General features: G+C 44.1%; 3 protein-coding genes and 1 long non-coding RNA gene across 20 annotated transcripts in view; 1 reads left to right on the top strand and 3 right to left on the bottom strand.

The window, feature by feature from the left end:
• Positions 1-2030: 2030 nt before the first annotated feature.
• On the bottom strand, positions 2031-25358 carry LOC142841680 (uncharacterized). Its single transcript, XR_012909086.1, has 3 exons — positions 24926-25358; positions 23959-23997; positions 2031-2167 (listed from the first exon to the last, which is right to left on the bottom strand). It is a non-coding gene; the product is annotated as an uncharacterized LOC142841680 (long non-coding RNA).
• A 2586-nt stretch (positions 25359-27944) lies between these two features.
• Positions 27945-32790, bottom strand: Itgb1bp2 (integrin subunit beta 1 binding protein 2). Of its 2 annotated transcripts, XM_075956705.1 has the most exons (11): positions 32499-32787; positions 32232-32281; positions 32083-32139; positions 31867-32009; positions 29953-30047; positions 29796-29854; positions 29618-29688; positions 29429-29528; positions 29066-29179; positions 28594-28656; positions 27945-28329 (listed from the first exon to the last, which is right to left on the bottom strand). In XM_075956705.1, exons 1-11 carry the CDS (start codon positions 32560-32562, stop codon positions 28096-28098), a joined length of 1050 nt encoding a protein of 349 aa, XP_075812820.1. In that variant the 5' UTR covers positions 32563-32787; the 3' UTR covers positions 27945-28095. The 2 variants fall into 2 exon arrangements, with proteins under 2 accessions (XP_075812820.1, XP_075812821.1); XM_075956706.1 differs by lacking the exon at positions 32083-32139 and having other exon boundaries at positions 32499-32790.
• Positions 32791-33135: 345 nt separating this feature from the next.
• Nono (non-POU domain containing octamer binding) lies at positions 33136-54932 on the bottom strand. Of its 3 annotated transcripts, XM_075956703.1 has the most exons (12): positions 54671-54932; positions 53911-53962; positions 43669-43834; positions 41595-41788; positions 40199-40500; positions 38846-38941; positions 38379-38575; positions 37511-37595; positions 36898-37000; positions 36388-36427; positions 35357-35466; positions 33136-34197 (listed from the first exon to the last, which is right to left on the bottom strand). In XM_075956703.1, the coding sequence occupies exons 3-12, from the start codon at positions 43823-43825 to the stop codon at positions 34063-34065; spliced, it is 1419 nt and encodes a 472-aa protein (XP_075812818.1). In that variant the 5' UTR covers positions 43826-43834; positions 53911-53962; positions 54671-54932; the 3' UTR covers positions 33136-34062. The 3 variants fall into 3 exon arrangements, with proteins under 3 accessions (XP_075812818.1, XP_075812819.1, XP_075812817.1); XM_075956704.1 differs by lacking the exon at positions 53911-53962 and having other exon boundaries at positions 54671-54764; XM_075956702.1 differs by lacking the exons at positions 53911-53962; positions 54671-54932 and adding an exon at positions 52431-52481.
• A 9929-nt stretch (positions 54933-64861) lies between these two features.
• Positions 64862-70614, top strand: part of Zmym3 (zinc finger MYM-type containing 3) — a 17260-nt gene continuing 11507 nt past the window's right edge. The window contains exons 1-7 of one of the 14 annotated variants that reach the window (XM_075956690.1): positions 64862-64945; positions 66960-67648; positions 68537-68580; positions 68878-68950; positions 69396-69690; positions 69919-70096; positions 70451-70614. The exon at positions 70451-70614 is cut by the window's right edge and continues 55 nt beyond it. In XM_075956690.1, coding sequence (XP_075812805.1) covers positions 66973-67648; positions 68537-68580; positions 68878-68950; positions 69396-69690; positions 69919-70096; positions 70451-70614 — 1430 coding nt within the window. In that variant the 5' untranslated portion in view covers positions 64862-64945; positions 66960-66972. The other 13 variants (XM_075956699.1, XM_075956701.1, XM_075956688.1 and 10 more) reach the window with 13 other exon arrangements.

The following is a 70614-nucleotide window of genomic DNA, read 5'->3' on the forward strand; positions in this document are numbered from 1 at the left end:
GCACACCTTTAATCTCAGCACTTGGGAGGCAGAGGCAGGCAGACCTAAATTTAAGGCCAGTCTGCAGGAAGGTTACAGTTAGTAATTACCTGTGTACTGGGGTGTGACCTCATATACTAGTTACCCAGATGCTGAAGAGCGTCTTCTCTCCTTCCCCCTGGTCCCTGTTTGCTCATTCGGTTTGTTTTGGATCCCATCTCCATCCACCGTTCAAGCAGAGAATCCTGATTTGTAAGTTTTCCCCCTAAATAAATATCTCTCACTTCTGAGCTAATGAGGGATTTCTTTTAAGCATCCAATCTCTCCACCACCAGTCTACAGAGTGAGTTCTAGGACAGTCACAGCTATACTTAGAAACCCTATATCAAAAAACCAAAATAATAAAATTAAAAGTAAATAAATCTTGATTTAAGACAGAGTTTTAGAGTGTAGCCCTGGTTGTACTGGAACTTAGACCAGGCTGGCTCAAACTCACAGAGATCTGCCTGCCTCTGCCTCCCAAGTACTGGGATTAATAAATCTTTAAAAGATTTTAAGAGGCCTGGCACTGATGGTGCACAGCTTTAATCCCAGCACTCGGGAGGCCAAGACAGGCAGATCTCTGGGTTTGAGGCCCGCCTGATCTACAGAAAGCATCCCAGGACAGTCAGGGCTGTTACACAGAGGAACCCTGTTTTGAAAAAAAAATATCTTGATAGAGTGGAAAGGAGGGGTGCTATAGTGATGTCTCAGTAGCTAAAAGCATTTACTGTTCTTGCAGAGGACCCAGGTTTGGTTCCTCAGCACTCTGCCTCTGCCTCCCAAGGACTGAGATTAAAGCCATGTACCACCATGCCCAGAAAATTTCCAGTTTTCATAAAGCTGGGTATGCTCACACCTGCAATCCCAGAATTGGGGAGTGAAGGCAGGAGAATCTTTGAGGCTTGCTGACAGTCAGTCTAGCTCCAGGTTCAGTGACAGATCTTGTTTCAAGGGAGTAAGTGAAAAGCAGTGGAGCAGGACAGCCAATGGCATCTTCACAAACATAGGTACACGCCTGCTCACACATGTAATTAAAACATGATGGGTTGGAGAGATGGCCCAGCAGTAAAGAGTGTGGGCTGCCCTTCCAGAGGACCTGGGTTTGATTTCTAGCACCCATGTGTTTGCTCACAACCACCTGTAATTCCAGTCTCAGGGGATCTGATACTTTCTTCTGGCTTCTACAGGCATACACATACACAGTACACAGATATACATGCAGGCAAAACACTTGAACACATAAAAATAAATTTATGGAACTTAAAACCTAGGTTAAATCCCTAGAACTACAAGTCAGATTGAGTAGCATGTACCTGCCATATCCAATCAGGAGGCTGAGGCAGGAGGATTGGACCTGTCTTGATATAAAAAGGGACTGAAAATATAGCCCAGTGTTATAGAGTGCTTAAGTAGCATGCACAAAGCCTGGCTTCAATTTTCAGTACTGAAAAAAAATGTATGCCCAGCGGTGGTGAACACTTTTAATCACAGCACTTGCAGGCAGAGGCAGGAGGATCTCTGAGTTGGAGGTCAGCCTGGTCTACATAGTGAGTTCTAGGACAGCCGGGGCTACACAGAGAAACCTTGTCTTGGAAAAAAAAAAACAAAATGCAAGCCAGATGTGCACTCAGAGAAGGCTAAGACAGAAATTCTTGGGCCAAGGGGTTTAGGATAGTCTGGGCAATAGAGCAAGACCCAATTTCTTTTCTTCTTTCTCTCCCCTCCTTTTTTGGGGTTTCAAGACAGGGTTTCTCTGGTTTTTTGTTTTGTTTTTCGAGACAGGGTTTCTTTGTGGTTTTGGAGCCTGTCCTGGAATTAGCCCTTGTAGACCAGGCTGGTCTCGAACTCACAGAGATCCGCCTGCCTCTGCCTCCTGAGTGCTAGGATTAAAGGCTTGCACCACCACTGCCCGTCTTTGTTGTTTTTTTTTAAAACATAACACCACCCATCTTTTTCTTGTTTTTTGTTTTAATTAATTAATTTATTTAGTATACAGTGCTCGGCTTGCATGTATCCACAATGAGATCTGGTGTCTTCTGGTGTGCAACCATGTGTGAGCCACCATGTGGTTGCTGGGAATTGAACTCGGAACCTCTGGAAGAGTAGGCAGTACTCTTAACTGCTGAGCCATCTCTCCAGTCCTCTTCTGTTTTTAAAACAAAAATTTAAATATATTTTACAACAAAATTTCTCACATTCAGTTAGTACACGTGAGTGTGTGTTTGCATGCATGGGCACAGTGCACATGTTGAAATCAGAGGGCAACATTTGGGTTCTGGGCATCAAACTCAGGTAGTCAGGCTGGCAGAAAATGCCTTTGTCCACTGAGCCATCTTACTGGCTCTCTATTTTGGCATTGCTTTGTTTTGTTTTTGAGATACAACTTTACTATATAGCTGTGGCTGGCCTTGCACACAGGCAATATTTCTGATTCAGTCTCCCAAGTGCTAGCATTATAAGTATACAACTCTATGCCCACCTAGCTCAGACCCAGTTTCTTTTGTCTTTCATAAGTATGTTTGGGTGGTATGTGTTTATACATGTTTCTCTACATAGGAAGGTACACATACATGTGGAGTCAAAGATTAATATCGGGTATTTTGATCTATTGCTTTGCACCTTTATTTTTTGAGATAGGATTTCTCACTACACCTGAAACTGATACGGCTAGACTGGCTGACCTGTGAGCTCCAGGGCTCATTAATCTCCACCTCCGCCCCAGTAATGGGGCTACAGATACATGGTGCTGTGACCAGCTTATACACTAGTACACTTGACCCACTGAACCATATCCGAAGATCCCAGATCCCGTTTCTTTTAAAAAGGTGTCAATGTGGTAGTGTGCACACCTTTAATCCCAGGATTTGTGAGGCAGAGGTAGACAGATCTCTGAGTTTGAGGACAGCCTGGTCTACAGTATGAATTTCAGGACAGCAAGGGCTGTTACACAGAAAAATCCTGTCTCAAAAAACAAAACAATAACAAAAAGTGGCACTGCATTTCTATGTACTGGCAATGAAAATTACAACCCCCCCCCGGGGGGGGGATCTAATGCTCTCTTCTTACTTCCACAGAAACTCCAGGCACATGGGCACACAAGTAAATGCAGACACACATACATAAATACAGGCACACATACATACACATAAAATAAATATTAAAAATAAGACAAATAGTCAGGTGGTGGTGGTGCATGCCTTTTGATCCCAGCACTCAGGAGGCATAGGCAATGGATCTCTGTGAGTTAAGGACCAGCCTGGTCTACATAGCAAGTTCCAGGACAGTCAGGGCTACATACACAGTCAGACCCTGTCTCAAAAACATGTTATAAAACTCACCCTAACAGTCATATAGGATCTAAAGGAACCTCAAGTAGCCAACATAATATTAAAACAAAACAAAAATGGGCTGAAGAGATGGCTCAGCGGTTAAGAGCACTGGTAGCTCTTCCAGAAGTCCTGAGTTCAATTCCCAGCAACCACATGGTGGCTCACAGCCATCTGTAATGAGATCTGGCGCCCTCTTCTGGCCACAATGTATACATAATAAATAGATCTTTAAAAAATTGTCAGAGAACTCAAACTTCTGGATTTCAAAAGTCTCTGCAAAGCTTCAGTGGACCTGGAGGTTTCTCTCCCGCCCGTCAGTTTCCAAATAACCACTCTGAGGCTTAATATTAATTACAAACTGTTTGGCCTATTAGTTCAAGTTTATTATTAACTTGCTCTCACAACTTAACCCATTTCTATTAGTTTCTATTTACCACAGGCTCATGGCTTGTCACCTCACATCTTGCTTCTCCAGCAGCTGCTGGCGTCTCCCTCAACTCAGCCTTCTTTCTCCCTGTATTCAGTTTGACTTTCCAGCCTGCCAAAGGCCAAAGCAGCTTCTTTATTAACCAATGGTAATAAAACATATTCACAGCATACGGAGGGAATTCCACATCACTTCCATAATGAAAACTGTGGTCCTGGTGCTGGGGTTTCAGCTCAGTGCTTTCCATGTGAAATATCCGTGCTACAAAAGCACCCCATCACTGTGCTTTGAAATGTACAGCACAGCATTGTTTACTATATTCAACAGACAATATAATACATCTCAAAGAAATTCAACTTATCCATTCTAATTGAGGCAGCAGACCTTTGCCTATCATCTCCCCATTCCCTCTACCTCTCTCAGCATCTACTTATCACCATTCTGCTCCCTGCTTCATTGAATTTATTTATAATTGAGAAAATACAGCAATTACAGTACTATTCACAATAGCCAAATTGTAGAGATCAGTCAAAGCATACATAAACAGATGGATAGATAAGGGAAAAGATAATTTCTGTGCACAGAATGAAACACTACTTAGGTTTTAAAAAAAAACCTTGGGGACAGTGAGATGGTTCAGATGGTCAATGTACTTGCCGACAAATCAGATAATGCAATCCCTTGGACCCATTTGGTGGGAAGTGAGAATGAATTCCTGCAAATTGTCCTGTGACCTCCACATGCACATTGTAGCAAACACATGTGCACACAAAATACATGTAAAAAATTTAAGGAAACTTTGTTATTTGGAAATAGTTCTGAAGGTAGAATTAGGGAACATGAATCAAGCTTGAAACATGCTAAGTGAATGAAGTCAGATACAAAAGGACAAGTGGGGTAGGATTCCCTCTCACGAGCAAACTCATGGACACTTACATAGGCAAACTCAGTAGTAAGCAGTATTTAATATTTATACACTTCAAATTACTAACAGTACACTGCGTGAAAAAAAACTCTTTTTTATAAAAGAGAAATACAGAATGAGTTTGGTGGATCAGAGGTGGGGAAGAGAAGAGGAGAACAATTCAGGAAATATTTCAACTCATATGATAAAGATCATTCTTAGAATTTTCCCAGTAATGTTTTTTAGTAAACAAGATACTCAAGCATAAAGAAAAAACCCATAAAACTGGACAGCGGCCACGGATGGCATATATACTCATACAGGAGTGAAACAGACATAACTTGTTGAGACAGGATCTCTCTATCATATAACTCTCACTGTCCTGGAACTCTGTAGACCAGGCTGGCCTCAAACTCACAGAGATCTGCCTGCCTCTGCCTCCTGAGTGCTGGGATTAAAGTGTATCACCATGCCCAGCTAGCTTTTAGTTTTAAAAAGCCAGTCTCACTGTATAGATGTGCCTGACCTAGAACTCACTATATACACCAAGCAGGCCTCAAACTTGTAAAGATGCATCTATTTCTGCCTTGCAAGTGCTGGGATTAAAGGTGTGTCACCATGCCTAGCATACAGGATTTTAAGTAGGTGACATGTGGAGAGAAGAGGAAACCCTGAGTCTGTGAAGTCCGGAGTAGAGTGTGTTGTAGACATGAGCTGGCCATGTCAAGGACTCTAGTCTCAGACAGATGGCCAAACCTTTCTCCTGAGTGAGGGTCAGTGGGATAGCAAAGCCTTCCTCTTGCTTAAGTACAAATGTTGATACTGTGTGCAGAACATGTCCACTGGAGCTTTCTCCCCCTAGATACTTATGACTGAAGACTGCTCCCCTACAGAACGTGCTCCTAACCCAAGATTAGCTAACCCTGCCTCCTTATGCGGTTGTATGTAATAGCCTACCTCCATGTTCAACTGTATATAATAAATGCAAGGAACTTCCAGGATCCTGCAGTTTCTCCACCCGAGAGCTTAGTAGGCCACCAGATCCCAGCTTCTTCATGTATCCCTATTCCTCCTTTCTTCATTTTCTTGCAGCCCCTGTTAGGCCAATCCCTGGAGCCATGAAGGATGCGCCAGTGAAAAACACAAAGCTGATTTTATGAGATTATAAATTAAATACAAAAGATTGTAAACTAAACACAAAGCAAGACAAAAACTTTTATTATAAAAATGGTAATATCAGGGATCACTGAGGAAGAGGGCACAGAAAGACCTTAAGAGCCAGAAGTGGGGGATATTTTTCAAGGAAGCATTTCACTGCATATAGAACTCACAGTGATGAGGACTGTATGCACAAGACCTTTGAAAGCTCAGACCAAAGTCCCAGCAACTGATTGGTGTTTACAATCCTGGGCATCAAGTCCCACCCCTAACTAAGGTGTTATTGGCATTCAAGAGCTGCTGGGAAGGGAGAGTCAGTGTCCTTTTAAGGGTGTTATCCCTGGTAGGATCACCATACTCCAGGGAACACCCCTTCCCCAACAAGACTATTTGGGCAACACAAACTGGACTACATGGTTGGGTAGAGAAGTGGGGTGGATGTTGAGGAATTGGGTGAGGGGTGAATATGATCAAAACACATTGTATGAAATTCTCACAGAATAAAAGTACTTTTGAATGGCAATATCAGAAAATATACTAGTACATTATTTTGGTAAGAATATAGAAAAAACACCCTCCTGTTCTGTTGTTCAACTTTTGGTATAAGTTTTGGAAAGGCAACTTGTCAAAAAATTTTAGCAGTACACATTCTTACTGGGCATGGTGCCACATGCCTTTAGTCTCAGCACTCGGGAGGCCAGCCTGGTCTACGTAAGAGTGCTCCAGGACAGTCAGGGATACACAGAGAAACCCTTTCTCAAAAAACAAAACAACCAAAAGCACACATCCTTTTAAAATTAGCAAGTTACAAAAAAACCAATTTCAATAGGTTTCAACACTAAAGAGAATTTCTCAGTTCATTCACTTGAGAGCTTCAGAGGAGCAGGTATTATGCTGGTTTGATTTCATAGATAACAAGATCAAAGACCTAATTTCCTTCCCTCAGCCTTCCGAAGTATATGGACTTCATTTTATTTTTTATTTTTTTGTTTGTTTTTCGAGACAGGGTTTCTCTGTGGTTTTGGAGTCTGTCCTAGAACTAGCTCTTGTAGACCAGGCTGGTCTCGAACTCACAGAGATCCGCCTGCCTCTGCCTCCTGAGTGCTGGGATTAAAGGTGTGCGCCACCACCGCCCGGCGTGGACTTCATTTTAAATTTCATTCATTTCTTGGTGGCACAAGGAATGAAGTACCTGGAGGCAGTCATACCACACTGTCTAAAAGAAGAAAAACCATAAAAATATTCTACCCACAAATCCTTCAGCAAATCTCCTCAGTCATTTTATTGGTTTTCTGGTGCATCCCGATCAATCCCCTTGGACAGGAAAATGGTGTCATGGGGGTAAGCCTGAGTTGCCTGAACCAATCTATGAGGCTTCCAGGCATAATTGGGTTTCACCCACGGTACACCACTCTAGAAGCTGGTGAAATCAATTCTGCCTCTCCACTTCCAATGTTATGAGTACTAAAGATGAGGAAGATGTGGGATGAACTGGCCAAGGAATGATATCTACTATGTGATATCCAGCAATACCTCGGGGATTTATCCTGCATCATACTGCACATGTACACAAATACGTGTGTTCAAGGGGTTTTGCATGTTAGGAAACTGCAAAGAACTGAAACAGGGCTGTTAAAGTAGAAAACTAAGGCACTGTGTAAATATATTGGTATAATACAGTCTTAGAGATGCATTAGTGAAAGAATAGAATAATAGTGTGTGGCTGGTTCTGGAAGAAAACAGAAAGAGATATTGATACATTCCAAGTAAAAAAAGAAAGTAAGCTTCTGTTTTTAGTAATAAACCAGACTAGATAGATAAACACATGTGCCAGCAGGCACGGGGGCACAAGCTGCAACACCAGCACTCTTCAGTTTGATGCCATCTCAGGTTATGTAGTGAGTTTCAAGCCATCAGAGGCTAAATAGTGAGACCCCTTTTCAAAAAAACACAAAAACCATTAGCAATAGAAGTTGCATCTGGAAAGAGAATCAGGGAATTGGAGTAATATATAACTAAAAAAAAAAGTGTGTGTGTGTGTGCATGTATATGTTTCTCGTGCTTGTTTTTTTTCCTCTTTGTCCATTTGCTTTATTTTATTGTTTTTTTAAATAATTTATTTAGTGTGCACTGGTGTGATGGTATCAGATCCCCTGGAACTGAGTTACAGACAGGAATGAGCTGCAGGTGGGTGCTGAGAATTGAACCTGGGTCCTCTGGAAGGGCAGCTAGTGCTCTGAGTCATCGCTCCACCCCCCCTGGGTTGTTTTTTATTGGCTTATTTATTTTCAAAAGAGAGAAAGAAGGTGTGAAGGTGTGGAGCTGGATGGGTGGGGAGGTGGAGAGTCTGGAGGAGATGAGGGAGGGGAAACTGTGATCCGAATATATTGTATGAAAACAAATCTTTGTTTTTTTTTTTTTCAAGACAGAGGTCTGTGTAGCCCTGGCTGTTTTGGAACTAGCTAGGCTGATTTAGAACTCAGACATCCACTGGCCTTTGCCTCCCAAGTGCTGGGACTAAAGGTATGTATCATTATGCTTGCCTCAAAACAAATTTGCAACTAAAAAAACAACCCTACATAGCAAGTTTCAGGATAGCCAGGACAGTTACAGGGAGAAACCCTGTCTCAAACAAATGAAACAAGGGAAAAAAAAACCTAAGTGTCTCTCAATAGGGGAACAACCAGTGTATAAAATATCCACATAATAAAGTACTATGCAACACAGACTGAGTATCAGAGATCTCTACATATTGACAAGGAAATAAATACCTTCAAGGATTATATGTGGAGGCTGGGTGTAGTCAGTGACAGAGCGCTTGCCTACTACACATAAGGGCCTGGCTTTGATCCCTAGTTCCACATAGTGGATTATACTAAGATCATATAGTTAGTGGTTACACAAGTTACAGAACGCTACTACAAAATGACTGCAGGCTGGGGATGCAGCTCAGTGACACAGAGCGAATGCTTAGCATGTACAAAAGTCTGGGTTGAACACCCAGCACCAAAACATTTTTTTATTCAAAATTATCCAGAACGAAAAAAACAAATTTTGCATATTAGGAATTGTGAGTATTTGTTCATTTTCTATGCCTCTAAAGCAGTGGCTCTCCACCTTCCTAACGCTGCGACCCTTTAATACAGTTCCTCATGTTGTGGTGACCCCAACCATACAATTATTTTTGTTGCTATTTCATAACTATAATTTCATTACTATTATGAATTATAATATAAATAACGGATATGCAAGATACCTGCTATGCGAAGCCCATGTTGAAAAACACTGCTCTAATGTTCTAGTGTATATTTGAAATGCCTAGAAAATAGATGAATCACAGACCACGGTGACACATGCCTGTAATTAAAAAGAGCCTGGAGGATCACTACAAGTTCATCGAGGGCTGCACACAGCCAAATGCTGTGTCACACTTCTCCACTTGTACCTCAAAAGGAAAAAGGAAATTGATAGATGCCTGAGTCTACCAAACTGCTAAATGTGACTTTCTCTGAAGAATAAATTGGAGTAAACACAATTTTAATTTTCATTTAACTCACGTCTGTAAATTTGTTCCATTTTACAAACGAAGGAATCTTTTTTTTTTTGGTTTTTCTAGACAGGTTTTCTCTGTGGTTTTGGAGCCTGTCCTGGAACTAGCTCTTGTAGACCAGGCTGGTCTCGAACTCACAGAGATCCGCCTGCCTCTGCCTCCCAAGTGCTGGGATTAAAGGCATGCGCCACCACTGCCTGGCAAACGAAGGAATCTTATATGAAAATATTAATACTACTAGACACGGTGGAACACACTTTTAACTCCAGCACTGAGAACAAAGGGGAGGAAGATCAGGAGTTCAAGGCCAGAATCTGCTTTGTGAGACCTAAGTTTTTCTTTTAACTTTATTGATTGACTTTGGGTCTATATGTGTATGTGTACACGTGTATGTGGCTATGGTGGTGGCTCCGTTTCCAGGGGATTGTGATAATCTTCTGACCTCCAAGGGCCCCAGGCATACACATAGTGCACAGATGTACGTGGGAGCAAAACACTAAATAAGTCTAGATAAATGAATAAAGTTGGAGATTTTAAAATAGCACAAATGATGCAGGTAATACTCATACCTATTTTGAGTGGTGACTTTTCTCACAAACTCCAATGTTGCATACCAATAAGTATCTTCTTGCTTTTCTATTCCTACATGTCTATTTTCTCAAACTCATTTCTAAAATAACATTCTCACAACAATATTCAAATAATAGTAGTTCCCATTCATTGTTTTGTTATGCTTTTTTGTTTGTTTTTATTTTTTTGAGACAGGGTCTCTATTATGTAGCTCTGGCTGTCCTGGAACTCACTAGATAGACCAGGCTGGCCTCAAACCCACAGAACTCCACCTGTCTTAGCTTGCTGAATGCTGAAACTAAAGGCATGTGTCACCACATCTACCTTGTCCTATGCCTTCTAAGGTCCTAGTTTGCAGGGCTCAAGATGAGCTCAGTGGGAGTACTGCTTAAACATGCAAGTATTGGTTTAAATTTGAGGCATAAGAGGCTGGAGAGATGGCTCTGTAGCTAAGAGCCCTGGATACTCTTGTCGTGAAGCCAGGTTTGATCCCCAGCATCTACATGATGGTTCACAACTGTCTGTAATTCTAGCTCCAGGTCTAACACCCTCCTCTGGCCTCTGCTGGTATCAAGTATGCACGTGGTCCATAGACATAGGTGCAGGTGAAACATTAATACACATAAAATAAATATTGAAAAGAAACTTTAAAGTCTTTAAAAAACAATCCCAAGCACAAGGAGAAAGAGTATTAGCCTTCTACTTAATACATCAACTTAAAATCTCAGAAACATTTTACATATTTTTTCATCCTATCACAAAAATGTCATCTTCCAGAGCCGGGGAGATGGTTCAGCAGGCAAAAGCACTCATCCTTTAAACCTAAGGACCTGAGTTTGGTCCCCAAGACCCACAAGCTGGACACAGAAACCTGAGTCCACAAAGGTGTCCTCTGGACTCCACATGCGAGCCATGTTGTTGACATGACCGTGCATGTGGGTGCGCACACGTACAGCTCCCCTGGGACAAGCCTAGTGCCTCCACAAGCTCAGCTATGCTCTACCACTGAGCAGGATCACCAGCTGAGGATTTCCTTCCTCTGGGTTATTATTTTACATGCCACCCCCACAGGCCTCTAACTCCCTGTGTAAAACAGGCTGACCTCAAACTCAAAAGAGATCCACCTGCCTCTGTCCAATGAGTGCTGGAATTAAAGGCCTGGCTCTTGTTTGGTTGTTTGAGACAGGATCTCATGTAATCCAGGCTGACCTGGATCTTCCTGTCTCAGCCTTTCAAGCAGCTAGGACAACAGCACACATTCAGCACCTGGCTCCTACCCATTCATTGCCAGCTCAATTGAGGTCCTTCATTCAACAAACATTTACTGTTTATTTTTTTGAATTTTTGAGATTGGGTTTCTCTGTGTAACAACAAACATTTATTAATCACATATTGTGTATATTCTTGGTAAATTTTGGTTCTGGGAATATTGCATTAATACAGCATTTTATTCTTCTAGTGGAAAAGAAATAATGTACAGATAAATGAACAATCATACAACAAGATAACATTTAACAATGTTAGCAGTGGACCCTGTACCAGGCACTATGCTGAGGGGGTTTATATATGTCATTTGATTTACTGTTTCTAATGATGCCATGATACAGTGTTATTCCTGCTTTATAGTTAGATGTACTAATGCACATAGCTCCTAAATACTTCAAGGTAATATAGCTAGAAAGTGGAGAAGATGACTTGAATTCAGTCTGACATGATAGTGTATCGTCTTACCTTCCTGCTCTACTGCTTCTCATGTAAGGAAACCAGTGGATAAAGGTTATGGGAAAAATAATCAAGGCTGCTCTGAACATAACTGGGACACTAGGTGCTGATTTAAAGGAGATTGTCTAGAATGGCCTTCCTGAGCCAGGTACAGTGGCACAGGCCTGTAATCTTAACATTGGGAGGGCTGTGAGTTCAAAGCCAACCTGGATTTTAAGTAACTGAGATTACATGCCTGTACCACCACACCCAGATCAATCTATCCGTCCGTCTATCTATCTATCTATCTATCTATCTATCTATCTATCTATCTATCTATCTATCTATCTATCTATCTATCTATCTAAACAGGGTCTCTCTATGTAGCCCTGGCTATCCTGAAACTCACTATGTAGACCAGGTTAGTCTACAGAGATCTGCCTGCTTCTATCTCCCTAGTGCCGGGATTAAATGCTTTTGCCACCACGCCACACTCCACATCTAGATTTTTTTTTCTGTAGAAGGAGACTGCATGTTCGTTTGCCAGCTGCCCAGACCCAAGTAATCACACAGAAACTATATTACTTACAACACCGTTTTGATGGAGGAAGGTCACTGGCTAATAAAGGAACTGCCTTGGCCCATCCTATTGGTTAGGACAAAGGTAGGTGGAGTAAACAGAACAGAATGCCGGGAGGAAGAGGAAGTGAGCTCAGACTCGACAGCTCTCCTCTCGGGAGCACACGCCTCAGAGAGACGTCATGCTCCCAGCTCTAGGGAAGATGCACACTATGAAGCTCTGGCCCAGGATGGACTTAGGCTAGAATCTTCCCGGTAAGACCGGTGCTATACAGATGATAAGAAATGGGCTATGGGCTGGAGAGATGGCTCAGAGGTTAAGAGCATTGCCTGCTCTTCCAAAGGTCCTGAGTTCAATTCCCAGCAACCACATGGTGGCTCACAACCATCTATAATGGGATCTGGTGCCTTCTTCCAGCCTGCAGGCATACACACAGAATATTGTATACATAATAAATAAATAAATAAATATTAAAAAAAAAAGAAATGGGCTAGTCCAGGTGCGAGAGTTAGCCTAGAAGAGGCTAGGTAGAAATGAGCCAAGCGGTGTTTAAATGAATACAGTATCTGTGTAATTATTTCGGGGCATAAGCTAGCCGGGCAGGCGGCTGGGGTGTTGGGGACGCAGCCCCACCGCTCCTATTACTACACCGTTTAGCCAGTGGCTCAGGCATATTTCTAACTAGCTCTTATATCTTAAATTAAATCATTTCTATTAATCAGGTTTCCTGGCTGGCTTCGCTCTGCTAAGCCATTGGCTGAACAACTTTATTCATCAACCAATAAAAGTAACACATATACAGAAGGATATCCAACATCATCTTTCTCTAAAAAATGGTAATATTCTAATTTGTTGGAATACTTTTTTTTTTGTTTTTCAAGACAGGGTTTCTCTGTAGCTTTGGAGCCTGTCCTGGAACCAGTTCTTGTAGACCAGGCTGGCCTCGAGCTCACAGAGATCCGCCTGTCTCTACCTCCTGAGTGCTGGGATTAAAGGTGGGCACCATTACCACCCTGCTTTGTTGGAAAACTTTTATTAAAAAAAAAGACACAACTAATATTCTAGTTCCCCTGAGAACAGGTTAATGGTGCATTTTTTCCTTTTATTGGCCAGTTTTTCAACTTAATTAACCAATTATCAATTAATAGTTATTAATCCTTATCATGATAGGTAATTTGAAATCTGGAAGAAAATTATTCTCGGCAGAAGAAGCAGATAGCACAGAGACACTATAGACTGAATTGTGTGTGTTATGTTCAAGAACAGAGAAGAGGGCTGCAGTGATGGCTCGGCCATTAAGAGCGCCTGCTGATTTTGCAGTGTATCTGAGTTTGATTCCCAGCTCCCATATCTGGTGTCTGGAACTCTAGCCCCAGGGGGATCCAACACTTCTCACATCCAAAGGCACCTAAACTCATGTGTGGCATGCACACACACACAATGAACAATAAATCTTACTTACATAGCAAAGAACAGAGAAGAGCACATTCCTTCCTCATTCCCGCTATGGCACCTTCTCTCCAGGCCATCCACATACCTTCTGTTCTCCCCACCAGAGCTGCTTCGTATGGCTAGACTATGTTCTGTCCTAATCTGGACATGATGCTACACACAAGGGAGTCCCAGGGGAGGGTGCTACAGGATAAGTTCAACTCAAATCTTAAGGCCATCCTGGGCATCGTAAACCCCATCTCCAAAAAAAAAATCAATCCCTTGCTGCTGGAGAGATGGTTCAGTGGTTATGTGCACAGGCTGCTTTTACAGAGAACCAGAAGTTAAGTCTCAGCACCTACACGACAGCTCACAACTGTCTGGAACTCAAGTTCCAGCGGATCCCATACTCTCTTCTGATCTCTAGGGCACTAGGTGCACATGTGATGCAGACATACAACATCCATGAAGACAAGACAGTCATACTTTTTGTTTTGTTTTGGTTTTTTGGTATTTTTTTTTGAGACAGGGATTCTCTGTAGCTTTGGATCCTGTCCTGGAACTAGCTCTTGTAGACCAGGCTGGCCTTGAACTCACAGAGATCCACCTGTCTCTGCCTCCCGAGTGCTGGGATTAAAGGTGTGTGCCACCACTGTCCTGTAACAGTCATACCTATAATAAAGAAATTTTAGAAAAGATTATGGGTTCATGTGACCACTCTTAGATACAGTATCTTTTATTTTATTTTATTTTGGTGAGGAGGTCTTGCTATGTAGCCTTGTCTGGAACTTGCAGCAACCAGCCTGCCTCTGCCTCCAGAGGACAGGGATTATGTTTTGAGTCACCACACCTGTTAGATACGTAGGTTTGTTTGCTTATTGGAACACAATTCCCAGTAGCCCAAGCTAGTATTGCCTTCCCTATGTAGAATGACCTTGAACTCCCACACCCCAAATGATAGTACTAGAATCCTGCACAGACCACCACTCTTGCCTCATTAAATGAATCTTATTTTGATAACAGCACTATTATAAAATTATCCATGTGATTTCTTTCCTCTTTTTCTGGATTTTTTTTTGGGGGGGGGGTCAGACGAGGTCTCTCTACACAGCCCTGGCTGTCCTGAATCTCACACAGAAACTCTGCATCCTGTATACTGAGATTAAAGGTGTGGACCACCATGCCTGGCTTACCCATACATTTTCATCAATAATTAGGGAGGCTTAAAAGATTTGATGATTTATTTAACCTTTTTTCATTTGATGTGTAGGGGTGTTTTGCCTGCAGATATATCTATGCACCACTATCTTCCAGCCCCATAATAAATTTCTTTACAAAATAACTAAGTAGACATGGTGGCACACACCCTTAGTCCCAGCAGAGATAGGCAGATCTCTGAGTTGAGTCAGGGTGGTCAACCCGCCTACCAGACCAGTCAGAGCTACATAGTCGGGAGAACCCTGGCTGAAAAACAAACAAAGCCTCTAATTATAGGTCAGCAAGACAAATGAATGAGTGAAGGTGATGGCCCCAGGAATGACTGACCGCTCACCAGGACCTGCCTGGCGGAAGGAGAACTGACTCCCTCAAGTTGTTCTCTGATCCATGCAAATGGTGAGCAGCGCATCTCTCCCAACAAAAACAGCAAATAAATTAAGCAAACCAAAAACCTCAGTCACTGCTAAGAGCTGTCTTAATGCCATCCGAAAACATACAAAGTCTATGACCCTGACAGGGGTCTTAGAAGAAAAGAGCATCTCCCCAGCCTCCCAGTCTGTCCCTTTGACCAGCCTAACTGCAGACTGGGATCCTCTTGCTCAGTGATGTCATGCACTGATGTGAGACTTTTCTAAGCTACTCAACCCCCCCCCCCCACGGCCTGATCTCTGACCTCAGTGGGACTACAGTCACTGCACCCCCTGCTTCTCCAAATTAAGACATTCTCCCAGGTATACTTGCCTTCACACTCCCCTGCAGCAGCCACTTCAGTGGCACTGCCTCTGGGAGTCCCTCATCTACTGTCCTCTTTCTCTTCCTGCTCCTAAAGTCCCAGGTCACTGCTAGAGGGATGAACCAGGCAGGCGGATATGAATTCATGCTGTCCAGTTCCAAGTTGGCCCTCGCAGCTGCTCAGCAACCCTTTATTTGTCTCATCCATTCCCTGGCACTCTCCCGCAGGCCTCTTCAGACCGTCTGTCTTCTTCTGAAACTACAAATTCCTGTCTCACTCCTACTTCAAAAGATTCCCTGCTGGATACTCTGATCAGATTAACTGTTCCGTCCACAACAAATTAGTACTATCTGTCTGCCTTCCAGCCCTTCTTTCTCTTACCTATCCAGTTCCCTCCTGGAAAAGCAATCACCATTTCTCTCATATATTCTTCCTTACATAGGACCCTATCAGTAAAAAGACGGAAACAAAGAATGCGTGCTGGTTGTTACACATGATAAGAGAAAGAAATTCCAACAGAGGACTTGTCCTGGGCAAAGGCACAGAGGGAGAGAAGATATATTTAGAAAACAGGAGTTGAGTAGAGTAATCCCCTGAGCAACAATCCCAGCTGCTGCCTCGACTGCAGCTTCTCCTTTTCCAGCTCTGACTTCAACCTCAATGTTCCTTGCCTGGCCTGCTACGCATACCAGCTGTGTGGAAATTGGACACTGCAAGGCCCCTCGCACATTCTACCTTTCCTGGACCTCTGTTACTATTTATTGAGCTTTGACTCCAACCATCTGTTTTAGTCCTGGTAAAGACGTCCCAGTTCCGTCCTGAGTCACTCTTCAAGCCAGTGAGCAGTCTCCCATTTCCTTTGTCACATGGACAGTTTCTCCACACCACTAAAACCAGGATAATGAATATAAAAGATGCTTTTAGCCAGATAATGGTGGTGTATGCATTTAATCACAGCACTTGGGAGATGGATCTCTGTGAGTTCGAGGCTAGCCTGGTCTACAGCATGAGTTCCAGGACAGTCAGGACTGTTAGACAGAGAAACCCTGTCTCAAAAATTTTTTAAGAAAGATGCTTTTATAAAGATGTTAATACAAAGAGGTAAAAAGAACAGGTTAAACTACATAATAGGCATGCAGTCAGTAAAATCCAGGCTTCAAAACTACAAAGAAACAGTCCAAGTTTTTCAGTACAAACCTTAAAAAGAAGATATATGCGATGGTACACACCTCTAACCCCAGCACTCAGGAGATGGAGGCAGAGGAGAACAAGTTCAAAGCAACCCTGGGCTAATAGTGAGTTCCACATTAGCCCGAGATACATAGTAAGATTCGTTTTTAATATTTATTTTATGTGTGTGAGCTACCACATGTATGCATATCTGTGTGTCACATATACACAGTCCGCAAGCAGGCTAGCAGAAGACAGATACCCTGGATCTGAAGATACATATGGTTGTCTACCACTGTGAGTGTGTGCTGAGAATTGAACCTGGGTTCTCTGCAAGAGCAGCCTCTGCTGTTAACTGCCGAGCCATCTCTCCAGCCCCAGTAAGATTCTTTTTTAAAAAATATTTATTTATTTATTATATATACAATATTCTGTCTGTGTATATGCCTGAAGGCCAGAAGAGGGCGCCAGACCCCATTACAGATGGTTGTGAGCCATCATCATGTGGTTGCTGGGAATTGAACTCAGGACCTTTGGAAGAGCAGGCAATGCTCTTAACCACTGAGCCATCTCTCCAGCACCCCCCCCCCCAGTAAGATTCTTAAAACAATTGCAAGAAAGGAAAAAAGGAAGAATGTGAACCTTTACTTTAAGAATGGCATACATGGTCCTGTAAACCTAGTCAAAAGTCTGTGGCTGGGGAGATCCTGGAGCCAGGCCCTAGTAGGGAAGGTAGTTACTACTGTTCTTTTGCAAACTGGGCAAATGCCTTCTAAATAACTGTGTTTCTGCTCACAAAATAATAATGCTGTTGGTTTTGATCAGAGAAGTTTTTGCAGTGGTTAGCAGTGACCTCAGAGACTCATAACTAGTCAAAGTGATAAGAAAAAGTGATTGAGGAGCAATCGCCATAAATGGGACATCTGTATCCCGCACTCCAATGCTCAGGGAATTACTGGGGAAGACTGAGGAAAGAGTCAAGAGATGGAGGGAGGACAGACATGGCATGGCTGCTGCACTCCTGGAACTCACAGCAGCCATGATGACTGCACGAGGTTGGGCCTGCTATCATTCTGTCATGGAAGGGAGTGACTTATGGACCTACTCTTCCATGGGGACTTGTTTCCTTGAGACAGGGTCTCATTTTGTAGCTCTGGCTGGCTTGGAACTTACCAGGCTAGCTTCTAACTCATCTGCCTCTTCCTCCCAAGTGCTGGGATACAAGGTGTGCACCACCATGCCTGGCTCCTGAGGATTTGTATACATTTAACAGTTGAAGGGAGAAGGAGAAACATGCTGTTCAGTGATGTAACCTTTGGTAAGGTGCCATCCATGCTCCAGTAAAACAATCCTAATGTAACTTACTACATCACAAAAAAAACAAAAACATGAACATAGAAAGGGGGCTGACGGCGAAGAAGGGGATTAGCAGAAGTGGAAGGGGATAAGAAAGTAATAGGTGTGATATGTGAATATGGGCAAGCACATCATATATACATATGGAAATGCCACAATGAATCCCATTACTATGTATAATTCATATATGATAATACAACATTTAAAAAGAGAAAAAGGTGACATATAATACCTGGCCACCAATCAATACTAGAGTCTAACTTTATGTGGATAGTGACTCAAACAAACAAAGTTATATTTTTTACATTTGTGAAACTTGTAAATACATATACCAATTTGTATTGGGTGTCATTTATTTTATGTGCTAATATGCATTAGAATTGGGACTTTTTACAATTAGGATTTTTATTTTTCGAGATACACACTGAAATTCTTAAGTATGGAATGATACACTGTCTGGGAGTTTCTTCAAAATAATATAGGAGGAAGGAAATGAATGAAAGATACTTGGAGCCGGGCGATGGTGGCGCACGCCTTTAATTCCAGCACTCGGGAGGCAGAGGCAGGCGGATCTCTGTGAGTTTGAAGCCAGCCTGGTCTACAAGAGCTAGTTCCAGGACAGGAACCAAAAGCTACAGAGAAAACCCTGTCTCGAAAAATCAAAAAAAAAAAAAAAAAAGAAAGATACTTGGAACAAGATTACCCTGAAATTTGTATTCCTTCTGAGTGCTTGGTAAATGATTAAGCTATTCTGCCTACTTTTGTCTTTGCTGTAAATTCTCCACACAAAAAAAGTTTTATAGCGACGTTGTGGAATTCTAAGCATCTGATGAAAGTCTATATATTAGATTGAAAGAGTAGAACAGGAGGAGTGGAATTTAAGATGAGGACGGTCTGAAGAAGCCTGCGGGAGAGTGCCAGGGAATGGATGAGACAAATAAAGGGTTGCTGAGCAGCTGCGAGGGCCAACTTGGAACTGGACAGCATGAATTCATATCCGCCTGCCTGGTTCATCCCTCTAGCAGTGACCTGGGACTTTAGGAGCAGGAAGAGAAAGAGGACAGTAGATGAGGGACTCCCAGAGGCAGTGCCACTGAAGTGGCTGCTGCAGGGGAGTGTGAAGGCAAGTATACCTGGGAGAATGTCTTAATTTGGAGAAGCAGGGGGTGCAGTGACTGTAGTCCCACTGAGGTCAGAGATCAGGCCGTGGGGGGGTGATGTGGGAGTGTCATATCAATCTGTTGATTTCATTGGTAAGCAATAAAGAAACTGCTAGGCCCATTTGATAGGCCCACCTTTAGGTGGGAGGAGTAAACAGAACAGAACGCTGGGAGGAAGAGGAAGTGAGGTCAGACTCCGCAGCTCTCCTCTCTGGAGCAGATGCTTCAGAGAGACGCCATGCCCAGCTCCCAGGCAGACGCACGTGATGAAGCTCCGACCCAGGATGGACTTAGGCTAGAATCTTCCCGGTAAGCGCACCTAGGGGCGCTACACAGATGATTAGAAATGGGCTAAATTAATATGTGAGAATTAGCCTAGAAGAGGCTAGCTAGGAATGGGCCAAAGCAGTGTTTAAAAGAATACAGTGTCTGTGTAATTATTTCGCATAAGCTAGCCGGGCAGGCGGCTGGGGGTTGGGGACGCAGCCCCGCCACTGCCGCTCCATATTACTACAGGGGGGGGGGGGTTGAGTAGCTTAGAAAAGTCTCACATCAGTGCATGGCATCACTGAGCAAGAGGATCCCAGTCCGCAGTTAGGCTGGTCAAAGGGACAGACTGGGAGGCTGGGGAGATGCTCTTTTCTTCTAAGATCCCTGTCAGGGTCATAGACTTTGTATGTTTTCGGATGGCACTAAGACAGCTCTTAGCAGTGACTGAGGTTTCAATTAGTAGCCACGTGTCCTCAAGCAACCCAAACAATCCATTTCTTTCTTGTATCTCTTTGTTTGTGTGCTTGTGATTGAATGCATGACCTTGAGCACACTTTAGTACTAAGTTATATTCTCAGCCTACCATTTTTCTTTTTTCTTTCTCCCTCTCTTTTTTGAGAAAGTCTCATAGAGCTCAGATAAGACAATCTTCTTTGTATCCATTCCTGAGTGTTGGCATTATAGGTTCATGCCAACATGCCAGGTTTATGTGGTGCTTGGGATCGAACCTATGATCTCACATGCTAGCCAAGTATTTTACCAATTGAGCCACATCTCCCACCCCATTTCCTTGGTTTCTTCATCTCTAAGAAGTTGGGAAATAGTGTGGTGATAAACACGTGTAATTCTAGTGCTCAGGCTGGATAGGAGGGTCATAAGTTCAAGGTCAGCCTACAGTGCATGGGGAGTTGTTAGCCAGATTGGGCTATTATATAGTGAGATAAAAAAAATTAAACAATAAAAAAATAGGTGACTAATCCCTCCATCAGAACAGTTGTAAGAACTCCATAAAGGAACGTTGGTGGAAGTGTGTAGCATTGTGGACGGGCAGATGACAGCCCTCCCTCATCTTCAAACTGATGCAAATCTTTAGTGAAAATGTTATCACCTCAAAGAACAGCAAAACCCCACTGTCAAGAAATCGAACCTTTTTTTTCCCTTAGCTTTTTTTCCCCTTTGGTGTTTTGAGACAGAGTCTCAGTATGTAGCCATGGCTAACTTGGAACTTGCTATGTAGACCAGGCTGACCCCAAACTCAAAAGAGGTTCACCTACCTCTGTCTCCCTAGTTCTGGTAATTAAGGAGATGTCCCATCATGCCTGGCTCCCTGGACTTTTTAAAAAGGATCTCATCTCATATAGGCCAGGCTAGTCTCAAACTGGTTCTGTCAATGAAAATGATCTTGACTTTCTAATCCTCCTGCCTCCACTTTGTACACACTGGGTGTTGTATGGAGCAGCGGGCTATGTTCCCACCCGGATCCCACACGGCTAGCTTAGCCCCGGAAATAACAACACACAAATTGTATTCTTTTTTTTTTTTTTTTTGGATTTTTCAAGACAGGGTTTCTCCGTAGCTTTTGGTTCCTGTCCTGGAGCTAGCTCTTGTAGATCAGGCTGGCCTCAAACTCACAGAGATCCGCCTGCCTCTGCCTCCCGAGTGCTGGGATTAAAAGCGTGCGCCACCACCGCCCGGCCCTCCAATTTCTTTCTTTCTTTCTTTTTTTTTGGTTTTTCGAGACAGGGTTTCTCTGTGGTTTTGGAGCCTGTCCTGGAACTAGCTCTGTAGACCAGGCTGGTCTCGAACTCACAGAGATCCGCCTGCCTCTGCCTCCCGAGTGCTGGGATTAAAGGCCTGCGCCACCACTACCCGGCTTCCCTCCAATTTCTTAACAGGCTGAAATAAAGAATATAATAAAAGGCTGGGATGGTGGTGCGTATCTGTAATCCCAGCACTTGGAAGGAGGTTTCAAATCTGAAGCCAGTTTAGATAGTATAATAAGACCATGTCTCACTAAATATCAGAAAAAAAATCTTAGTGAATACAATGGATAGATTAGGACAGGCAGTGGTGGCTTTAATCCCCACAGAGGCAGAGGCAGGTGGATCTCTGTGAGTTCAAGGCCAGCCTGGTCTAAAAGAGCTAGTTCCAGGACAGGCTCCAAAGCCACAGAGAAGCCCTGTCTCTGAAGAAAAAAAAACCCAAAGGATAGATTAGTAAGAATAATAGTAAATATTTACATGACAATTATTAAATCTGGACCAAAAAGGAAGACCCAGAGATAAAAAGGTGAGCAAATGCCCTACATGAAGTGTTTGAAGTCATGGGTAAACTGGGTGTCTGGAAGAGGAGTCACATAAGAGAAAGGCTAGGATTGAACAGCCAAGTAGAAAGAGAGAAGCTGTGAACAGGAGTGGCTGGAGTGGTAGAAGACACAGGCCTGGGAAGCCTGTGTATAAAAGGGGTTTAAGGAAGAAACAAGCTTGAGTGTCACATATTGCTTCACAGGTCAAGGAGGATGAGAACTAAACGTATCCATTAGATTTATTGACTTGGTGGCCAATTATGACCTTAATATAAAACTGAGGTTTGGAGGTCAGATTAGAATGTACAGAACAAGCAGTCAGGCACTTGGTAGGTGGATGCAGGAGGACCTGAGGTTCAAGGTCTACTTTGCCTCAGTTACATCTATGGGAATTTTGAGGCCAACCTGAGCTACATGAGACCCTGCCTCAAAGAAAAAGTACAAAAACCAAAGAAAGACAAGAAAGAAGAGGGAAGGAGAGGGCTGAGAATATAGCTCCTTGGTAGCCACACATAGCCCTAGCATGATCCCCAGCACAACAAAAGAAAGGGAAATAAAAAGAGAATACAGTTACTTCCAGAAGAAAGGGAAGGGAGATAAGTAGTAGCTAGAGAGGCTATGATGCCAAGAGACACTGTTTTGAAGACTGGAGAGACTTGATCATGTTTACACATCCCAACAAGATGGGAAGGCTGACTAAACAGGAGGAGAAAAAGATAGTACCATAAGGCTTCTAGAAAGGTGTAAGGGGATTAGATCAGATACAAAGTATAATGGATAGAAAGAAATGTAAGGCCTAGGCATGTAACTTGGCAGTAAAGTACTTACTTAGCATATGCAAGGCCCAGGGTTCAGTTTACACACTACCCAAAACAAAAAACTATAGCAAAGACTTTATTCATATAAAGAAGTGTAAAAGGAGGTAGGGAGAGGATTTGTGTTACTATAAGCAAATATAGACCTCAGAGTAGGAGATGGGGGATTGAGATGATGCACTTAGCATGAAGCCTGGCATGTTACCTTGTATGTATCAGAAATTTTACCTATGGATGTCATACTGTCAGGGATGCAAAGCAGTAGATGGGCCTATTTGGAGCAAGGAGACCGGCTCATATCCCTTATTTATCTCTGCCTCTGGGCTGCCAGGAGGTGAGCCTCTTTTCTGTCGTAGCCTCCCTTATCTTGATGCTCTCCTTCCACACATGGAGAAGCAATAGAGTAACTATTGGAAGGAACTAGGAGCAAAAAACATTTTCTTTTTAGAAAAATAAAGAAATAAGGCTGAGACATGGCTAGGTTGGTGAAGTGTCTGTTGTACAAGTATGAGGACCTAAGTTTTGATCCTCAGTACTCACATAAAAGCTGGGCATAGTGGTGCATGTGTTTAACCCCAATGCTTGGGAGGCTGAGGCAGGGGGATCTCTGTGAGTTCAAGGCCAGCCTGGTCTACTTTGCAAATTCTGGACATCCAGACTTTGTCTCAAAAGAATAATCAAAAGCCATCCCAGCACTAGAAGGGGATTTCCGAAGTTCACTGGCCAGTCAGACTAGCCAAATGAATAATGAACTATAGGTTCAGTGAGAGAATGTCTTTAAAAATTAAGGTGGAAAACAACTGAGGAAGGTATTGACCCCTGGGTCCACACACACGCTCACACAACATGCATATGCACGTGTACACACACACACACACACACACATACACACACACACACAGGAGTTATTTGACTATTGCCACTATACTGATCACATATTGGATATACAGATCATATTGGAAATTTCTTTTTTTCTTTTTTTTTGGTTTTTCGAGACAGGGTTTCTCTGTGGTTTTGGAGCCTGTCCTGGAACTAGCTCTTGTAGACCAGGCTGGTCTCGAACTCACAGAGATCCGCCTGCCTCTGCCTCCCGAGTGCTGGGATTAAAGGCGTGTGCCACCATCGTCTGGCTGGAAATTTCTTATATTTTAGACTTTGGCTTTATAAAATGAACTAGTACCATACTTTATTAACACTAAACATTTGGCATTTTATATATAAACCTTATATATGAATTATCTGAATTTTTTGAACCCTTACCTTCTTTCTCTTCAGGATTTCGGGACAGTTGCTGTTATCCTGATTTTGATAGACAGAAAAAGTTACAGTTAAGATTAATGCATATTATGTATCTTTCTCTAGTCATTTTACCTCAAACTTTGAAAGTCTCCCTATGAAACCAACACTAGCCTTGAACTTTTTACATACCCCAGGGTGGCCTCAAAGTTGCCACGTACTTCAGTTTGGCCATGAACTCATGATCCCCTTGCCACAACACCCAAGTACTGAGATTACAGATAGGTATGCACTACCACACCTGGCTTAGGGGGAATCATTGTTTTCTTCTGATTTTTGAGATAGGGTCCTGGCTGTCCTGAAACTCTCTATGTAGACCAGGCTGGCCTTGTACTCAGAGATCTGTCTGCTTCTGCCTCTAGGAATTAAAGGCATAAGATACCACATCTAGCTCATACCTGACTGTTTTACCTCTAACTTTTTGATTTTGAGATAGGTTCTTGCCTATACTAATATTGAATTCATATTGATCCTCCTGCCTCAGCCTCCTGTGCTGCCATGCTTGGCTGACAGTGCTAACTTCTCAGAGTGTAAAGGCACTAGCTCCCAAGCCTGACAATGGACTTCAATGCCTGCAATCTACATGGTAGAAGGAGAGAACTGATTGGCACAAGTTTTCCTCCAACCTCCACACCATATATACCACTCCACCCTGTGCATGTCTATAAAAATTAATTAAAATGTAATAAATTTTTTTTAGTTTTGTTTTTGTTGAGATAGGGTCTTACTATGTAGCTCTCATTGGCTTAGAACTTGCTCTGTAGACCAGGCTGGCCTCCAACTCAAGAGATTCCCCTGCCTCTGCCTCCTAATTCTAGGATTAAAGGTGTGTGGTGTCATAGGCATCTAAAGAAACAAATGGAATAAAGAGTAAAGAGTAAACTGCTTCCAAGTTTGGAGAGCATTCTTGGCTGAAGATAGTGGCACAAACCTTTTGAATCCCAGCATTCAGGAGGCAGTGGACCTCTAATTTAGGTCAGCCTGGTTCACATTTTCAATTTCAGTGTCAGTTCAGTAGAGCTGAAAACCTGTCCCAGAAAAAGAAGGAAAGAAGGGGGAGGAAGGGAGGGAGGGAGGGTGTAAGAGGAGACGAAAGGAAGACAGGACTCTCGAGGCTTTAGTTCAAAGGAGAAAATTTATGCCCCACGAATCCAGAATGAGAGCAGTGAGATATTATGTATCCTATATAGCCAGGAAGTCTCTTTACCTCTGATCAAACTCCCCTGTGGGTGGAACTCACATCCTCGGAGATATTCCCTGCCATTGCCCAGTGTTCCCTCAGCCTCCAAATCCTCATGTACACTGCTGTCCACATTTGTTCCAGTTCATTTCACTCCTGGATCCCAATCACATACTAGTTATCTTCAATCTGATCCAAAAAGACACCAAATGAAGAGCTTGATGTGGGTGTGCTGGCAGGAGTATCTCTACAAGTTCAAGGCTCACCTGGTCCACATATTGGGTTCCAGGTCAGCCAGGGCTACATGATACCCTAAAGAAACGAGGAAGAGAGGGAGGAGGAGACAGATGGAGGAAAGAGAGAGGATGGGCAGTGGACTTAAGAGAAATAAAGAACTTGAGATTGCCTGAGGTTTGAAGAGCTTCCTTGCTGGGTGTTTCTTGGAAATTTATTATTATTGTGTGTCACACCATGTGTGTAAGTGTGGGCACCCACATGCAATAGCACATGTGTGGCAATCAGAGAACAACTTTCATGAATTGGTTCTCTATCATGGATTCCAGGGACTGAAAGCCACAAGCTGTGTGTAGCAACTGTCTTTACCCCCTGAGCCATCTTTCTAGTACTGTTTCTTAGAATTTGATTTTCTCAGATTATTGATGATTCTGCTGAGGGAGACTAAAAATAAACAAGTCTACATTTCAGCTGGGTATGGTGGCCTATTCCTGTTGCCCCAATATTCAGAAAGCTAGGTAGGAGGATTGTTCCAAGTTTGAGGCCAACCTGAGCTATATCTAATGAGTTCCAAAGCATCCTGGGCAACAGTATGAGAGCCTCAATCACAAAACAAAAAATAACAACAATAAAATGAAAACAACAGAAAGGTCTATGCAGTCATTCTGTGTAATATCAGCAGGAGGGAGGTCCATCCAGGAACCTCCTGCTTGCACCAAGCTTGGAAGATACTAAATTCTTTATATGAAAAGGCATTATAGCTAAGTGGTGGTGGCACATGCTTTTAATCTTAGCATTTAGGAGGCAGAGTCAGGTAGATCTCTGAGTTCTAGGCCAGCCTGGCCTAGAGTGAGTTCCAAGACATCCAGGGCTACTCAGAGAAACCCTGTCTCTGAAGAAAAGGCATAGTATTTGCATATAACGTACACATTTAGTGCAAATTTTTCTTTATATCTTCAACTCACAATCATTGAATCCATCCATGAATGCAAAATCTGCAGACACAGTGAGCTAACCATAATGTCTTTTATTTACTTCTGAGGATTTTTTTGTAATTTTTTTTCCATCACTCAGTTGTGTAGTTGTTTTTAAGAGTTTAAAAATGCCATGTGGCGGGCTGGAGAGATGGCTCAGCGGTTAAGAGCATTGCCTGCTCTTCCAGAGGTCCTGAGTTCAACCAGCATCCACATGGTGGCTCACAACCATCTGTAATGAGGTCTGGTGTCCTCTTCTGGCCTGCAGGCATACACGCAGACAGAATACTTTAATCCCAGCACTAGGGAGGCAGAAGCAGGCGGATTTCTGTGAGTTTGAGGCTAGCCTGGTCTACAAAGTGAGTTCCAGGACAGCCAGGACTGTTAAACAGAGAAACCCTGCCTTGAAGAACCCCCCAAAAATTATGTGTTTGTGTGTGGGTATGTGCATGTGAGTGAAGGTGCCCAGAGGCCACAGGAGTTGGATCCCCTGGATCTGAAGTTACAGGTGGTAGGGAGACACATGATGTGGGCAATAGGAATCAAGCTCAGCTCCTCTGGAAAAGCAGTACACACTGTGAGCCGTTGAGACATCTCTCAAGCCCCCATATTGTCTTTTAAGTTCACTTTAGCAGGAGCTGTATCTTAGTAGTAGAATGTCTGCACAGCATGTGGTAGGCCCTGGGTTAGAGTATCCCCAGTACTATGAACAAAAATACCCCACACTTTTTGGGTCTGAGCATGGGGACTTGCACCTGTAATTCAGCAGTGAACAGGCTGAGGCAAGAAGATTCTGGGTCATATAGCAAGACTATAAAAATAATGACCTACAATTTTAGGATTTTTTTCAATCTAGCCACACCCTACTAACTTTTGTGTCTTCTGTTTGCACATACACTCCGATATGTAGTAATCAATAGCAAAAGCACCAGGGTCACCAAGAACGTCATCCAGGCATCTGGACTTTCTATGTAGCCTAGGTTGATCTTATACTACAATCCTCCTGCTTCAGCCTTCTGCTTACTAGAATTGTAGGAACAAACCACTACAACTATCTTTTTTACTTTTTAGCTCAAACTAGACCAGGCTGGCCTTAAAATCATGGCAGTCCTTCTAATTCAGCTTTGCCAGTGCTGGGATTCGAGGTGTTGGAGCCATCAGACCCAGCTTAGAATGTCATTTCTTTTTTTGTTTGTTTGTTTGTACCTTTTATTCAGAGGGAAAGTTGTAGGACAAGGTTTCATATAGCCCAGGCTAGCTTCCAATTCAGTATGTAGGTGAGGATGACCTAAGTAGTACGATTACAGGCATGTACCACCATGCCCAGCCCAGGTCTTTCTCTTGAGAGAAATGAGTGAGGCTGATTCTCAGCTTTCTGTAAACCATCTAACATGGAACTGGACATCCAGGAAGTGTTCATATGCTCCTGGTGGCTGCAAGGAGCAGAATGCATATGCATGTGCTTGTTTTCACATGTGTGCCAAACACACAGCCAAGTGGGGGCGGGGCGGGACTGAATCCACTCTTCCATGATGAGGTGAGAGATGACGCTTATGTGAAACTGCAGAATATAAGGTTTATTTAGGGGAGTAGCAGCACAGTTTGTTCTCTCCTCCTCCAGCCTCCTGCTGCTCAGTGACACCACACAGTCAACCATATTCTAGTCTCTGAGGTCACCGAGAGCCTACCTAGAAACTCAACTGCCTGCTGTTACTATTCCCCCATAGCTTCTTCCTCTTCTTCCTCCTCCTCCTCTGTCCAGCTCAGGTCATCATCTGAATCCTCAGATTCTTCCTCATCCATCTCTAACAAAACCCCTGCCCTCGCCTTCTCAGCTAGTGAATCGGGGTGCTCCAGCTGGGCCCAGGATCCTGGGTCAGCCTTGACCAGGGAGATTTCCACCCGTGATGGCATCAAGGAGACAGAACTCTGCTCCACGTTTATGACCTAAGGAGGAGGGAGAGACAGAAAGAATGAAGAAATCACAGACTTGGGCTTAGAGTGTTGATGAATAAGAACAGAACAGAAAAAGAAAGGGAAAGACAGAAGAACGCAATGGGGAAGAACAGACGGAAGAGGAGACAAAGGAGGGAAAAACCAAAGCAGTTAGAGAAAAATGCTCTATTCCCACAGCCTACCCTCTACCGACTCAGTCTGGCTCCCCTCTTACCTGTCTACCCCCCCATGCCTCTCCTACTTCTCTTCACTTACCCCCCAGAGCTTCATTTGGGCTTGGAACACGCGGTTACCGTCAAAGGCAATGTGGACATGAAGCTGAGAGGAAAGAATTAGAAGGGTAGTATCAAATCCAGAAGGTCAGAAAAAGTCATTACTTCAGAACCAGGTAAGAGGCAAGATTCACAGGCCCGCCAGCCAACCCTGCTGTAATAACTTTCCATTCCTCTTGGGGGACACTGGAACCTAAAGAGTGACAGCATACGATGGGCGATTGTGGCGCACGCCTTTAATCCCAGCACTCGGGAGGCAGAAGCAGGCGGATCTCTGAGTTTGAAGCCAGTCTGGTCTACAGAGTGCATCCCAGGACAGCCAGGGCTACACAGAAAAACGCTGCCTTGGAAAACCAAAACAAATAAAAGAGTGGCAGCATACAGCATGTGTCCCCGTAAGACTGTACGACCACCGGAGTTCACTCGCCCCCATCCTGCCCCAGATCATCGCTCACCTCAGTTTGACTGGCTTTCACCCAGTTAAATGCAGGAAGTGGAATCTGGCCATATACAGTCAGCACTACCAAGGAATCTGTTTGGTGCCAATCATGGCGGCAAGAAGCTGGCAGCTAAAGAAGATGGGAAAATTCAACTCTTAAACCAGGAGGAGCCTCATGGGGAATAAAGACACAAAAAAAAAACCTCAAAAAGATTAACTATTTCATATAGCCAAGACTCCGGGCTATAGAGAGATAAAAAACAGAATTTTATTTGACTTGTATTAAAGGAAAATTTTAGGGAGGTCAGCCAGGAGGTATGAGGAGAGCTTATCTCTGTAACTGGGGCCTAACCAACTGTTTAAGAAGTGGGGGGCTTACCTGCTTTGCCCAGTCATGTCTACCAACTCTGCATCCTGGTTGTGCCAGGAATGCCCCAAAATCCAGAGTCTGGATACCACAACAGCTCCAAGACTTCATCCTGAGGGAGGAAGATCATTTATATGAATTCCACTCCAAGCCCTTACTCTCATTTATATTGGAAGAAACCTACCCAGTACCCCTTCTTACCCCTCATGAAACCGAGGTGCCCCTGGGTGGTAGGTACATGGAGCAGAGTCACTCTCAGGACCTTGGTAAACCTAAGGCCAAAGGAGAAACAGGTCATTCAAATTCATGCCTATCTCCAGGTTATCACTCAGGTATCACTCAGCTACATGCTTGAGTCCCCCCCAAAACTCTCACTCACAGCATCACATCCTGGGTTCTGGCAGCTGGAACCAGTCCAGATCAGACTACTGTCAAGTCCTGGCAAAGGAAACAGGAACTTTTCTATTTGCCCCACCCTACTGCCATTCACATGAAATTCCAGTCTTTGAGATTTGGCCTATTAAAGGCCCACCTACCTGCTCCGGGTTCCGGGTCTAGTTCCTTCTGTTCCAATGCCACTCCCAGGGCTTGAGATATAGTAAGTGGCAGCAGTTTTGGAGGCATCTCTGCCCTATAGGTTATAAGCAGGCATTTAGATCTGATCCATTCATCAGAATAACCTAGCACCCCTACCCACACTGTTAGAATCAAGTAAGTCTGGTGAAAGTATATCAGGGTCAGAGAAATCAGGGGACAACTCTACTGGCAATTTTCACCTCTGTGGACATTCAAATCCATAGCCCTGGAGAAGGCTCAGGGCTTCCTTTGCAGTTGGTTGCTTCTACTCTTCCCACATTTCTCTGCAGAACTACATCACTTCCTCTTCCTCTGTTTGATGTGAACCTAATGCCTTTTTGCTTATAATATTCTCTGCAACCTCCTGCCTTCCTAATACTACTAATACCCTATGATGTAAGGTAGCCTTTTGGGTTTTCTTTTTTTTTGAGAGGTTTCTTCGTGTAGCCCTAGCTGTTCTGGAACTCATTCTGTAAACTAGGCTGGCCTGGAACTCAAGAGATCTATCCGCCCGTTTCCTGAGTGCTGGGATTAAAGGCATGCGCCACCACACCTACAAGATGTAGTTTTTTTTTTTCCAAGACAGGGTTTCTCTGTGGTTTTGGAGCCTGTCCTGGAACTAGCCCTTGTAGACCAGGCTGCTCTCGAACTCACAGAGATGCTGTGCTGGGATTAAAGGCGTGCACCACCACTGCTCAGGAAGATGTAGCTTTTTAAGGGGCTGAAGAGAATATGCAGCCTGAAACGGGGGAACCTTACTATTCCTGCAGAAGACCTGAGATTCAGTCCCCAGCACCTACACCAGACAGCCACAATCACCTGTAGCCTCACACACATATAAATAAAAATGATAGGGTTACCTTGTTTCAGAAAGAAATTCAAATAAAATATTGAGCTTTTGTTATGAATTTTTGTTTATTACTAGCATAGTGTCGGGACTGTGTACTATAGCACACGTGTGGAGGTCAGAGGACAACTTAGTAGTGTTACTTCTTGGTTTGCATCTTTATGTAGGCTTCCGGGACCAAACCCAGCTAGTATTATGGAGGAATCACCTTTTCTTGTTGAGCCATACTACTGGCTCCTTTTCTTGTTTTGAGACAAGATGTCCCTCGGTAACCATAACTGACCTGTAATTCACTGTACAGAATGGACTAGCCTCAGACCTCTGGTGATCCCGCCACCTCTGCCTAAGCTTTGCAATCTACGGGCACAGAGCAACATGTGCAGCAATTTAAGATTTACTTTTTATTTTCTGTATCCCAGGCCAGTCCAATATCCAGAGCAATCTTGCTGACTGAGCATTTTAAGTATTGGGAGTACAGGAATGAGCCAACAAAACACGTAAGATTAAGTTCTTCCAAAACCAAAGAGATCAATAGAGGTGTGTTGGGGGGTAGGCATGAACAAGGTACGATACATATATGAAAACTTGATAAAACCCATTCCTTTCTATACTAACTAAAAATTATTAAAAACTGAAAATGCACAACAAAAATATCACTTCATTTTCAAGCAGGTGTGGTTGTATACACCTGTAAAAATGTCGGCCTTCAGGAAGTTAAGGTAAGAAGATCAATTTCAAGACTGGGCCTCACAGCCTAGCTCAACAAAATCAAAGCACAGGTTATCTAGTCGCTACTCTGCTATATACCATGTATTTGGGAAGTTACCTAGTCCCTAGAATAATCCATCATCCTTACACCATCTTATAGCAACAGACATTTCTTGACACAAATTTTCCCTATGACAAAAGATGCACCATGCAAGCTGCCAACACACGACCCTCCTCACATCTCTAACCCCTTGTTTCCAATCCCCAGCGAGCCATTAATCCCTGCATTGGTAGAGAAAAAAGCCTTGGGTCTCTTTACTTAGGCCTTTCTCGGAGCAAGGTCTCTGCTGACTTTGGAATTGTATTCAGAGGTTTTTGCTCCTGAAGCGAACTCGTGGCAGGGCCCTCAGGATGAGGGCCCTCAGGAAGCTTCTCAGCACAGTGTGGTCCCACAGTACAGCCCTAGTAGATAAGGAGATAAGGATTAGAAGAGTTCTTCCATAGGAACTAGAATCCAAGGAAGTAAAGGCTTTACCTTGATATTTAAGAACTCAGAGAAATCTACAGTTCGCTTTCGGCAGCAGGACCAACCCTGACAACAAGAGACCCTGATCAGCTTAGATTTCCTGGGTATATTTCCTTGGGGAAAATGCTCCTGCTAGGCCCCCATCACCTATTCCTCACCTTAAGTGCATCATGGAAGATTGGGACCCCAGGGTGATAGTGACAGGAATCTGTAGATACCAGAAAGCAGGAAAGAACTATGTCAAATAGCATCCCTCCTATTTTCTTCAGGTTTGTGTTAATGGTTCTTCATACAATGTGGAAAGTAAACCAGCAGACTGAAGATCACCCAAATCATGCCCAATTTTTGTTCTTCCTGTTCCCAATAGCCAGCCCACAGCTGAACAACTAACACCTACTCAGAGCCCAAGGTCCATATTTACTCACCAGGGAGATTGATATTAGGGTCAAAGTGTTGCCCACAGCCTTTGTTATGGCAGAGCAGAGACATGGAAGCGTTGGTTGAGCTTACTCAAAGGGTATTTCAAGGAGTCTGGCTGCAGAGTGGGGAACACCTCTAAAGTCTGAAGGCTTTTAGCTGCCTAGAAGGGCCAGCTGTTTCTATCTTTAGTTCAGGAGGCGTCCACCTCCAAACATGGGCAAGGGAACTTCAGTTGGTCTTCCCAGCCAATAGGAAAGTGCTCCAGAGTATTTTAGCTCTGAGGCTCAGGAAGAGCCCTTGGAACTTGGGTGAGGTCAGTAACTACAGCAGTTTTAGATGTTGCCAATTCCAAGCCTCTGACATACCAGCAGCTGCTAAGAAACAAAATACTAATTAAGATCCTCCCTCCCTGTGGTATGGATACAACCCCTCCATTTTCTGCCATTTGGAGTAGCTTGTCTGCCACTACCATTACCCAGCATTGATCCTAGCCACTCTATCTTGCATCTCACCCTCCCCTGCCCATGTTTGCCTAATGTTTAGTATTTCAAAAGGTGACAGAGATCACCATTATGCAGTCTATTGTATGCATCTCCCAAGACAGAATTTCTTCCCTTCCCCTTCAAAAAACAGCACAGAAAATTAAAAGGCTTCAGATGTATTTTAATAAGGTGATGCTGCATTACTGCTCCATTTCTCAGAAAAATTTCAAATTGAAGGTATCAGGAACAAATCAAACATAGTACACCAATAAAAAATGCACAGCGTAACTACCTAAGATAGGCAAGGCTAAGAGCTACTGTCAGACCTTCAACACACAGCAACCCTGTTCCCAAGATTGTACTAGGCCTATCAAGAAAAAAAGCTGTGAACAGCAATATCAGACAGAAAAGGGCATTCATTCTTAAGTAGTCCTTACCCAAGAAAAACATGGAGGCAAGTTAATACAAGACTTTTTCTTTTTTTAAAGATATACTAAAATGAAAACCTCTAAGAGAAAATGTCTTCCTTAGGACATGAATGGGTTATATATGAGATATAACAGAACCGTATGTATGTTGTAACCTCTGCGGACACTTGTCTGAATTCTCACCTGGGAGTGAATGGAGGAATTGGGCTAGGTCATTGGAGGATGTTTAGGTTTTGTGGTATATATGTGGCAGTGTCTCTGGGGTTGGGGGAATAAAGATGAAAAAGTAATTAAAACATGATGAATGAAGGAGGGAGGGATGGAAGAAGAAAGCAAGGAAGGAAAGAAGGAAACAGGAATGATCAAGATTAATGGAGCTCTCTGAGTTCACTTTGCTATGGTTCAAGGCCCTCAATAATCAACACATTTCAGGAATGCACCAGACAGACTTGAGAAAGCAATATACCACAGACTTTGATTTGTTAAATAACACCCCTCCCTTGCCCTCTGCCTCCAAGCATATTCCCCAGAGTATTACAGGCAGGGAAGACCTATCTATTGGGAAAAACCCCTAACACTTTTCCAGGGTAGAATTCTGGCTAGTCCAAAAAGAACCTTTCTTTTAAGGGTTGCGGGAAACTAGACACTGCAACTTTTATTTAGTATCGGCGGCGTTTATTTGGAGCAAATTCAGCTCCAGGAGCTGGACGGTTGAAAGCAGGAGGATTTCCACCAATTGCTCCAATTCCTTCCATTGTAGCAGCTTGGCCGAAACGTTCAGTTGTTGGTGGGGTCTTAAAAGAGAAAGAGAACAAACAATTTTAAATACAGTCTCTGTCCTCAGCTTCTCGCTCATTTATGGTCTTGCATTGTAAACCATTTCTACTTAACTATTCAAGACTCCTGATTGCTAGGGGCAATGTAACTAAGTCTGCTTAGAGTTCTCGTGGACCTGAAAGGAACAGAAGGCTGTACTTCTTTAGTTTTTTATCCATATTTTATATACAACTGAAATTTCTATTTGGATAGGTTCTATCCAAGTCCTTTTTCCAAACCAGGAAGAACAGGTTATCATTTCTCTAGAAACCTTAATTCTATCAAGTTTTGGCCATTTTGATATTTGAACAACTTTGACTTTATGAACCACAAGGCCCTTGAATTAACATTCATTGTATGTCATTCATTATATCTAAGCTTTCTTTACTTGCCCCCTAAGAGCAACCTACCGGCCAGGCAATGTGGTGCATGCATTTGGAAGATAGAGGCAGGAGCATCTCTGTGAGTTTGATGCCAGCCTAGTCTACATAGCAAGCTCCAGGGCAGCCAGAACTAGAGACCCTATCTCAAAAACTCCAAAATCAACAAAACAAAAAGCAATTTGTTTACTGAGGACAATGATTACAGATAGCCAGATAAAGGCCATTGTTTAAACTCCAATGTTAAAATAGCATATGGTATTGAGTTTTCACAAGATTACAAATAAAATACCAAGGACACGGAATAGTGAGACAACTGTTGCCTAACATCTATCAATCAGATCCTAGGTTCAATTATCCTTACCATCCCCTAAACATCTTAAGGTTACATTTTATGTATACCAATAATCCTAAAAATCAGTACCTGTAACAAAAAACAAAGTAAACTCAGGTAGTAGATGCTGGGCAGATAGCTTAGTTGGGTAAAGTACCTGTCCTGCAAGCTTGAGAGTTCAAGTTTAATTCCCCAGCATCCAATGTTCAAGACCAGTCAACCTAGCCTAATGGCAAGTTTCAGTCATAGATGAACCCCGAGGAACAACACACAATTCACACTTACATGTACACACATGTGAGCGCGCGCACACACGCACACACACACACACACACACACACACCCATAAAAATTAGACTCCAGAGGTTGAGAAGCTCCTCCTATCACTATTTACAATTATTATGAAGCCCTGTAGTTTATTACCAATCCCAAAGTTCCATCTGGCATCATAGTGGCAGGTCCTGGAGGAGCTGGGGTCCCAGTTGGCACAGGAGCAGGGGGCATGGCACCTCTATTGTTTATGCCCATAGCACCTAAAGCAGAGCAGTATGATTAGTATAGGGGAAAGAGTTTCTTTCCCTACCAAGAAACAATTCAGTAGGATCTGTAGACAAGATATATCAACAGCCTCCCATTCCTAGCCCTAATGTTTCTGGAAATGTCAAGTTAAATGTGGACTAGGTAGGTAGAAGCTCCATAACTCAGAGATCAGTTTTTTTTTTTAAAAAAAAAAAAGAAGGGGGCTGGAGAGATGGCTCAGTGGTTAAGAGCACTGACTGCTCTTCTGAAGGTCCTGAGTTCAATTCCCAGCAACCCACGTGGTGGCTCACAACCATCTGTAATGAGACCTGGTGCCCTCTTCTGGCCTTCAGGCATACATGGAGGCTCAACACTGTGTACATAATAAATAAATAAATCTTTAAAAAAAAAAATAAAAAAATAAAGGTGTGTGGTACCACGCCTGTTTAAAAAAAAAAAAAAAAAAGAAGAAAAGAAATTAGGCTCGTCAGATCTGAGTTTAAATTAAATGGAAAAAAAAAAGCCAGGCATGGCATCCCAGCACTCGGTTCCATGAGTTCAAGACCAGCCTGGTCTACACGTTGACTTCTAGGACAGCCAACAGCCATATGTACATACTAAGACCCTGTCTAGAGAGAGAAAAAAAGAGCCAGGCAGGATTGTGTGAGGCAGAGACAGGCAGATCATAGTAACTGGCCAGCCAACTTAGGGGGGAAAAGGTAGGCAGTTCTTTGGTTACTGGATATCTGCTGTTCTTTTCCTTCTTTCTTTTCTTCTGATGTTACCATGTTTATAGTTTCCCATTTCACAGCACCTAGTCTGGCTGATGAGCTAATGGAGTGGCATCAAATGACCCATTATTGGCTTTATTTCCTGCTGTTCTTTTCTGTAACTATCCTTTTCACCCTAAAAGTCACCAGAGCTATTTAACTTACCTCCCATAGCCATTTGGCCCATCCGTATCTCTTGTTCTCTCTGAAAAACAATACATACTCACAGTCCAAGACAACAATAAGGAAGTAAACAGTGACGACATACTAATGCCCTCTTGCTATTTGTGCAGTGACTTCAGGTAACAAATTAGAATTTTCTATTAGGAACAAAAAGAGGCAACGGGAGAAGAAAGTACTAATTTCTTCTTGGGGCTGCAAACCATCTAACTACATGGATAGCAGTGAATTAGCCAAATTCTGCTACAGGGCTTGATTTACCTCTTATTGTCACTGGACATGAACAGTGGTACTGGCTTTTTATCCTAAATTTGCAATAAAACAAGAGCTCTTTTTCAAACCTTACCTCACCTCCCTATCAACATCTTTTTTCTCCTAAAAGGAATTTTATAGCATAGAAAAACTGGTCATAAGCTGGTATCCTAACAGATATTTTATGGTAGTTTTGTCTTATCACCACTGGCCTGGCATATCATGGGCACATGGGAGATATACCGCATCAGGGAAGGTTCCCTTGAATCCTTCCTGCTGTCGCCGCATCATTTCTTCTTGTTGCCGCCGCATTTCTTCCTCACGGCGTCTGCGTTCCTCCTCCTGCCTATAGAGCCACCAAGTTATTCTAATATAAAGGCATTCCAGAGCATGAGCAGACCACTTGGAACAGGAAGAAGGTTGAGGCAAAGAGACAACCTTACCGAAAACCTGCATAGCTTGCCAAGTACCAGGGCAACAACCAAAGAGATCCAGGGACAAGCACTCATCTCTTTCCCTTTACTGAAGCCCTAAGGTAATCCATAGAACCCAAATGCAGCTAAAATATCTACCCAAAGGGAGAACCTGAGAGGAAGCAGGAATATTTGCCAGTATTTACAATGTATCAGAGAGAATGGTGGAGAGAAGAAAAAAAAATTATTACTCTTGGAGAAAAAAAGGTTAAAGAAAAGAAGTTACAAGGCTGGAGACACAGCTCAGTGGAGAAAGGTGCTTACTGATGACCAGTTTATCCCTAGGACTAGACAGGTATAGGAGGAGGGAATTGCTTCTGAAAGTTGTCCTATGGCCTCCGCACACCGTAACATGCGCCCAGGCCCCAAACAAACAAAAGTACCTGAGCTCTAGCTGCTTTCGTTTCTGAACCTCTTGGTTATGCAGCTCCTCCATTCTCCGAAGCTCTTCTTGACGCCTCATCAAATCTAGCAACAGATTGAGACTTTTGATTTTCTTTTCATATACAACAATTTCCCACAAATATCTAGAAAGCAAAGATGTTGACTAGGCACAAGCTATAGTCATTTTGGAAGAGGGAACCTCAATTGAGATTGGTTGGTGGACAAGCCTACGGTGCATTTTCTTAAATGATATGGCATAGCCCAACTCATGGTGGGTAAACCAGGCATAGTGGTACATGTCTTTCATGCCAACACTCAGGAGGCATAGGCGGTGGGTCTCTGAGTTCAAGGCCATCCTAGTCTACAGAACAAGTTCCAGGACAGCCAGGGCTTCAGAGAGAAACCATTCCTCAAACAAGCAAACAAAATCCCCAAAACAAAAAGAAAGCAGGGTGGACAAGCCATGAGAAGCAACCTAATAAAATTCTCCATCAGTTCCTTCCTGCAAGTCTCTGCCCTAGCTTCCCTCAATGATAGACTGTTATCTGTAATTCTAAGACAAAATAAACCTTTTCCCTCCTCAAATTGCTTTTGACCACGGCGTTTCATCACAGCACTAGAAACCTTAACTAAGACAGTATATAATCCCAGAATGACTATCCAAATTAACTCAAACCTTACTATTTGCTTCTTCATAGAATCTATCTAATATTCAATATTCCAAACTCACCCCCATCAAAATCAACTAAGTTATTTCAGGGAACAAAAGCAGAAATTTGTTTTATTCTATCGAAGGACAAAGAAATTATTGAACAAAAAATGACATTTGATATTTTTGTACTTTTACAACCACGGGCCTATACTCACCCTGCCTCATTAGCATAACCTGGTGCTCATGGCGTGCTGCCTCCATCTCCATCTCCAGCTTCTCACGAGCCTCCTTGATGTTGCGGTCCACTTGATCCTGCTGTTGCTTCTCCATCTCAATGAGTGCCTTCCAGCGCATGGCATACTCATATTCAAAGGACCCTGGCTGTGCAAATCTGGGTGGCTGTTCTCGCTCCCTATAGACAATAAATATTATATATGTACTTAGTCCAGAACTTCTTAGAATCATTCTTTTCTAAGAGCCAAGCGAACACACACAACTATGTATAAATACAAAGATATGCACAATGTACACACAGACATGACTCTTAAACACCCCTTTAAATTTCAAGAACGGGAAAATAACTAGAGGATGGAAGTGTAGTCAAACAGGTCATGGTCCTGTGTTCACCGCCAACACCACACATATAAACACACACCCCACCACCACCATCTGGACCACATACTTGTGAAATTGCTGGTTTTTTATAACCAGCTTCTCTGGAAGTCCCTCCTCATCATCTAACTGGTCCATAGGTTCCACAGTCACAGGCCGAGGAAATCTGGGTAAAGGAAGGAGTTAGTGTAAATGAAGCCATACCCCAAGAAGCATGTTCCCTATGCTTGACACTGGCATGATGAACTAATTAGGGATCAGAACTTCAGAACTGGACAACTATAACATTTTTGCCAGGAATGGGAATTTGGCAACGATTCAAACTGTAAGCTGGGTTGGTCTCAAGTTAATGGAGTTAACTTCTCTTTTTTAGTCTCCCAAGTGCTGAGATTATAGATGTGAATTCCCACATCTAAACATTATTTCTGACAAGATTTTTATACTCCAAATAACCAAGTCCTTCTTACTGGCATTAAGGATAATTTGGAGTTAACAGCCCAGGTTTCAGATCTCTCAAAAAAGTAAGTCAGTATGTTGAAAGAGTACTTGGTAACTCTAGAAAATGAAGGAGAGAAAATGATGAGACACTACATTTCCAGAATTCTAAAATGGGAAAATGTGCTATGATTATTCCACATGTATGTTTTTTTCCTGTATTTATGTCGATGTACCACATACACCTGGTTCCTGCTGAGGTTGGCATCAGATCCTGAAGTTACAGATGGCTTTTCTGTTTGTTTTTGTTCTCTGTTTAACAGCTCGGGCTGTCCTGGAACTCGCTTTGTAGACCAGGATGGCCTCAAACTTAAGAAATCTACCTGCCTCTGGAATGCTGGGATTAAAGACATGTGCCACCTGCCCAGTGTTACACTTGATTCTGAGTCAACAGGTGGGTGCTGGGAATCAAGCTCAGGTCCTCTGCAAGAGCAGACAATGCTCTTAAGCACAGAGGCATCTCTCCATCTTGACAGTTCAATGGATAAAGGCACTTGTTCATGCAAACTAGGCAACCTGAGCTTGGTCCTGAAGCCCATGTAGAGGTGGAAGGAGTGAAAACTGGCTTCCCAAGTGTGCACTATGGCATTTACATGCACATATATACATAACTATTTAAGATTACACTGAAAATCGTTATTAGAAAAGCTGAGTTAATGTTAAGTCTTTAAATAAAAATAGGAACAGGAAGCCGGGCGGTGGTGGCGCACGCCTTTAATCCCAGCACTCGGGAGGCAGAGACAGGCGGATCTCTGTGAGTTCGAGACCAGCCTGGTCTACAAGGGCTAGTTCCAGGACAGGCTCTAAAACTACAAGAGAAACCCTGTCTCAAAAAAAAAAAAATAGGAACAGGATTATAAGACGTTAACTCTCCATACCAAAGAAAGATTAAGGAATCCAAAAAACATTGTCTGAAAACTCCACTTACGTGGTTAGCAAGAAGGAGCCTTCACTGCATCTGTCCAGAGCTTTCCGAGCAGCTGGCTTCCCTGAGAACTCAACAATGCCTTTCCCTGAGGGCCTTCCTCGGTCATCCACAATGACCACAGCCCTCTCCACCTGGCCAAACACAGAAAAGGCTTCTTCCAGCAGTTCGTTGGACACATACTGAGGAAGGTTGCGGACTGTAAGGGATGCACTATGACAGGCAAAGCGCACACGTAGCTGCTTTCCACGGAGTGGCATATTATCCAACTCCACTTTGGCAATTTCCGCTAGGGTTCGTGTTTCCTGGGAAAAACAAGAAAATTAGAATTTAACAGAGATGAAATGGTGGGTATGGTGGCACATGCCTTTAATTCTGGCCCTCAGGAGGTAGAGGTAGGCAGCTGGTCTAGACTACATATTGAGTTCTAGATGAGGGTCACAGATGCATACTTAACAATTCAGAATATTTTAATTTACACTATTATACCAGAATTACTTCTGTTCTAATAACTACTTTATACGTATGAATGTTTTAACTGTATGTAGATTTATGCACAATATGTGTACTTGGTGCCTTTGGTGGTCATTAGAGGGCATCAGATTACCTGACCAAGAAGCTTATTATTTAGGTCAGGTAGTGGTAGCACACACTTTTAATCCTATCACTCAGGAGGCAGAGGCAGGCGGATGTCTGCAAGACCTAGTACCAGAACAGCCAGAGAGGTACATAGTCAAGTCCTTGTCTTGAAAAAACAAAACAAAAGCTTCTTTCTTATATACTACTCCTAAATCAAATGAGATTTTTGTTTTTTGAGACAGCATTTCTCTGTAGCCCAGGCTGTCATGGACCTCACTGCACATCACACTGGCATCGAACTCAGAGATCCTCCTGCCTCTGCCTCTGCCTCCTGAGTGCAGGAATTAAAGGCGCGCACCACCACTGACTACCCGGGTTAACTCAAACCAGATTTAAACATAAAATCTGCATAAACATTGGCAGAATTGAGAGCACCACTGAGCAGCAGCACACTTATCTAATATCAGAGTCTGCATTTGATTCTCAACTGTCTCCCTCAGAAAGAAAATGCATATTCACTTGACTAATAGTAAAAGATTTTGAACCCCTCAGGGGTTTTTAAGAGTAAGACAATACATGTCTTACAAGGATTTTGTGAATAATATAAACAAACTTCATTTTCACTTAACCCAAGCATGGTGGTGCAAGCACATGTGTCATCCAGCACTTGGAAAGTAGACATAGGAACCCTGTGAGTTCAAGGAAACCCTGGGGTTACATAATGAGATCTGCAACCACAAACAACCCCCATACTTTAGTCTTTGTATACAAGGCAAATAAACCTACATTGGCCTTCAAGCCTAAGGGAAAATAATCTTACCAAGCGAATAAAGCCAAAGCCTTTATCCTTATGAATGAAAACCTCGCCTGCTTTCCCATATTTCTCAAAAAGTTTCCTCATTTCCTCCTCAGTGATGTCAGGAGGAAGATTGCCCACAAAGAGACGGCTTCGTTGGGTGAAAGTCTTCTCTCCTGGTTTCCTAAAGTTCTTCAGGTCAATGGTTAAACCTTCATCTGGAAGACAGTCAATCAAAAGATTAGGAAAAGAATTAGTCATATCCTCAGCATTGCTTTTGTGATGAAGACAAACACCACTTGCAAATGTATCCTATCCAATCCATCAGTAAATGGCATTTTAGAACGTGAAAGCAGCAGCAGTTATGATACATGCCTTCGATCCCAGCACTCAGGAGGCAGAGGGAGGCAGATTTCTGAGAGTTTGAGGCCTAGCCTCGTCTACAGAGCGAGTTCCAGGACAGGAAGGGCTGTTAAAACAGAAAAACCCTGTCTCAAAAAAAACCAAAACGAAACAACAGATGTGTATTTATGTCTGCCTGGATGAGTTTATATGCAGATCCCTGGAACTCAAGTTAGTTACAGGTGGTTGTGACCCACCTGATATGAGTACCCAGAATGGAACCTGGATCTTTTCTAAGAGTAGTACAGGCTCAGCTCTTAATTAACTACTGAGCCACCTCATCAGCCTCTACTTCTATTGCCTTTCAAAAAATTACTTTATGTGTGTAAGTGTGACTATGTTCCATGTGTGTATGGGCCCCCATGAAGTCAGAAAAGGATGCTGGATTTCCTGGGAGTTACAGTTGGTACTAAGATACCTTATGCAGGTACCAGGAACCTAACTCAAGGCCTCTGAAAGAGCAAAATTAATCATTTCTCTAGTCACCCCCATACTATTGGGTTTCTCTCTCTCTCTTTCTCTCTCTCTCTCTCTCTTTTTTTTTTTTTTGGTTTTTCGAGACAGGGTTTCTCTGTGGCTTTGGAGCCTGTCCTGGAACTAGATCTGTAGACCAGGCTGGTATCGAACTCACAGAGATCTGCCTGCTTCTGCCACCGGAGTGCTGGGATTAAAGGCGTGAGCCACCATCGCCCGGCTTGGGTTTCTATTCTTTTTTCTTTTGGTTTTTTGAGACAGTTTCTCTGTAGCTTTGGAGCCTGTCCTGAAACTAGCTCTTGTAGACCAGGCTGGCCTTGAACTCACAGAGATCCACCTGCCTCTGCCTCCCGAGCGCTGGGATTAAATGCATGCGCCAACACCGCCTTCCAGGACATAGGTTTGATTCCCAGCACCAAAGTGGCAGCTGACAATCACCTTAAAAAAAAAACAACTCGGTAATCCCAGCCCTTGGGAGGCAGAGGCAGGCGGATCTCTGTGAGTTCGAGACCAGCCTGGTCTACAGAGCTAGTTCCAGGACAGGCTCCAAAGCCACAGCGAAACCCTGTCTCGAAAAACCAAAAAAAAAAAAAAAAAAAAAACCGGAAGATCCAATGCTCTCTTTTGACCTCCATGAGCACTAGATGCAAATAACAAAACACTCATACACATAAATTAAATCTTATTTTAAAAACAAAAACAGGAAGCTGGCGAGATGGCTCAGTGCTTAAGAGAAGCCAGTTTCAATTCCCAGCACCCATATGGCAGCTCACAACTTGTTGTAACTCCAGTTTCAGGGGATCGGACACCCTCACACAACATCAATACACATAAAATAGAAATAATTTTTAAAATGTTGTTTAAAAAAACACACACAGAACAAAACAGAACAGGACACATTCCCATATCCCAGAGGGATGCAGAGGCAAATTCTAAGCCAGCAGTCAAGGGCTGCATGATGAGACCCTACCTGGGAAAAAAAAAAGCCAGGCAGTGGTGGTGACTCCCTTAATCCCGGGACTCAGGAAGGCAGAGGCCAGCCTGGTCTATAGAGTTAGTTCCAGGACTGCCAGAGCTGTTAGAGAAAGCATGTCTTGATAAAATTGGGGAAAAAGTAAAAAGTATGCCAATAAAGCCCTATTCACCTAATATCCTAAAAACCATGATGAAACTGTTTTTGATGGAACCTATTTATGTTCCATCACTCACACAATTTACTTACTCTGGCTGCTGGCCTGCTGTCCATTTGCAGGTATTGGTGGGGGTTGCTGCTGCTGCTGCTGCTGCTGCTGCTGATGGTGCTGCTGGTGGTGATGTTGATGGTGCTTCCTTGGAGTATGGTTCTGCTTCTCCAAGTTAAAGGTTTTATTGCTCTGCATGTTTGCACCCTACAGAAAAAAGTGGAATGTCAAATATCCAGCATTTAGGATTTAGTCAGTTACCGACAATTTACATTTCATTAAAATTTATCTTGGTATTCCATCATTTGTGTTTTACAACTGGTTTCTCTGAATAACAAGGCACAATTTAAGACAGCCTAAGATATTTAAGATTGTATTTTAGCTGGGCAGTGGTGGAGCACGCCTTTAATCCCAGCACTTGGGAGGCAAAGATGGGCAGAACTCTGTGAGTTCAAGACCAGCCTAGGCTACAAGAGCTAGTTCCAGGAGAAGCTCCAAAGCTACAGAGAAACCCTGTCTCAAAAAAAAAAAAACAAAAAGACTATATTTTAAACTAAAAAACAACAACAACAACAACAAAAAAAAAAACAAAAACCTTTCCTCCAAACCAGTCCTATTGTGTATGAAAGCACATTTTAAAAACATTCCTCCCAAGGTCTGTGAGGCAGAGAGATCGCTGAGTTCAAGTGTAGACTGGTCTACAGTGCAAGTTCCAGGACAGTCAGGGCTACACAGAGAAACTAAAGCTTGAAAAACTAAAAACAACAAAACAAAACCACAAAGGGTCAGGCCTGATGGAGCTCACCTTTAATCCTAGCACTCAGGAAGCAGACAGAGGCAGATCTCTGAGTTTGAGGTCAACCTGGTCTACATAGTTAAGTTTCAGGCTAGCCAAATGCTGCCCAATGAGATCATGCCTCAAAACAAAGGAGAACAAAAAACCACAGAGGGCCGGGCATGGGATGTGGCACTGGTACATGCCTTTAATCCCAACACTTTCTAAATTTTTTCTAATCTATTTATTTAAAATACATCTAGTACTGGGTGGTGGTGGCTTTAATTGTAGACTTGAGAGACAGAAGAAGGTGGAGTTCTGTGAGCTTGAGGCTAGCCTGGTCTACAGAGTAAGTACAAGGACAGTCAGGGTTACACCAAAAAACCCTATCTAAAAAATACATAAATAAATAAATAAAAAGATGCATCTAACTCCAGCTCCATATAATTATATGCTATCTTCTGGCCTCCATGGGCACCTGCCCGCACTCAAACATATGCAAACAAAACAATCTTTACAAGTTTTAAATTAAAAAAAAAAGCACCCACTCAGTGTGCACCTGTTGTAGTGGCACATGCCTTTTATCCTAGTACCTGGGAGGCTGAGACAACCAGGGTTACAGAGTAAGTAGCGGTCTCCAAAAAACAAACCACAGCCTGGGATACAGAGACTGTCTCAAAAAAAAAAATCACAAAAGATACAAAGTAAACAAAACTACCATAAAAAGTTCAGAAGTCTTGATCATCGCTATCACCTAAAGGAAAGTTCACTGTAGATACTTCCAAATTAAGTGAGGGAAGTATGGACTGCAGGGTTAAAGACTTAGGTTTGAATTATGGTCCTAATACTATGCACTCACTACAATGAAATCTGCCTCATTTCTTATAACGCTGTTATAAACAGGCATCCAAAAATACCTGCTCCTTGATATGGCTATAAGGATTAGAGAATAACTCGCTACTGGCATATACTAAGCACTCACTAGTTTTTGGGTTTTTTTTGGTTTTTTTTTTTTTTCGAGACAGGGTTTCTCCGTAGCTTTTGGTTCCTGTCCTGGAACTAGCTCTTGTAGACCAGGCTGGCCTCGAACTCCCAGAGATCCGCCTGCCTCTGCCTCCCGAGTGCTGGGATTAAAGGCATGCGCCACCACCTCCCGCCTAGTTTTTTTTTTTAAGATTTATTTAAGTGGCCAGTGTGGGGGTAGACACCTTTAGTGCCAGCATTCGGAGGCAGGCAGATTTCTACAAAACAAGTTCCAGGAGACCTGGGGCTGTTACACAGAGAAACATTGTATTGCAAGACCAAAACAAAACCTTACCCCTCTCTGAGGAGCAGATAGGGTAAGGGGAATGTGGGGGAGGGGGAACGGGAGGAAAGGAAGAAGGGGGTTACTGGGATTGGCACGTAAAAAATAAATTTAAAAAGACATTTAAGTGCATGGGTGTTTTATCTGCATGTCGATGTACCAAGTGTATTATGCGCCTTATGTCCTCTGATGCTAGAAGATGGCTCTGGTACTGGAGTTACTGTTATAAGCTGCTATCTGGATGCTGGAAATCAAGCCCAGGTACTCTAGAATAGCAACAAGTACTCTTAATGGCTGAGCCATCTTTCCAGACTCTATAGTAATTCTTAATCACGATAGTAAGATATAAGGTTTGAGAACAGGTTGTGACTGAGCCTAAGAGTGAACTCAATTTGTAGCAAAGCAAAAGAAAAGCAAATACAAAAAGACAAAAATGTTCCCTTCTGTCATTTGAAAACTAAGAAAAGACAAGAAGGGTCAGCCTTACAGTAAGGGCTCTTGCCTCTAAACCTGATAATCCGAGTTCAATCCCTGGGCTCCACATAGTAGGAGAGAACCGCGAACTTATGAATTCCTGCAATTTGTTCTTTGATTACACATACACACAAATAAATGTAATAAAGACTAAATCTCTGTATGTAGCCAAGGCTGGTCTTGAACCCTGATCCTCCTACTTTCAGTTCTCAACGGCCTGTTTTATAAGCATGTCCAACCATGTCTAGCTAAAAAGCTGACAGTCTTTAAAAAACGAAGGATCATCATCCTCATCCAAAAACTCATGACTCATGCAGTGAACGAAGATTCCCCAGTCAGAATTCAGTTGAAGCAAAGTTGTCAATAAAAGGAGCAGAAAGGCCAGGTGGTGGTGGTGCAAGCCTTTAATCCCTTGGGAGGCAGAGGCAGGCAGGTCTGAGTTCAAGGCTAATCTGGTCTACAGAGTGAGTTCCATGACAGGCTCCAAAGCTACAGAAACTCTGCTTCAAAAGCTAAAGAGAAACCCTGTTTCAAAAAACCAGAAAAAAAAATAATAAAAGTGCAGGTTTTTCCACATATTGTTAACACAGGATACCTTTAATAAAAATTATGTCCCAAATTGTGATAAATTTTTGACCAACTGTTGGTTTTAGTTAAGTACATACAAAAGTTTTTCTCTTCTTTATTTTATATCTGAAGGCTATTTCAGAAGGCAGAAAGTGTGTCAGAGTCAGATCAGTGGGTAAAGGCACTTGTTAAAAAGCCAGTCCTGAGTTTGATCCCAGAAACCACATGATGGAAGGGGGAACCAACCCCATGAAGTGGTTCCATGATTCTCTACATGCATACCATGGTATACGCAAACCTATACTTAATATTTTTTTTTAAATTTTAAAACAGCACACAAAACAAGAGCCATCAAGATGTTCATACCTTTTCAATTCAGGAATAAGAATCATACTCCTAGACTTAACCTAAAAAAAAAAAATTTTAAACGCCAGAAAACTAAAAGCCCAAACAAAAACTCCAATTGAGGCAGTACATCAGAAGGTGGAAGCGAAAGATGATGTTTCAGGCCAGCACAGGGTATAAAGTTAAGACCTTATCTCAAAAACCAAACAGCAGGGGACTGGAGAGCTGGAAAGACAGGCCAGCAGTTATGAGCTCTCTCGCAGAGGACATGAGTTCAGTTCCTAATATCAATGTCAGGTGGCTTCACGACTGGGTCTCTCTCTCTCTCTCTCTGAAGAGAGAAACAGTGTGGAGCTGGGTGGGTAGATCTAGGAGTTGGGAGAGGGGAAAGTATGATCAAACTGTACTGGATGAAATTTTCTTTCTTTCTTTTTTTTTTTTTTGGTTTTTCGAGACAGGGTTTCTCCGTAGCTTTTTGGTTCCTGTCCTGGAACTAGCTCCCTCCAATTTCTTCAATTTCTTTTTTTTTTTTTTTTGGTTTTTCGAGACAGGGTTTCGCTGTGGCTTTGGAGCCTATCCTTTTTTAAAATAGAAAAATTTATCCAGCCAGGCAGTGGTGGCGCACGCCTTTAATCCCAGCACTCGGGAGGCAGAGGCAAGCGGATCTCTGAGTTCGAGACCAGCCTGGTCTACAAGAGCTAGTTCCAGGACAGGAACCAAAAAGCTACGGAGAAACCCTGTCTTGAAAAATCAAAACAAAAAAAGATACGCAGGCAAAACACCACCCCCACACACACAAAGGCACAAAATAATTAAGTATTTTTTTAAAGTACAAAACAGCAAAAAAAATGAAAAATTTAAGGTGTGGCCATGAAAATATTCACTATGATGGCCTTTATGGAGATGAACAATAAAAATGACTGAATTATTAAAGGAATAGGTCATGCTAAATTTTTGAAACAACTCTGATGGGAATCACATGGCACTGAAAATTATGAGGGTTATATTGTCTGTGTGTGAGAGGGAGAGAGAAAACTTTGTTCAAGAGATAAGTGAACAATATACAGACCAAAAAACACGTATCTGTACTACTGATAATCTTTCATTTCACCAATTCATTTAACAAATATTGGATGCCTACTATTTGCTAGGTGATATTCTAAATGGGCATATCACATTTTGGCTTTCAGAGCCTACTTTTCTGTGAAAGCTAAAATAGACATAATAAATTACACAGGACTTAAGAGGTTAGTGCCAATTAAATACAAAAACTGGGAGAGATGAGACACAAATGGGCTATTTGGGTGCCAATGTGATTTTGAATTGCCTGACTGAAAAGCTGACATTTCGGAATAGACATGAATTGTCAACATTTCTTCTCCGTCTATGTCTTTTTTGTTTTCAAGACAGGATTCTCTGTATAGCACTGGCTGTCCTGGAACTTGCTCTGTCTCCCACAGGGATTAAAGGTGTGTGCCACCATACCTCTCTGCAATGTTACAAAAGCCCCAGTTAATAAGGCCCTCACTAACACTCTGTGCTGCACCCCTAGGACCCTACAGCTAAAGGAGAACTGACTCCCACAGTCCTTTGACCTCACTTACACACACACACTGAACTTAAAAATGGTTCTTGAGACAAAATTTCTCTATGTACTCCTGGCTACACTATAGCTTACTGTGCAGACCAGGCTAGCCTTGAACCCAAAGACTCACCTGCCTCCCAGAGTGCTGAGATTAAGGCATGTACCTCTATGCTCAGATGGGACAAAACCCACACCTGGTATGTGAATCAAAAAAAGTAAATAAAGGCCTGGAGAGATGGCTCAGTGGTTAAGAGCAATGCCTGCTCTTCCAAAGGTCCTGAGTTCAATTCCCAGCAACCACATGGTGGCTCACAACCATCTGTAATGAGGTCTGGTGCCCTCTTCTGGCCTGCAGACATACACACAGACAGAATATTGTATATATAACAAATAAATAAATACTTTTAAAAAAGTAAATAAAATAAATAAAACCTAAAACAACCAAACAACAAACCCAAAACAGCTACGGTGTGCCTATAATTTCAGCACTCTGAGAGCCTGAGGCAGGAAATGAGTTTGGGGGCAACCAGGGCTATACAGACCAAGAGGGAAGGAGAAAAAGGAAAAAAAAAAGAAACAAGCAAGCCTGGTCCCAACACCCATACCGAACAATTCACAAATGCCTGTAACTCCTGCACTAGGAAATCAGACACGTAAGGCCCTCTTGAACACCATATGCACATACCCACATACAGATATACATAAAAAACAATAAATTATTATCATTATGGTACACCCTTTGTTATGGCTATTCTTGGTTGTCAACTTGACTATATATGGAATTAATTAAAAACTAAGAGGCTAGGTACTCCTGTGAGGGATTTTTCTAAATGAAGTCACCCGAAATGTGAAGATCCACCTTATGGGCCACACCTTCTGGTAGCAGCAAATATAAAGGATATGGAAAAAAGAAGCTTGCTTTCTTTGCCTGCTTGCTCCCAATCTCAATGGCAAGTCCATGCCTTCACGGGCACTTTAAGATTCCACTGCATACTTTAGACCAACTGAGACATCCAGCCTCATGGACAGAACTACTGAGTTCTTGAACTTTCCATTAGTAAACAGCCATTGTTGGATTAGCTGGACCACAGCCAACCAGTCACTCCAATAAACCCCCTTTATATCTATCTATAAACAGATACAGATAGATCTATCAGTTCTAGAGAATCCTAACACACCCTTCTGGTCATTAACATAGATTTTTTAAAAAATTTTATTTTCATTTTGTGTATGCAAGTACAATGTCTGATGAGGACATGACAGCCCCTGGAGCTGGACTTTTCAGGGAGCTGTGAAGCCTCCTGACATAGTTGTTGGGAACTAAACTCAGGTCTTCTGCAAGAGCAATGGATATTCTTAACAGCTGAGCCATCTCTCCAGCCCCATCTGTGTCTATCTGAAGTTGCACATTAAGGCAAACAGTTTGTAGGAGGCTAAAGACATGGTTTAGAGGTTAATAACACAGGTCTACACAGAAAAACCCTGTCTCAAAAAATAAAACAAAAACAAAACCAAGTATTTGTTGTTCTTGAAGAGGACCCACAGTACTTCACAACCATCTACAGTGTAACTCAGTTCTTCTGACCTTCATGGACACACAAGGTGTAGACATACACACTGATGAAACACCCACATGAAATAAAAAATAAATCTAATTTAATATATGCCAGTCAGAGGTGGTAGAATTCACCTTTAATTTCAGCACTGGGTAGTCAGAGACAAGTGAATCTCTGTGAGGTCTACAGAGCTAATTCCAGGACATCCAGCTACACAACCAAACCGTTTCCAAAGCAAACAAAACAAGAAGAAAACACCAGAAAAAAAAAGTTTGTAACCTTTCTTATGATATACAATAATCCATTATGTAATTAAATCGTTAACATGGCTGGACATGATGGGGCACACTTTTAATTCCATCATTAAGGCAGAGGCAAGCCGGGCGGTGGTGACGCACACCTTTAATCCCAGCACTCGGGAGGCAGAGGCAGGCAGATTTCTGTGAGTTCGAGGCCAGCCTGGTTTACAAGAGCTAGTTCCAGGACAGGCTCCAAAACCACAGAGAAACCCTGTCTCGAAAAACCAAAAAAAAAAAAAAAAAAAAAAAAAAAAAAGGCAGAGACGGATCTCTGGTCTACATAAGTTCCAGGGTTGCCAGAGCTACATAGAGAAATCCTGTCTTCCCCCTGCCACCTCTCCAAATATAAAGCCTAAAAATGGACAACATCCACCTGTCAAGGTTGTTTCTACTATTTACGATTAGAATCAATGCACAGATGTCTCTATGCACATGTGCACTTAAATATTTCTTTCACCTCTTCCTTTTCATCTCCTTTTATTTACTTTTCCTGAGACATTACTGTTTTAGTTTAAACACCAATGTACCATTTGATGTTTAGCTTTCCCTCATTTCAGTAATGTCAACATAATTTTAATGAATCCTGGATACACAATTTATTAAACTTCCGTAATTTAAGTGCTTTCAGTTTTTTTCTATTACAGCACTGTAGTGCTTTTTTAGTTTTGTTTACTTATTAGAAAACAATCTTAGCTTCGTGACTCTTGCTAATGTAGTTTTCCTGAAAAGCTATAATTTTAAATTTTATCAACAGGTATAGTGATTTAATGGCAAATAAAACATCATATTTTTTTTCAAAAAGGCTGTCCTGGAACTTCCTCTGTAGACCAGACTGATCTGACCTCGAACTCACAGACATCCACCTGTCTCTGCGTTTCCCAGTGCTGGTATTAAAGACGTGCACCACCAAGCACAGCTCCAAGCAATGATTTAAAAATAAACTGGGTACTGGGTAAAGTGATTTTGTTCTATAATCCTAGCCTTTGCTGTTTGAGGTCAGCCTGGGCTATGGCATAAACCTGTCTCAAAAAGAAAAACAAGATGCAAGATGTGATGGTGCATGCCTGTGATTCCACCTTTGTGTAGGCTAAGATAAAATAGTTTCAAAAAAGCCTTGGCTATGTGTCAACATCTCCCCATCCTCTAAAAAAAAAGACAAAGAAATGAAAGCCCACCCCAGAAACAGTTGAAGATGGGGAAAGAAAGGTATTAGAATCCAATCTTTTTTCTATTTTAAGTGCAGGTATTAAATGTTCCCCTTCCTCTACTTCCAAAGCAGTCACTGGCAGATTTTTTTAATCAACTTCACAGCCATTTGTCCCACTAAATCTTACCTTTTCTCAGCTCGGAATCCAGGAAACATTTTTTCCTCCAACCTTTAATTAGAGTGACACTCTGAAGGCCGAGATAGGATGATTCCCAGCTTTTCTGCCAGCATGGGCTACACAGTTCCTGGACAACCTGGGCTATATTAGTGAGGCCCTGTCTCCAAAAACAAACCAAAAACTGGGCATTCTAGGCCACTCCTTTAGTCCCAGCACTGAGGAGGCAGAAGCTGGTGGATTTGAGTTCCAGACCTGAGTTTTCCAGGTCAGCTATACCTACACAGTGTAATTCTGTCTTTAAAAAAAAAGGAAAAATATTCTAAACCATTTATTTCAAAGGAGGTTGTATTTTGGCTTTGGAAAGTATATTCTGGAAAAATAAGTTTATTGTGGGGCTGGCGGAGATGGGAGAGAATAAAGAGGAAGAGTAGCCATCTTTATGCATCATAAACATGTATGAAATTGTCAAAGACAATTGTTTTTAAAAAGTACACTCTGCAAATTAAGGTAACATATTTAGTGCTCATTAGAATCCAGGCAACAAGATGAATGAGAATGGGATGCTGCACACCTTCATTCCCAGGGCTCACTCAGGAGGCATCTTAGCCCACTCCTTTAGTCCCAGCACTGAGGAGACAGAAGTAGATGGATCTCTGTGAGAGAGGCCAACCTTGTCTACATGGTGAGTTCTAGGCTAGACCATTTAGAAATTGAGACCCTGTTTCAAAAAAAAATCCAGGCAATGTTCTACACGTACATTATTTTATTTAGTGCCCCCAGCTGTTATTATTTTGAATGAAAACAGAACCTAAAAAATACTTTACTCACACAAGGCCACACCAGTGTAAGGAATGAAACCCAGATCTGTTGACCTCTAAAAACTCAAAACACAGCAAAGCCTTAACTTCCATTTAAACTCCAACAAACTCACTGGCTACATCACCTAACTTGTGCAACCTGTTAGGATGGCGATAATGGGGGTGAACAGCAGTTAGTGACCTTAAAGGAGTGGTTAACTTTAAGGCCTAAGTGAAATACCACTACACAGCATTTAGCTGTCATTCTGGAAGACAAAGCACTTGTTCCTGCAGGAAACTACCATTTCTAGTTCCACTTAAGGAACAGGAATGTTAAACAAATGTCATCACAGGAGGCAGAGGCACTCTGAAGACCAGAGATTGGCCTGCTTCTGCCATCACACCTGGCCATGAATGACTTCTAATAACCAAACTGCCCACCTTTATGTTTTGAATAAAGATCCCCACAATCTGTCCCTTTCTTGTAATCTTTTCCCAAAGTTTGCATTTGCCAATGAAGGTAAGGTAGTACTGTCTAAAGCACCTGAGCTACCACGGCATACACAGTTGAGTACCAGGAGCTCAAGACATACTTCCTACCACCAACTGCAACAATGTAATTTCACTAGATACACAGAAACAAACTTACGAACTCCTAACTATTGGCCTTCAGAAAGAGATCAGCAGCAAGGATTTCTGTCCACTTATGTGTCCTAAGATTACCCATGATGAAAAGGACTGTTCAGAGTGTATGTGTTGTTGATTAGAAAGACTGTGTGCTATACAACTTCACACGTGTTTAGGTACAGGACCACGTTAGTACAGGCATCTGAGAGCTACGTCAAAGATCAAGGATCCCTTAGTATTTAGAAGAGTCAAATCACTAAGTGGAAAACGCTGGAGAAATACAATGTGAATTCACCAGGCTGAAATGGCCGCCTGGTGGGCCACCGTGAAAGCTGTAAAATACAAACATGGCAAAGGCTGCTACTGAGTTTGTTTTTTTTTTAGGACTTTTCATTTAATAAAAACGAAGTTGTACAAACATAAATTTAAGCACTATCCCCAACTACAGCAGCCAGATTTTGGGGGGAAAAAACCCACACAGCTCAGTTTCATTTTGATTTAAGATTTAAAAAATATTTCGCTTTAATAACATGAGAAGTCCACCGAAATTAATTTGTTGTCAAATTGAAGTCCGTATTCAACTGAGCATCCTACACTTTACCTGGTAACCCTAACTCCTACACCTACCTTGACTTCGATTTGAGCACAGCAAAGTATCTCCCAATCCTAACCCCGACTTCTGTTAAAAACACAAAGAAAGGTGTCAGCTTACAGTAAGACTTCCACAAAGTGAAAAAGACTCGATAGTAAAGCCATAAATGTAAGTTTAACTTAGAAAAGCGATACCTACAAATGGCTAGGAAAAGCTTAAGCAGCAAGAGGTTTGGGAAAAAAGGCGCGCGCGCTCTAGAGCGCGAGGGTGGGGTGGAGGTGTTTCATGAACTTAGCTCCAAAATGCCAAGGGGGTCTGAACTAGCAAACTTCAAACTTAAAAGTTGTTTTCACAAAGAAACATAGCTCCAGGGGCCCCACTGGCCCTCTCGGAATTAATGGCCTCGCGGGGCTAAGGAGGAGGAGGAGCGTCCGACAAAGCAAAGCGCCACCTCCTCCAACCACGACTTCAGGGCTTTCGCATAATAGACCCCACACCCTCCGGCCCAGGGCGGCTCAGAAGCCGGTAGCTAAGACTTGGGAATAAGTAGTACAAAAGAGCCGGGCAGGAAAGCAAGAAAAGCATGGGCTGAAGCCCCCGCGCGTGGAGCGGCGAGTGTGCTGGACCCCACGGGTGGGCTGCGAAGGCCGTACGCGGAGGGGGAAAGGCCTCACGGGGCCTTCGAACCCACATCCTCTGTCCAAACTCAGCCTCGCCCTAGCCCCTTCCTTTGCGGATCGTTGCAGGAAACGCCACTGCCCTCCCAAACAAGCACCAAGCCGTCCCTAAACTCACCCTCTGCCCACAGTTCTTTGCTCAGAGTAACGGCGACGCTGCACAGCCTCCACCGTCCCGAGAAAAGAGCGCGCGACCGCCGGAAACGAGCCGACGGAGCTCGGTGCCTCCCAAGGGGGTCAATATTGGGTTCTCGATTGGCTATGTGAACTGCCAATCAAAGTTTATCTCCAGAGGAAGACTCATTTATCCGCCATTTCTTAGATTCTATTGGCTACCAACTGTCAAAGCCTTGGGTTCGTGTGAACGACAGATGGGGGACAAAGAGCGAGGCTTTGTACCTTCTGCGCATGCACTAGAGGCACAGCGTGAGAGACGGAAAAGGAAGGGGGATGGGAGGTAGCCTTGGACGGTAGGAGGTCGGAAGGAAAGACTAACCGGCCCACGAAAGGACTGAAAGACCTAGTGGTGGGAGGAGGAAAGGAAAGAACTAGTGAGAGAGGAAAAGTGGAGAGAAAAGGGAGAAAATGCGCGTGTAGGCGTGCGCTGAGAGTTTATGCACTGCGCCTGTGCAAAAATCAAGAGTAACAATGTCATTGTCTTCGGTGTGGCAGAGCTAGCCGTTTGCTACTGGGGAAAAAAAAAGCGCCCCGCCATGTTTCTATTTTCACACTTCCTCAAAGCTTGCACCCTAACACTCTCCCATTTTAGTTTCCTTTCCCAGTGCTGAGTATATTTGGGAAGTGCAACTGAAACGGTATTGATTATAGAAAGGGGCAGGAGGCTAAGCGATTTTGACACTTTAATCTCTGTGCGATTACCCAGAAACTGTAGCCAGCACTATTTCCATGGTAACCAGAGAACCCGATGGGCCAGACATCACTAAGGTTCCCATCGCGGAGAGATTCAACAGGTTGGTCGGCGGTGCTGGAGCCAGTATGTTGGAGGTCTTCACATCAGACCTCCACTATATTCCATAGAAAGCCGATCCGGTAATAATAACCTTCGTTGTTCCCTAATGCCTAACTCACCCAGGCGGTTAACCGAGGATTACAAGCTTCAATTGATAGGCACCAGTAGTTAATTCCTACTAATTAATTCGTACTCTGGATGGCAGACTGTCCAAGCAGGTACTACCTACCTTACATGGGAACGATGATCCAGACCTGGGTTGTCTAACAAGACTTCTTCCAATGCTGGAAAGGTTCTGCAGCACCGTTCAATACGGTAGAGATTAGCCATATTCTATACCACCCCGCTGTGTGTGTGTGTGTGTCAACATATGGCTACTAGCTACTATATATTGGGTATATTTAGCCCAGTGGTTCCCAAACTCTGAGAGAAAAAATAACACATGTATTATGAAAAAAGAAAATGAATTCCTACTCGTGTGGGGGGGAAAAAGTCAAACAATGCTCCACAGTACAAAAAGAAGTCTCACCCTTTCTACTACTCTCCTATACCCACTACCCAATTCTGACAGCTGCCTTCTGTGTATGACTGTTTCAGTCAAAGGGAAATTAGTATGCCTTTAATGCCTGCACTCAGGAAGCTGGGAAAGGAGGATCACCCAGGAAGTGACCCGGTCTACATAGTGAGGATCAGGCCATCCAGTGCAGAAGACAAGACTCTGTCTCGACACACAGTCACACAAAACTACATACACATATATATGTATGTATGATTTAAAAGATGGATATACTTTTCTAAGCTGAGACTTTCTGATTTAAAAAAGATTTATTGAGGGGGCTGGAGAGATGGCTCAGTGGTTAAGAACATTGCCTGCTCTTCCAAAGGTCCTGAGTTCAATTCCTGGCAACCACATGGTGGCTCACAACCATCTGGAATGAGGTCTGGTGCCCTCTTCTGGCCTGCAGACATACACACAGACAGAATATTGTATACATAATAAGTAAATAAATATTTAAAAAAAAGTTTTATTGGGGTCTGGAGAAATGGCTCAGCAGTTAAGAATACTGGCTACCCTTCCAGAGGACTAGAGTACCTATTCCAGCACGCATTGGTGGCTGCCAACTGTCTGTATCTGACGCCCTCTTCTGGCTTCTGTGGGCACTGCATGCATATAGTTGTTGCACAGCCATATACATAAAATGAGAGAAGTCATACGTAAAGTGAAAGAATAAACAACAAAAGGTTTATTTCTATTTTGTGTGTGTGTGTGTGTGTGTTGCCGGCATGTATGTAAGTTCGCCATCTCTATGCAGTGCCCAAGGAGGACAGAAGACAGTGGATCCCCTAGAACTGGAGTTACAGATAGTTGTGAGCCACCATGTAGGTCAAGGAACCGGGCGGTGGTGGCGCACGCCTTTAATCCCAGCACTCGGGAGGCAGAGGCAGGCGGATCTCTGAGAGTTCGAGACCAGCCTGGTCTACAAGAGCTAGTTCCAGGACAGGCTCCAAAGCCACAGAGAAACCCTGTCTTGAAAAACCAAAAAAAAAAATAAATAAATAAAGGAACCCAATCCAGGTCCTCTAAAGAGCAGACAGTGCTCTTAACCTCTGAGCCATTCTTGAAGTGCCAGATTTTCCTTTTTTATTAGTTTATTGTTTTTAATTGATCTATACTTCCCCCCTCCTTCTTTCCTCCGAAGTGCCAATTTTCTAAACCACGATTTTTTTTTTTTGTGGAAAAAACATAACACAGGGGCTGGAAAGATGGCCTCAGTGCTCTTTCAGATAACCTGGTTCCCTTCCATGCACACACATGGCAGCTCACAACTATTTGTGACTCCAGTTCCAGGAGATCTAACATCTTTTCTGACTTCTTCGGGCTCCTGCACGCTTGTGATGAACAACATACATACACTCAGGCATAGCTCATCATGTAGGTGGGGTGGCCCACACCTTTGATCCCTGCACTTGGGAGGCGGCAGTGCTGGGATCAAGGGTGTGATCCCATTTTCTGTGAGTTTGAGGCCAGCCTTGTCTACAGAGCAAGTTTAAAGATAGCCAGGGCTACACAAAGGAACCCTGTCTCATAAACAAACAAATAAACAAAAAACACAGGTGAAAACACACACAAACAAAACTTAATAAAAAACAGATATTTAAAAAATACTTTAACAGTGTTGCATGCCTTTAATCTTAGCACTCAGGAGGAAGAGGGAGAGGCAGGTAGAATTGTGAGTTCAGAACCAGCCTGGTCTGCAGAGTGAGTTCCAGGACAGCCAGGGCTCCACAGAGAAATCCAGGCTCAGAAACAAAATCAATGTTAGCAAAGCCAGGCATGCTAGTAGTGCTCACCTGTAATCTCAGCACTTCAGTGTGCGGCTAGATCAGGCTACAGAATGAAATTGGATTTCTTTGCTTTGTTTTTGTTGTTGTTTTGATTTTTTTTAAAAAGCTGGGTTTGGTGGCTCATGTCTTTAAGTTGAGTTTTTACTCAGGAGGCAGAGGCAGGAGGATCTCTGTGAGTTTGAGGCCAGTCTGGTCTACAGAGTCAATTCCAGGCCAGGCAGGGCTACATAGCAATGCATTCCCAAAACAACAACAACAACAAAACAAAAAGTCAGGGCCAGTAAGATAACTTCGCAGGTAAAGGCACTCTACTATCCTGACAACTTGAGTTCAATCCCCACAACCCACAAGGTGGAATGGGAGAAGCAACTTCTTCACGTTGTCCTCTGACCTCCACACATGTGCTGTGGCATGTGCACACCCACATATATAAATACATATATATATCAAATACATAAATAATAGAAAAATTACTTATTGTATGTGGTGTATGCCACATGGAATTATAGGTAGTTGTAAGCTGCCCAATTTGGATGTCGGGAACCAAACTTGGGTCCTACTGGAGAACAGGAAATTCTCTTCACCATTGAGCCATCCTCTAGTCACAGAAATTTTTTTTAGAAAAGCCAGGCGGTGGTGGCGCACACCTTTAATCCCAGCACTCGGGAGGCAGAGGTGGGCGGATCTCTGTGAGTTCGAGGCCAACCTAGTTCCAGGGCAGGATCCAAAGCTACAGAGAAACCCTATCTCGAAAAAAAAAAAGAATAAGAAAAGAAAGAAAGAAAAAGAAAAAAGAAAAGACAGTCTATGTTGCATATGCTAGACTCTAGCCCTTCTTGCCTCAGCCTCCTGAGTACCCGAGACTACAGGCCTATGTTAACTGGCTTATTTAGCTGTCTTGCCATATAGGAAGTGATCTACTAGAACTTTTCTCTTTGGAGAGTAGGGGTAAGACACAGTCTCACTATGTAGCCCAGTCTGGCATCATACTCTCCATCCTCCTGGCTTGGCCTGCACCACCACATCCAATTTCTAGTTCATTTTAATGAAGTTAATTTTAGCCCCATATTGCTAGTATATCATTCCATATGCCTATAATCCCAGAACTAGAGATGCTAAGGCAGTAGGATGGAGAGTTTGAGACCATGGTTGTCAAGGTGACTCAGTGAGTCAAGGTGTCTGCTGTCAAGCCTTTTAACCTGAGTTTGATCCCTAGAACTGAGAAGAAATGAGAACAGATTCCCACAGGTTGTCCTCTATCCACAGTGGCACATGAATGTCCCCCACATACACACATAAATTAATATTGCAAATGGAGACATAGCTCAGTGGGTAAGACATAGCACTGATTGTTCTTGAAGAGGACCTGGATTTGAGTCCCAGCACTCAGTTATGGTTCATAACCACCTACAACTCCAGTTCCAAGGGTATATTGTGCCCCCTTATGGTCTCTGCAGGTACTGCATGAAGGTAGCACTCTACAGGCAACTGATGAGTTTGAGGCCACCTGATTTACAGAGTGAGTTCCAGGACAGCCAGAGTGACACTGAGAAACCCTGTCTCAAAAAATCAAAACAGGGGGCTGGAGAGATGGCTCAGAGGTTAAGAGCACTGCCTGCTCTTCCAAAGGTCCTGAGTTCGATTCCCGGCAACCACATGGTGGCTCACAACCATCTGCAATGGGGTCTGGTGCCCTCTTCTGGCATGCAGACATACATGTAGACAGAATATTGTATACATAAAATATCAAAACAGTAAAAACAAACAGTATATAAACAAACAAATAAATAAATGCCCTAGCTCAACACACACACACTTATACATCAATAAACATAATTAAAAATAACCGGGTTATGGTGGTATAAGCCTTTAATCCTAGCCCTCTGTGTTTGAGGCCAATCTGGTCTGCATAGCAAGTTCCAGGCCAACTAGAACTACATAGTGAGAAATGTCCCAACAACAACAAGAGCCTCTGGTAACTAACTCATTGCAGAGCAAGTGCTTCCCAGGTAAAAAGTCTCTAGGTTTGATACCCAGTGTCAAAAGTGCAAATAGGCCGAGCTGCGGTGATGCATGCCTTTAATCCCAGCACCTGGGAGGCAGAGGCAGGAGGATCCCTATGAGTTTGAGCCTGGTCTACTAAAAAAAAGTGAACCAAAAAAAAGTGAAATAAAAGAATTACCATATTCTTTGTAGCTTTTTACTTTTGTGTGGGCAAACATGGTATGGGTGTGGAGATCAAAGAACAATTGTCTGAAGTCAATTTTCTCCTTCTACCATGTGAATTCCAGGGATCAAATTTAGGTCATCAGGGTTGGCAGCACGTACCTTTACTTGCTGAGTCATATTGCTGGCTCTGTTTGTTTGTTTGTTTTTGGTTTAAGATTTATTTATTTATTGTGTATATAGTGTTCTGCCTGCATATATGCCTGCAGACTAGAAGAGGGCACCAGATCTCATTTAGATGGTTGTGAGCACCATGTGGGTGCTGGGAATTGAACTCAGGACCTCTGGAAGAGCAGCAAGTGCTCTTAACCTCTGGGCCATCTCTCCAACCCTTGTTTTTTCTGGGCCATCTCTCCAAAGCTTTTTTTTTTAAATATTTATTTATTATGTATACAATATTCTGTTGGAGTGTATGCCTAAAGGCCAGAAGAGGGCACCAGATCTCATTTAGATGGTTGTGAGCACCATGTGGGTGCTGGGAATTGAACTCAGGACCTTTGACCACTGAGCCATCTCTCCAGCCCCGCTTGTTTTTTTTTTTTAAAGGATTTTATTTATTTATTATGTATATACAGTGTTCTGTCTGCCTGTCTGCCTGAAGGCCAGAAGAGGGCAGCAGATCCCATTACAGAGAGGTGTGAGCCACCATGTGGTTGCTGGGAATTGAACTCAGGACCTCTGGAAGAGCAGCCAGTGCTCTTAACCTCTAAGCCATCTCTCCAGCCCCTGGTTTGTTTAGTTTTGTTTGTTTTCAAGATGGGGTCTCTCTGTGAAGCCTTGGCTGGCTTCAAACTCATTCTGTAGACCAGACTGGCCTTAAACTTGAAGATTCACCTGTCTCTCTGCCTTCTAAATACTGAGATTAAAGCTGTGTGCCACCTCGCTGTTTTTTTTTTTTTTTTGAGACAGGGGTTCTCTCTGTAGCCCTGACTATACTGGAACTTATTATGGAGACCAGGGTGGCCTCAAACCTGGAGATCGACCTGCCTCTGCCTCCCAAGTGCTGGCATTAAAGGCACACACCACCACCATCTGGCTCACTTATTCCTTCCTTCCTACTTTCCTTCCTTCCTCCCTCCCTCCCTTCCTTCCTTTCCTTTCCTTTCCTCTTTTCTAAGATAAGGTTTCTCTGTGTAACATTCCTGACTTTCCTGAAAACTCACTTTGTAGACCTGGTTGACCTCAAACTCACTGAGATCCACCTGCCTCTGCCTCCTGAGTGCTGGGATTAAAGACACGTGCCACCACTGCCTGGCTCTCTTTCTTAAAGCTTTCTGTGCTTTCCAAAATCTTTAGAGTGAAGGAGTGAACATTTATAGATTAGATAGATAGATAGATAGATAGATAGATAGATAGATAGATAGATAGATAGATGATAGATAGATAGATGATAGATAGGTGAGATGTGGTTTTATTTATTGCAGCACTGAGGAGATTGTGTGTGTGTGTGTGTGTGTGTGTGTGTGTGTGCGTGTGTGCATGTGTGCTTTTGTGGCTTATGAGGCAGTATCTCTACATAGTTATGGATGTCATGGAACCCACTTTCGACCAAGCTGGCCTGGAACTCAGGGATTTGCCTGCCTCTTCCTCCATGTGCTTTGAGTATCATGAGCTACAACTCCTAGCAGAATGCAAGGCAAGTGCTCTACAATTCTATCCCCAAATCCTCTTTTTATCTTTTATTCTGAAAGCTGGGCAGTGGTGGCGCACGCCTTTAATCCCAGCACTCAGGAGGCAGAGACAGGCGGATCTCTGTGAGTTCGAGGCCAACCTGATCTACAAGAGCTAGTTCCAGGACAGGAACCAAAAGCTACAGAGAAACCTTGTCTCAAAAAACAAAAAAACAAACAAACAACCAAAAAAAAAAACCGTGTATATCTTTCATTCTGAAACAGTACCCATCTCTTTGAGAAAGGATATCACTTTGTAGCCCAGACAGATCTGGAACTCAGTATGTAGACTATACAGGTCTTGAACTCACAGAGATCTACCTTTACCCCCAACCCAAGTGCTGGGATTAAAGGTGTGTACCACCAGCCTTGAATTTTACTTTGTAGCCCAGTCAGGCCTGTCTCAATCTCCTGAGCAGCCTAGTTTATCGTCTGCACTAAGAGGCCTGGCTGAGAAATGCTGGGGGTTTTTTGTTTGTTTGTTTTGTTTTGAGACAGGGTTTCTCTGTAGCTTTGGAGCCTGTCCTGGAACTTGTTCTATAGACCAGGCTGGCCTTGAACTCACAGAGATCCGCCTGCCTCTGCCTCCCGAGTGCTGGGATTAAAAGTACGCACCACCACTACCAGGTCTGAGAAATGCTCTTAATAGGTAATAGGTTGACCTTGAACACGGTTGTCTCCTATTAGCCTCCTGAGTACTGAAATTACAGACCTGTGTTTCCATGACTGACCTATTTATACCTATGCAATCAGAAAAATATATAAAACGAAGAGGGTGCCGTTCAGTTATATAGCACTTAGCGTGTGTAAGCCTCGGGTTTAAGTCCCAGCACTGTAAAAACTGAAATAAAATCTTCCTGCTGTGTGGTGGTGGCGCATGCCTTTAATCCCAGCACTTGGGAGGCAGAGGTAGGTGGATCTCTGTGAGTTGAAGAACTACAAGAGCTAGTTCCAGGACAGGCTCCTAAACTACAGAAAAACCCTGTTTTGAAAAACCAAACCAAACCAAAACAAAAATAAACAATTAACAACAACAACAAAAAACCTTCTGGGCTAGGGTTGTAACTCAGCTGAGGTGGAAATTGAGGTCAAATATCTGCCCAGTATTCACAGAACTCTGGGATTGACCCCCAGCATAGCATAAAACAGGCATTGTGACACACATGTAATCCTAGGTAAAGACAAGAAGATCAAAAGTTAAAAGTCATCTTTGGATACAAACGGAGTTCTAGGCCAGCCTGAGTTACATAGCAAATTCAAAAACTACCAGACTAGGGCAATAAGACCCTTACCCAAAGCAGAAAAAAAACAAACAAAAACAAAATCTCACTCAAAACCAAAGATTTGCGGGGAGGGGGCTAGAGTTTTAGTTTCATAGTAAAATTTGCAGAACACAGCTTTCTTTTATAGCTGGTGTCCCTGCACACACGGCCTTTCCAACTGTCAACATCCAGGGCAAGACAGGTACATTTGTTGCAATCCATCAATAGACAGGGATGCCTATCAGCACTAGCCAAAGTCCATGGTTTACATTAGCACTTACTCTTAGTATTTTACATTACAGTTGAATAATGGATGTTGACCTGTATGTACCATTAGAACATCACGGGGAGTGATGGTAGTTGTAGAACCCCGTGTTCCTTGTCATTAGTTTTCAAAACTGTATTGATTTTGTGTGCCTGTGTGTGTGCGCGTATGTGCTGCACCACAGGTGTGAAGGTCGGAGGACAACTTACAGGCCTAGGTTCTCTGCTATTATCTGGTCCCGTAGGCTTGGCAGCAAGAGCCTTTGCCTGCTAAGCCATTGGCAGGCATCTCATGACGCCCCCAGTTGTCCTGTAGTAGGACTGCAGTTCCAGGCTGGCTTCGAACTACATGGAATCCTCCTGCCTCAGGTTCCCTGTGTGTGCTACCACACCCAGATTTTGTTTTTTTGTTTTGTTTTGGTTTTTGGTTTTTTGTTTGTTTGGTTTTGGTTTTTCTTTTTCTTTTTTTAAATGTTTATTTATTTATTTATTTATTATATATACAATGTTCTGTCTGTGTGTATGTCTGCAGGCCAGAAGAGGGCACCAGACCTTATTACAGATGGTTGTGAGCCACCATGTGGTTGCTGGGAATTGAACTCAGGACCTTTGGAAGAGCAGCCAGTGCTCTTAACCACTGAGCCATCTCTCCAGCCCCGGTTTTGGTTTTTCGAGACAGGGTTTCTCTGTAGCTTTGGAGCCTGTCCTGGAACTAGCTCTTGTAGACCAGGCTGGCCTCAAACTCACAGAGATCCCCTCGCCTCTGCCTTCTGAGTGCTGGGATTAAAGGCATGCGCCATCACTGCCCGGTCAGCCTTTGTTTTTGTTTTGAGACAGGGTCTCACTGTGTAGCCCAAGATATTCTCAAGTTCATAATTCTCCTGACAGCCTCCTAAATTCTGGAATTCCAGACCACTATGGCAGATGAGAACTCACCCCTCCCTCTCAGATGGTCTGACAATTAGTGATGAAGCATTTTATCACCACAGTAGCCGAGGAGCCAGGCCCACCGGTGTTGAGGGGGGCAGACAAAAAGGAACTGGGTGGCCCAACAGAAAATACAAAGGCAGTCCAAAGAGAAATAAGCAGAAAGTGGGAGACAGGTGCACAGCCTACCGATTAAGATAAAGCTGGGTTTAGGCAACCTACACTGAAAAAGATTACATTTATCTCCGATAGAGGGGAGAGTAAAGACAATCTCAAGTCTGATAGGGGAAGCTAGGAAAAACAAGGTTTCTGTGAAAACGTGGGTAAAACTCCCAGAGACTAGGTTTGGGAAGGCTTTATGTGGGAAGGAGGAAAGGCCAGAGGCAGGCTAGAGGGGCAACGGGCAACACTGGACTCTTTTCTCGGCCGAGTTTCTAATATATTTAAGCTAGTCAGTGCTGTGCAGCCCTTAGGAACTATCGTGGGACTGGGGAAGAGGGGTTGTAAAGGGCCCTAGCATGAGGCCTGAGAACGAACACTGGCACTTACTCTTTCCTAAATCAGTAGACCTAAGGTAAGTGGTCCCTACCCCTACCCTTCTTCTCGCCCTAGCCGTAGCCACGCCCACCATCAAGTAGGATCCCTGGAGCCCGTGTTTGCCTGAGTGCTCGAGTGGCAGAGACGGGGAGACAGTGAGGAACAGGGACAGACAAGAACCGAAAAAGAGGGTAAAGGGAAGGAAGGACAGTGTGCGTCCGTGTGTGTGTGTGTGTGTGTGTGTGTGTGTGTGCGTGTGTGTGTGTGCGCGTCCGTGTGTGTGTGTGTGTGTGTGTGTGTGTGAGAGAGCGCGCACGCGTGAGCTCGCGAGCGTGTGGGGGGGCGCGCACGCGTGTGTGTGTGTGTGTGTGTGTGTGTGTGTGTGTGTGTGTTGGGGGGGTGGAAGCTTCTGGTTGAGGAAAACTATTCAAGAGATAATTCAAGCTCCTACAGTAAGATTCAGTGAAATGATCCCAGAACTTACCCAAAGGCCATGGAGGGAAAAAGGGGTGTAGCCTTGCAGAACCTGCTTTGGGGGTCATCAGGCAGTAACCGTTACTGCATAGGCGTTGTCAAGAAGCCAGAGCCATTTAACTGGCAAGGGTGGTTGGAAGCAAGCTTAAGACACCCCATAACTACGACTCTTAGACAGGTTGGAGGGGGGCTGAGGCTTGCAGACAAGGGGAGGAGGGGCACTTGAGGGTTGGGTCTTTGCCTCCCCCCCCCATTCTCTGCTGTCACTCACTACCCCAACAGTCGCCCGGGGGGCGGGCCCCGGAGAGGTGGGGATGGGGGAGGGTAATCTTGGCAGGCGTCTGCTGCATGGCGTAGGTAGGGACTGCTGAGGGGGGACGCGGGGGGGGGCGTTGAACACGAGTGGGAAGCGAAGAGGGACACGGAGAGGGGGAGGGGACCAGGGACCATTTGAATGAGAGGAGGGGATCACGGGTACAGTGGGCTCTGGAGGTAAGGCGGGCACGGGTGTGACGGGGCCAGACTCTTGAGCCAGGTAAGGAAAGCAGGTGCGTAGATCTGGGTTTTTCCTCCGTTTTTGTGTCTTTAATGTACTAGGCCCTTCGGTAGAAAGGGGGCGCCGCCTTCCCCGGGGGCGGGCTTCAAAGCTCCAGAGGCTATCTTTCCCTCAACTAACGGGGCCCCGGGCGGGGGCTCAGACTCCATCCCCAGTGACTATACTCCAGTCCGCAATTTCCAGGCGGCCACTGGGCTGGGAGTCTCGCGCCGGGGGCCGGCGCTGTCTCGCGAGCCCCCTCCTCCAGCCAGCCAATGGGATTGGTTGCTGGCACCGCCCGCCTGCCTGGTGCAGAACGCTCAGCGCTGCAAGCGGCGCTGCCATTTAAAGGGGCCGCGACCCCTGTCCCGGCTGCTAGGGAGGGAGGTGGAGAAGGAGTGCGGGGCCGTCGCTGTCTGCAGTTCTAGGCTTGTAGCCGTTACTCTAACCCTGCCTCAGGTAGGGGTCTGGACTGATTAAGCCGAACCGAACCTGCAGGCGGGATCTCGCAGTAGCCGGGAGGGGGGTCTAAGGAGAAATCGTAGCTCCAAAATGTCTTCCTGTAAATGCCTGAGGTGGGGGGTGGGCAACAGGAGAAGGGAAAGACTAGGGGAGCAGTAGGGAAGAGGGACGGGGCTGAGGAAGTGGTCCACCCTGAAAGGTAACCGAACGGGGGAATGGTTAGGAAGGGCAGTTTGTGGGGGCGGGGAAGGGCTGAGGGAGGACGGGGCTCTGCGGGGAGGGGCAGCGGGGCTGGACAGGATGGGTAGAGACTGGAAACCTGGGGGGCTCTTGGAGAGTAAGGGGGGACGGGGGGCTGAGATCGCTGGAGCGGGAAAGGCTTCTGGCTGCGGCGGCCAGAAGAGACTCTGAGGGGGCGTTCAGCCTGAGGTGGGGGGTGTGTGAGAGGTTGGGAGGAAGGAGCTACGAGTCTCGGTGGGGGGTGTCGGGCGGGTTAGAGACCAACTGCCTGGCGAGTGTGGGCACCCGGCCAGGGCGGGGAACGCCACTCCCCGCAGAGGGCGCTATATGGGGGGGGGAGTGGACATTGGGACTGAAGCCTGTGGAAATGCCCATCGGTTGTTGGGGGGGGGCGGCAGCTAATGAGAAATCCAAGTGCATGACGGGGTGTGTCTCAGCCTACATAAGAAATTCAGGCTAAGACCACCTCTATTGCTCCCTCTTCCGATCTGCAGCCCATACCCAGCCATGGATCCCAGTGATTTCCCCAGTCCATTTGACCCATTGACCCTGCCAGAGAAGCCCCTGGCTGGAGACCTTCCAGTAGACATGGAATTTGGAGAGGATCTGCTGGAATCTCAGACTGCTCCCACTCGAGGATGGGCCCCCCCAGGTCCGTCTCCATCCTCTGGAGCCCTGGACCTGCTTGATACCCCTTCTGGCCTGGAAAAAGACCCTGGAGTAGTCCTGGATGGAGCCACTGAGCTACTGGGGCTGGGGGGGCTGCTTTATAAAGCCCCCTCTCCCCCAGAGGTGGACCATGATCCTGAGGGGACCCTTGCATGGGATTCGGGGGAGCAGACCCTAGAGCCTGGACCAGGGTGCCAGACCCCTGAGGTGATGCCACCTGATCCAGGGGCTGGGGCTAGTCCCCCTTTACCTGAGGGGCTACTAGAACCTTTGGCTCCGGATTCTCCAATAATCCTGGAGTCTCCTCATATTGAAGAGGAGGAGATACCCCCCATAGCTACAAGGAGAAGGGGCTCCCCTGGGCAGGAGGAGGAGGAGGAGCATACCCAAGGGCAGCCACAGAACCTAAATGCAGCCCCTAGCCCTTCAGTGGGAGAGACTCTGGGGGATGGCTTCAACAGTTCTCAGAGCAAACCTGGGGTCTCTATCCCTGCTACACATCCTTCTTTGCCAGGTAGGTTGCCTAATCATTTGGAGGGGGCTGGGGAAAGGGTGGTGGTAAGGAGGGCTGGCTATGTGCTTTGAGAACTGAAGGAGGGGGGCAGGAGGGGGGAAAGATTAGAGTAGGGATCCGTGTGGGGAAGGAGTTGGGGTTTTGGAAGGAAGAGTGGGGTGTGGTGAAGATTATGGAAAATAGAGGTGGGAGGAGTGGGGGGGGCTGCGCAGGATGAATGGGGTAGTATGAGGGGCTGAATTTGATGGCATAGGTTCCCTTTATCACATCCCAGTGGGCTTTCAGTCCCAGGGTCCTTCCTTCAGAATTTGAAGAAATATAGCAGGCTTCTAGGCGCTAAAATTTTTCCAGCTGTTTGGTTCTAAAAGGGAGTAGAGTTTCTGGGTTTGGTGAATGGTAACTCCTCTCCGAAGTCCCTAAGAGCATACTGATTTCAGGGGGATGGTAGAGAGGTAGGATCTAGGGTGCATCTCTGGTAGGGGAGGGGCCATCTAGACCTGAGACTCTAGTTTCTCCCTTAATCTACCTAGTGATATCCCTCCTAGGCTGTGATAAGGGTCTGCAGATATATAATCTTAAATACCACCAAAGCCCAGAGGAATCTACCCATAACATTTGTTTTTGTTGGTACAATATAAATTCTTCACGACCAGTGGGACAGAAATGAGTGGGAGGGTAGGATAATGCATTTATTTAACGGAGAAGAGCCGCACACATACCTTCCCCGCTTCCACCCTAGTACAGAGTCTGAGGTAACCCTGGAAGGGTTAGAAGCCAGACACTTGAGTTTTCCCTTTCAGTTTTGAGTAAATTCTTCCCCAGGAGGGGAGGTGGGGTTTGGGCCTGGGCGGGCTCAAGATTTAGGTTACTTTCTTGCTTCCTTTGCAGGAGATGGTCTGACTGGGAAGGAGATTGAGAAGCCGCCTGAGAGGGTGAGGGGGAGGGAATCGGAAAGAGTCTGGGTCCCCCATAGCCCTGAGAAGGACAGACGCTTCATTTTCCTTCCTAGATGGTGGGGGGGGGGGGATGCTGTCAGATTCAGAGAAGGGAGGAGCTCTTGTGTCTACTGATTCTTAAGAATGAAGTCCAGCTCCCATTTCTCCTTTCTCTTCAGGGATGGGCCAAGGGTCCCAACCCTGACACCCCACCTTCCATCTCCTATTCCTTCCCCAACCTTGGGCTCCGGTTAGCGGTTAGCTTCAGCTTTCCTCCCTGCCCCTCTTTCCAAGGTGCAGAAGAGAAGCGAGCGCGTTAGAAGAGCAGAACCTCCAAAGCCTGAGGTTGTGGATTCCACTGAGAGCAGTAAGTAGGATTTGAGGAAGTGTGTCCTGGGAATTCCTGGTGTAGAGAAGAGCTGAAGGTGGGATTATGACAGGGCACAGATCTTCTGGCTCCTGTAGTTCCTCTCTGCAGAAAGAGAAGTGCCTGTCTCTGCTGTGGGTTGGCATGGGAACCAAGAGGTAGTGGGGGAAAATTGAAAACAAGAACAATAAGAATAGAAAGTTTTACGTTTCAACTATACTGTCCCTGTCCATAGACTTCTTTCTTGGAAGTCCCCTCCTGAATATTGTATAATAAACATGAGTAGCTTAAGATACCAATGTAAAGGGAGAGGAAGTATAACAGCCAGAACAAGAGGAGTCCCAGAGATCCCAGGATCAGTTTTGAACTTACTATTAGTCTGGTCATCTAATGGCTGGAGATCTGTTCTGGCGGTCTTTTCTCACTGCCCCGCCTACTCCCACAGTTCCAGTGTCAGATGAGGATTCTGATGCCATGGTAGATGACCCCAATGATGAGGACTTTGTGCCATTCCGGCCCCGGCGCTCTCCTCGCATGTCCCTGCGCTCAAGTATGGCACAAAGGGCTGGGCGCTCTTCAATGGGCACCAAGATGTCTTGTGCACATTGCCGGACACCACTGCAGAAGGGGCAGACGGCCTATCAGCGCAAGGGGCTGCCTCAGCTCTTCTGTTCTTCATCTTGTCTCACTACTTTCTCCAAGAAGCCTTTGGGCAGAAAGACCTGTACCTTCTGCAAGAAGTGCGTGGAGATCCTAGGGTGGGAGGGGGCAGGGACCAGGGGTGGGAGTTCTGGGTAAGAGAGATTTTGTTGGCAAAACCAAGCAGGATGGAGATGATAGGGTTAATTTAGGGAAGTGGTTAGAGTATTTGATTCTATGGTCCTCAATCCAAATCCTAGGGAGTACAGGGGTTACTGCTGGGATAAGAGGGTGGTCCTGGGAATGCTCAAACCTGTTCCCACCTCCAGGGAGATCTGGAACACCAAGGACTCAGTTGTGGTACAGACTGGTTCAGGAGGCTCCTTCCAGGAATTCTGCACATCTGTCTGTCTGTCTCTGTATGAGGCCCAGCAGCAGCGTCCAATCCCCCAGTCTGGGGATCCTGCCGATGCCACTCGCTGCAGCATATGCCAGAAGACTGGAGAGGTGAGGCTGCTCACCACAGGCCAATTGACAGAGCCTGCTGGCTCTGACCTGCCCCCCTGGTTCCAGAGCTGCAGGGGCCAAGCCCCAGGGGGGAAAGGGATTTGGGTGGAAAAGGTAGCCATTCTGAGGGAGCAAATTCAAGGATAGAGCTTCTCCAGGATGTATGCAGCTGACCTTCCTTACCTCCCAGGATCTCGCCATCAAGTCTACAGCCTGACGCACAGGTTGGGGGGTCCTAGGCCCACTGTCTGCTGTGAAGGTCTAGGGTGAGGTGGGAGTTCTGTCCTTGCATTGATTGGGGTGGGCGGTGGTGGCCTGGCCTCAGCTCAGGGTGTGTATATGTATGTGTGGCAGGTCCTACATGAGGTCAGCAACGGCAGCGTGGTGCATCGACTCTGCAGCGATTCTTGCTTCTCCAAATTCCGAGCCAACAAGGGACTGAAAACCAACTGTTGTGACCAGTGTGGGGCTTACATCTACGCCAGGCCTGGGAGCCTTGGCCCAGAGCTCCTCTTCCA

The sequence above is a fragment of the Microtus pennsylvanicus genome, chromosome X, assembly GCF_037038515.1.
Source record: "Microtus pennsylvanicus isolate mMicPen1 chromosome X, mMicPen1.hap1, whole genome shotgun sequence".
Taxonomy (NCBI): Eukaryota; Metazoa; Chordata; class Mammalia; order Rodentia; family Cricetidae; genus Microtus; species Microtus pennsylvanicus.

Bases quoted from the DNA above. Each gene is read 5' to 3' on its own strand.
- Nono (XM_075956702.1), bottom strand. The intron at 38,576-38,845 runs GTATGTGGTCCA...TATTGTCTATAG, and splicing joins AAAAACCAGCAATTTCACAA to GGAGCGAGAACAGCCACCCA. The intron at 35,467-36,387 runs GTAAGTTAAATA...GCTCTGCTTTAG, and splicing joins GGGCCAAATGGCTATGGGAG to GTGCTATGGGCATAAACAAT.
- Itgb1bp2 (XM_075956705.1), bottom strand. From the start codon at position 32,562: ATGTCTCTGCTCTGCCATAACAAAGGCTGTGGGCAACACTTTGACCCT. The intron at 32,282-32,498 runs GTGAGTAAATAT...TGGTATCTACAG, and splicing joins CCCTAATATCAATCTCCCTG to ATTCCTGTCACTATCACCCT. The intron at 29,689-29,795 runs GTGAGTGAGAGT...CTTTGGCCTTAG, and splicing joins AGAACCCAGGATGTGATGCT to GTTTACCAAGGTCCTGAGAG.